At 34.2% G+C, this 60,948-nt stretch overlaps 1 protein-coding gene across 2 annotated transcripts; it reads left to right on the top strand.

The window, feature by feature from the left end:
* The first annotated feature begins 9,456 nt into the window (after positions 1-9,456).
* Positions 9,457-60,606, top strand: LOC139503548 (uncharacterized). Of its 2 annotated transcripts, none has more exons than XM_071293348.1 (5): positions 9,457-9,942; positions 13,609-13,764; positions 14,893-15,016; positions 26,791-26,976; positions 60,488-60,606. In XM_071293348.1, exons 1-5 carry the CDS (start codon positions 9,488-9,490, stop codon positions 60,563-60,565), a joined length of 999 nt encoding a protein of 332 aa, XP_071149449.1. In that variant the 5' UTR covers positions 9,457-9,487; the 3' UTR covers positions 60,566-60,606. The 2 variants fall into 2 exon arrangements, with proteins under 2 accessions (XP_071149449.1, XP_071149448.1); XM_071293347.1 differs by lacking the exon at positions 60,488-60,606 and adding an exon at positions 39,653-43,291 and having other exon boundaries at positions 9,458-9,942.
* The last annotated feature ends 342 nt before the right edge of the window (positions 60,607-60,948 follow it).

A 60,948-nucleotide genomic window follows, 5' to 3' on the forward strand; every position in this document is an offset into this window, starting at 1 on the left:
CTTTTAATGGTTTGTAGTGTGTTTAAGTTCAATCCTTTGTTTGTTTTTACCTTTTAAACCAAGACCATCATAAGAATCTGAGATGGTCCTTAATGTTTAGAATAAAACGGTTGACGTGAGGGCATTGTCCTGAGCCAATGTTATAAGGCTACAGATTGCTTGAAAGCAATCGTATCCCAAAAAAGACAAATGTAAACCAGCTTACAATTTGTTAACTACAAAACCTAATCGGTTATTGTTCGGTCCGTTTTAAATAAGGATGGAACTTTTTTACTTTCAAAGTTGTATTAAAGTGATATCTATTATGAACGGATTTCACCTCTCACTGTTTTTCTTCTTCTTTTACACGTGCTAGTTTTCAACAGGTTTTAACATTCACCATGTTCACAAGTTTCTAAATTTTTTTGTGTGTGATATTCCATTTTTTGCATAAGAATGATCTTTTCAGGAGAGTCTTCTTTCATAACAGGGGGTACAATATGTTTAGATGTTACGCGCGATGTTCGTATGTATACAAGTGTAACACGACGTCGCGACTTTTTCAGTAAACAAGCTTATCTTTTAAAAAAGTTAAACTTTACAAACGTTTATGTTATTGACAAATGATTAATGCGTGTTTGTTTATTTGTTTGTGATCAATACATTCAATTTTATTGGTGAGTACATGGAACAATAACTAAATGATTATTTTAATTCCTTCACTGTTTATTTGCGTTACAGTATAACAAAACGATATCAAGAATCTGGAGCTTGATTGATAAACGTATCTTAATTTGTTGGAACGTATTGCTTTATATCGCATATATTTTCAATCTCTATTTCACTTTTGAGACAATGACATTCCTAAGGATATGTACTAGAAACTATAAGTTTTTGCTAATCTTTATGTTTTTTAATGTCTGTATTGATCATAAATCATATTTTGTCATAGCAACATTTATTGCATAATCTACCTTGAAGTTCCATTTTTTCTAGTACGAGAGTCCAAACGAACGGCTTCGGGACGAGTAGGTTAAAATCGGGAATTAACTCTTAACTGGACTAACTGCTGTGAAAGCATGATAACGACTATTTCGTGTAGTATCGTGCTGTTAGGTTTTTGTCTAATCAATTAAAACGACAATTTTATTTGAATCTATTCAAATATGCTTCGAAGTACGGTCCATGAATGATTTTTTTTCTGTAAAAGAAACGCCCCGCAAAATCGTCATCTTCAATATTTCTTAAAGTTTCATGGCAAGTAAATGCGCAAATTAAATAGTACTTTGTATTTTCTTCATCTGTTTATAGGGACAGTTGAGTTCCCTCTGCAATTAAGTCAGTCATTGCAGTGTCAGTTTTGTCGTCTTCATTAGTATGTTTTCCATCAGGTCAAATATCAATATATAAAGGCACGACCTCATTGATACCATGCAATTGTGTTTTTAGGTTAACCAGTAAAACTGTACACATGTCATAATTTTAAATTATACATTCGTCGCATGAATAACATAAAATATATATTAGCTTGTCCGGTTGTGAGTAAAAACTTAATGTGAAGTTTGTATCCACGAGTAGGTTTAAAATTTTGAACCGAATCAAGATTTGTTGTGTCTACAAACCTGAATATTCGCTTCCTTCAATAATGAGACTTCGTATCGTTTAGGTTAAAATATGCCAGGGTTTCGGTCAAAACGATATATTTTAATACAAAATTCAACGACATGTGGTAGAATATAAAAAAGTCATATATTTTAACCGTTTTCAAAATCTTTTGAATAATCAGAAAAATGGTTTGTAACGTTCACGTCAAAATTGAGTCTGAAACGTCGTTTTTACGCAAGTGCGACATTCTAGTAAGACTCCGAAAAATTGACGGTGATTTTAAATTATTTATAGGAAATTGATGTATTTTAGATTTTTGGAAAATTGAGAAAAATAACATTTCGAAAAATCATGATATTCGATTTTATCAGAGCACGGATAAGCAAAAAAAATGCCGTAAATTTGAGTTTCGTTTTTATGCCAAAAAATGGAAGTGCGACAACATTGTAAGCCTTTGAAAAATCGCCCATAAATCATCATTTTATATTTTACAGGATATTTGTCTAGAAATTTAGAAAATTAAGCAAAATAACATTGACGTAGAAATAAAAATTCTAACTTTTTTCAATTTTAGATTAATTTTTTGTAACTCTCAAAACTGTAAACCCCCTAAATATTCCCAGTGGGACAGAAATGCCTTAGTTGTATGGAACGCATTTTTTCTATGGAATTATATAATAACATCATAAAATATTGCGTAAATGACTGAAGAAACATTTCTGTTAGACAAGGAAAAATCCGGTTTTTTAAATATTTAATGGTTAAGATAAAAATCATGGTGCAGTTGTTACAATAAACGAAACATGTTACGCGGGACACCCTAAAAATCCCATTTTTTTTTTTAAATTGAAGCTTGTCCCATATAACATAAAACATAGTTCATACAATTATTTTCTTCGTTTTTCTTTTGAAAAACCTAATATTTTAAAATGCGTACAACAGAAATTTATTTTAAATAACAAAATTGCAATTTTGAGACCCGTATCTTGCCGAACACGTTAATTTTTTCAATGAGGTACGAACATCGCGCGTAACGTCTAAACCTATCATTCAGAAACCCCTCATCAACAGAAATTAATTTAAATCAGAACCACCGACCTCCAGATTAGAATTATGTTGATAACTCACCACCCATGGAAAAAAATATCGTCGGCCTTCCGCCCCACCTAGGTAAATTTTACTGGAATAGCCCTCAAGACAATAATCATTTCTTAATACATAATTTTCAAGCAGTGTAAGGGAGGTATTCAAACATATATATGTAGCAGGAACAATTCTGCCTAAGATTCGGGGATGCGGACCAGAGCTAATTCTAGTTTGTAAACTGATGTGCGCGGAAAACGACTGATGCCAAAAGTGATGCGCTATAATATATCCAAGTATATGAAAACCACAAACTGAAAACAATATATAATTTATTCAACAAAGTACAACTTTTCTCATGTAGAGCCAAAGGTGAATAGAAATGGAGCATTCAATGACTTCAAATTAACCCGTACTAAGGAGGCATGTAGCTAATGCACTAACCTAAACGATGGTTGGAAAGCCTGGCTTTCCTTGGTTGGACTGAATGTCAGTCCTCAGAGAATTGAAAATAAGAATCTAAAACTAGTTATATAAAATATATAAATTTTTCACAGAAGGTAACCAAAGAATTTGCAACGATGCAAATATTAAACTTTACAATATAAATAAATATCTTTAACCAATGAATAAAAATAGCAAAAGCTATGTAATTTAACAAATATATCCTTAATAAGCTTCATGTAAATTAATTAACAATGAAATACATAAAATATGAAATTTAGAGTTTTACCAAAGGGAGCTAAAAATTAACTAATAACTCTGTCTGCTACATTCCTCCCCCTAAGACAAACAATAAATTTCATAATTAAAGTCTGCAAACTGAAATGTATATCAAATTCATGTACCTGCATCAATACACACGCAAAATCCAAATGTCAGGATCAAACATTAAATCCAAAATACATCAGTTAAAGTTGAATCACGAGAATGTTAGAGGAGACCGCAACACCATTCTGATACCCTCCTCCTCCCTTCGAAAACAAATGTATATGAAATAACATTTGACGGTGAAATTAAAAAAAGTCCATCAACGTTCATCAGATTAAATGTCTTTCAAGCAAATGTAAAACTATCACTTTTAGATAAATGTCACTGTTAAACGCATACACAAACAAACATCGGCATCAGTTTTAAAGGATAACGGACGCAACTTGAGGTCTTCTTTGTAAGTAGGCTTCGGAATCAGTGGAACGGCATATAGGATAAGGCACAGCTAGCGGTTGAAATCCAACATGAAAAGTTATACCAGGCTATGTCCACCAATGTTGATCTCACAGTGGCACATTTGACGTGTACCACTGGGTTCTATTTCTGCAATCCAACGTTGTTGATAACGGTAACACAGACGTTGCGCCACCGGAGATGGAACGGGTCCATCTATATGCAAGGTTCTCAAAATAAAGTTGGACGATGCCCAAATTTGGTGCAAGGTACTAAATAATGGATTAGATCCATCTGTATGAGCTAGAAGTGTTCCTAACTTCAAGCTTTACGTTCACTCTATTGGTTTCTGCCATGACAAAAGTCAAGAAGTCGGTCTCCCATAAACTCTCTAAATAATAAATATTTAGCTAGAGATTACAATTCAGACAAACGAGCAACAACTCATAAAACAAACCAATTCAAACTACAACTAGCTAACAGTCTACACTTCAAACTACACAGAAGATCAGCCATATTTCAAGCCAGTAATGAAAATGAAAAATAAAACCAGTTGGGATGTGCAACATCCCTCCCTTGGAAAAGGAAAAACCAAACAGCCAAAATTGAGGTGTATGATACCTCTGGGTATATTGAAATGAATATAAAGTAAAACTATAAATATACAACACAATGTGAAAACAAACATTAAACCAAGGTTACACAATCTGAACTGCAAAAATTGTGATTTAAATCGTTCTCCGACATCCCGCCTATTTCTGAGAGCTTGACTTGAATATCTGCAGACCTTTCATCTCTAGCATGAGCTATAAAAGACACATTTGAACACTTAGACCTGACATGACCTAACTGATGACATTTAAAACACCTCTTATGTTTACGTTTCCTTCGTGACCTCAATCCCCTCCTCAATATACTAATTAAAGTTTCAAAACTCGTGTGAACAGTATTACAACAAACTGAACTTTCTGTCTCATCAATAATCTCACGATCACCAGAAAAATGAACAGCTTCATATTCAATAGCTAGTGATAAAGCCTCATCTAAACTATGAGGATGCTTAAAAGTGACAAATTTAGCCATCTCAATATTCAAACATGATGTAAATAAGTCAGTAAAATATTCATCTAAATCTGAAAAATTATCAGGATAAGCCTTACGAGCAAGTATCTTGAAACGCTGACCAAATTCTGAAATTGTTTCATTTTCCTTCAAACTACAAACTCGCAGTTGAAATTTAAAATAAGCCACCCTCTCCTTAGGATTAAACCTCTGAATGAGAACATTTTTCAAGCAGTCATAATCGTATAACTGTGGCCTCTTTAAGAAACGTAAAGTAGTTTGAGCATCACCTCTCAAATTCATTATTAACTGACATGCCATCTCAAATTCATTCCACTGATTCCAAAGAGAAACTGTCTCAAAATGAACAAAATAATCTGTAATATCAATGCTGATACCATCAAACAAACAAGGTTTTTCTTCAAACCTAATCATAACTGAATAAACATTTACAAAATGAACCAAACGATGAAAATAAAATTAAAATACCCCAGAAATAACTATTCAAACATGCTCTGATTAGGACTGTCATATTCAGTAGCACCAATAACTGACTCAAATGTCTGCTCCATTTCTTATATAAAATTTTGTTCAGTTACAAACCAGAAAAGCTGCTTTAGAATTCCACACCCCACCCGCACTACCAAATGTAGCAGGAACAATTCTGCCTAAGATTCGGGGATGCGGACCACAGCTAATTCTAGTTTGTAAACTGATGTGCGCGGAAAACGACTGATGCCAAAAGTGATGCGCTATAATATATCCAAGTAAATGAAAACCAAAAAACTGAAAACAATATATAATTTATTCAACAAAGTACAACTTTTCTCATGTAGAGCCAAAGGTGAATAGAAATGGAGCATTCAATGACTTCAAATTAACCCGTACTAAGGAGGCATGTAGCTAATGCACTAACCTAAGCGATGGTTGGAAAGCCTGGCTTTCCTTGGTTGGCCTCAGAGAATTGAATATAAGAATCTAAAACTAGTTATATAAAATATATAAATTTTTCACAGAAGGTAACCAAAGAATTTGCAACGATGCAAATATTAAACTTTACAATATAAATAAATATCTTTAACCAATGAATAAAAATAGCAAAAGCTATGTAATTTAACAAATATATCCTTAATAAGCTTCATGTAAATTAATTAACAATGAAATACATAAAATATGAAATTTAGAGTTTTATCAAAGGGAGCTAAAAATTAACTAATAACTCTGTCTGCTACTGAGATACTGGAAGTGTATGACCCCTAAATAACGTTCATATAACACTTATACTAAGTTTTTGTAGAAGTATGTCCTTCCGATAACGTTCGAATAACAATTGAACTGACTTATTCTAGGGCTAGACCCCGCCAACAAAACGTACATATAGCACTTTTACTGAGATACTGGAGGTGTATGACCCCTAAATAACGTTCATATAACACTTATACTAAGTTTTCAAAGGGGCATGACCCTTATATAATATGCAAATATAACACTGTTACTATGATATGGTAGGTGAATATATTAACATCACACAGTGAAAATGGCCATACAGATGATATAATTGCTTAAATCTACTTCATTTGAACTCTGATGGGTCACGGGTTGTCTCTAAGGCAATTAAATGCGGCTTTTTTGCCCATCTTTTTTATATGTTTATATTTATACATTTTTAGCAAAATATTTTAAAATCAAGTGAGAAAAGAGAGAAAAAAAAAGGTATAAATCTATAAATAAAGTTTGCCACATCTCTGGAGTAGCAACTCTGAAATACTTTTTTATTTAACAAATAATACCTGTATGACTATTTCAAGTTTATTTTACAATGTTATGTAAAATACTGTATGATGTATCAATTATATATGTTATGTGTATATGCCCCCCCCCCCCCCCTGGGGACCTAATAGACCACTTTCGAGTTCATCCGTCACCGGAAAAAACTCGTCAATTATACGCGCCTTTATCATCGTCATTTGTGCGTTTAGGGGCGTCGTCACTTCCTTCCAATCTTGAGCGAGTGGTTGGAAAACTATAATTCTATATTGTACGAATTATTCGACAAATTGAATTCTCAAAATTGACAATCAACACTGCTGTCATTAGGGAAATGTCAGTAAGTACCTACAGAGCAACCATTATTTCTAGTTTATCCTGCACAAAGACGATCACTAAGACGCTTGATGAACGTAAATAGTGCAGGGATACAGGCGAGCCCCTCTATCTGGTAAATGACGTCATAAAGGCGTGTATAATTGACGAGTTTTTGCCGGTGACGGATGAACTCGAAAGTGGTCTATTTGGAAAATAAAATTTATCTTATCTTATCTTATCTTATATGGCATTGGACTTTTTTAAAGTTATATTTCCCTAATATAGTTCACAACTCCTTGTCTTAAAGTAACTACAAGCTCTTCCTGGAGAACGTATTTTACTTGGGAGGATTTGAAATGTATAATATTCATATATTTATTTCCGTGTTACAAGGGTGCTCCAATAATGGAGAAATCTACTGAGAGAATAAGAATTGTTGGACGTATGAATGTGCAGACCGGATATTCGCTACTTTTATGTCGACGTCCAATCAGCTTTTGATGTCGTCCAACATACCATTCTTCTTGACAAGCTTCTCGACCGTGGAACACACCCTGATATATGGTTACTAATTAAAGACTTCTACAGCCGGGTCTTACCTCCAAAGTTAAATGGCAGGGAGAATTCAGTGACAGCTTTAACACCCAACAAGGAGTTAGACAAGGGGTTTTTCTATCAACCCACCTATATAAAATATTTGTTGAAGATCTTCTTAAAGAACTGGAAGAAAACTCCTTAGGCTTTATATTAGGCACAATATACTGTGGTGCACCAACGTGTGCTGATGATGTAGCACTACTGAGCTCAAATCCAGAAAAACTTCAGGTGATGCTTAACATTCTACAGAGATATGCAAATCAACATCAGTATACTATTCACCCGACTAAATCCAAAATTATCCACTATAAATCATCAAAAAGTCCCGAGCCTTACTCCTGGAACATGTCAGGAAAGGTAATTTCTGCTTCTGAAGAAACGGTACATCTTGGTATAAAACGAACAGCTAGAAAGGAATGTGATATCACCATAGAGGATCGCATCAAGAAGAACCAAGTATGCTCTAAAGAACTCATGTCTACATGGAACCAACGGCTTAAATCCCAAAATCTCCGTTACAATATACAAAAGCTATGTATTGCCTAGACTCCTGTATGGCTTGGAAGTCCTGACTCTTACCAAAGCTCAAATGGAACTACTGGAAAAGTTTCACAAAGAAACTCTCAGATCACTTCAATCATTCTCTAAAAGAACGGCTATTCCTGCCATTTATTTACTATTGGGTGACCTACCGGTAGAAGGAGAAATCCACAGAAAGAAACTGACACTCTTACATGCAATTCTGGCCTGTGACAACTCTAAATTAAAGGAAATTCTTAAAAGACAAATATCCGTCAATTCCAAAAATCCTAAAAGCTTCTTTCATCAATCAATTTTACTGCTACAACAATACAACCTGCCAAACATTCTTGACTCCAGTATAAAACTGCCTTCAAAAGTTGTATGGAAAAAAATCCCGAGATCCACAATCAACAAATACTGGACCTATGAACTACAAGAAACGGCAAGGTCAAAATCCTCATTGAGTTTACTTAACACAACCATTTTAGAGATAGGTATTGTCCACCCAGTCTGGGAATTTGCATCACAGAGCTTATTAGATGTATGGAAAAGCATGAGCAAAGCTCGTATGCTCACTGGTACATACTTGGTACAGGCCGACAAATACAAATTTAGCCAATATACAAGATAAATGCAACATGCCTGCTGTGTCATAGGGAGGACGTAGATTTAACGCACGTCTTAATATTCTGTCCATCTTTAAGGGAAACTCGTATGAAGTATTTCTTTCCTCTCAAAGTCCTGGTCACAAATATCATAAGTTGCAAAGGATGGGAACAACTCTTTAACATCAGCCAAAACATTGTAGCACTTTTGCTTGATTTTTCAGTTTTCTCAGTACAATCTGCAAAACCTCAGTAAAACCCAGAAGATGAATGTCGAGTCACTGACTAGAGACTTCTGATACAAAATACATATCTGCCGCTTACAGCTTCTAAAGAATTTAGAATTCAAGTGAAATTCAAATGGAAGTATGTGAATTCAAGGAATGAATATTATAGACATTGCACTTTTAGTGACTTTTGTACTTAATCAAGTATTTATTTTTTACTTATGTTGGATAAGATGATTTTTAGATTTTATGTCTCCAAACATGTACATTTTTTAATCCTCTGTGAATATTTTTCCATCCCCAATTGATTGGTATGTTTATCTCTTAACCTTTCCACCATATGTACAGATCACGTCTACTGGACCTTTTTTACACTATTTTATTTTATCGATTATTTTTACCTTTGTCTTTTTTTTTCTTTTCTAACCCATATTTTAATTAACTTTTAAAAATATAAAATAAATCTTTGATTTACCCACTCCTGTAAATACTCCTGATTACCCAGTACGGGGTGTTCCTTAGATAGGAAGCTCATACACAAGAAAGAAAGAAGTGCTCATGGCGTCTAAACAGCCACCGCGTAAATTGTTGCGGAAACGTCCACGTTCAAGTTTTCACGAGATGACTTCGGACGATGAAGGGGATAATTGTTCGTCAACAGGAGACACTAATTTTAGTAATGAATCACGTCCATTTGGTGCTTTGCCAAAGAATGTTTCAGATTGGACGATATTTGATCTTGACAAATTAGCCATATTCTACGACCGAACTGCTAAACCAACACCATCCGATGTTCTTCAGTTAGTAACAGACAAAACTGGTTTTTATGGAAATTTAACAATGGAACAACAAGAAGTTATGAAAGTAATTACAGATAACCTTGTCTTTGATCTCGAAATAGATGAAGAAAATTTGAAACAACAACAGTATATGGAAGGAATTATCACGGAGCTACGTCTAACAGAGGACAAATTACTACAAAAACAGATGGAACCCATCTCATCGCATAAACAGTAAGTTTCAAATTCAGATTCATTTCTACCTGTGGCTGTAAAACATTTTAGCGTTAATTATTTTAAAAAAAGAAAGGATCTCCTGTAGTTGTATACAATACTGGTATAAAAATTTTGTAACAGTATTGACACTGGTACAATACTGGAATACAATACTATTGTATTCCAGTATTGTACCAGTATTGTGCTTTTTTCTTGCTTTTTTTAAATAAACAATATAGGTAATTAATCTTTTATTAAAGGTGTCACATATATGCATAATAAAATTAACATATGACATGACAATTTTATTAGGAATGATTGTGTTTAACTGATGATGGTACACTGTGATTGTCATCAAATAAAGTTTTAAATCTTCTGATGTTTTTTTCTTAACCATTCTGTCTCAGGATTTTAACAAACTCTGTACTTTCTTTTATGTTTTCTTTCAGCTCTCTTTTTCCAAGATTCATGTAGTATATTTTAGTGAATTTTATATTGACATTAATGCTGTTATAGCTTCTGTATCATCAGCATTGGTATTGTCTATTTCTTCTTCAGATGTGATTTCTGCAACCCCTCCCCCTTCCTATATTGGTATTTAGGTATTCAGTCTCTGTGGACTTTCTCTAACGCTTACTAGATTACAAACTATTTCAGATAGCATTTGTACAGCTCTCTTACTGTCAGAATGCTGGTCTAGTATTAGTATTTGTACCAGTAGATATACATGTATCTGCTACTAATTGTATACACCTTATCGCTATTTGTCCGCCATTGCTGGAAATCACACAGGTTCCCGTAAAATTTTGACGTCATAAAACAAAATGTCTGACGCCACAATGGAAAAGTGATTGTTGTTGACGTCAAAAGTTCAAGCGGACGGGTCAGCCGGAAATAGCGATAAGGTGTATTGTCCATGGTTCTGAATCAACTGCTTCAACCCTTAACATTCATGTAGACAAAATAGTTAATTTGATTATAACAAGATTCCCCTATAAAGCAACTTTTTATAATTAATGAATAATATTGATATCTTTTTTTGTGAAAGATTAATAAGAAAATAAAGACAAACAAATGCATATCATCTTAGTACACAAAAAATGTATACATGTATCATGTGTATTAAAATATCTGTCAAAATATAATATGATGGCATACATGTAAATGCTGAATTTACAGTGTTAGCTCTAGAGTCTATTAATTTGCTTGAATTTATTAAATTATTACTCAGATAATAATAAGCTTTTATTTTATTTTATCTATATTGAATTAAATAAAATATAGAAATATGATAAAATTATTAGCAATTGTTTAAATAATAATGATGACTTTTGAGTTAATTTCAATAATCCTTTGTTTATTTGTGCAAGTATAGTAATGACTTTTAACTGGTTGTTAATTGATTTCACAATTATCCTCCCTTTGATCTTCAATATAGTCTAGTCAACAATACAACTACAATACTGGTATATCAGTAATGTACCAGTATTGCTGTTTTTTTTATAAAAAGTTACAATACTGGTACAAAATTTTTATACCAGTATTGTGGACAATACTGGTATACCAGTATTGCGATCACCAACTACAGGAGATCCAAAAGAAAAATCACAAAAATACTGAACTTGGAGGAAATTCAATGTTGTAAATCCGTTTCATGATTTACAGTTCGTACATCATTGTTTTTATTAATTTCAAGCTGAATATTTTATCAAAACAAAACGTTTGATTTTAATTAATAATTCATCAAAGGACAAGTATCACAATAATCAGTGATCCGAATTATTTTGTCATTAAACAATTAATGATCCTAAACAAGCCATAAACTTTTAAGATATTTCCCTGTTTCCATAAATTTCTAGAATATATATATAGAGTGGGGTGCTCATTTTCGCCACATCTTTCCATGTTTTCTATAGTTTATGTTCAGGTCTAAATGTTGTTGAAGTATACTGATATTTCTATATGAAGATAACTTCAAATGCAAAATATACTAAAGCTTGAAAACTGGTTTGTTTTAAGAAAATCATCTGAAAAGTTAGATTAAAGGGTGTTTGAACATGTTGAAATTTCCGGATGTTTTGTCAATGGGGGACACATATTCACCGTTTTTACACATCTATTTAAAACCAAATAACCGCAGCTTTTAACAATTTTTATCAAATCATGTATTGCATTATAGATGAATAGCAGACATTTCAAAGGTATAAAGAATTTAAAATTAGGGCATTCAGTCAAATATTTACTTAGAAATACTTCTTTGAAATCGTGTTTTTTATTCAGGAAATTGTCCGAAAATCGTTGTCCGTTTTTCGGTCATTTTCGGGAGGACCCGCAATTTTGTCTCAGTTTAAAAAAATATTATATTTGTTATAAAAATATAATTTACGGTACATTTCTTCCATTTCAGCCATCCTTTGAAGTTTTTACACCTCAAAATCCTTAAACAGCGAAATTGTGTCCCCGGCGAAAAATGAGCACCCCACTCTACAATAGAAATATCTGAATAAGTTTATTCAACTTTAATGCCCTGAATATTAATATTTTTTTGGTAGGGCGAACGGACTCTATGGGCAAACGAACTCAGGGCGTACGTACCCAGGGCGAACATGTTATTAGGGTGAACGGTCCCGATACCGTAATCACATGGCAAAATCAAATAACAAAACATATTAAAAATGAATGGACAAGAACTGTCATATTCCTGACTTGGTACAGGCATTTTCAAATGTAGAAAATGGTGGATTAAACCTGGTTTTATAGCGCTAACCCTCTCACTTTGATGACAGTCTCATCAAATTCTGTTGTATTTACAAAGTAAAATCACAAATTACTGAACTTACAGGAAAATCAATTCGGAAAGTCCATAATCATGATAATCACATGGCAAAATCAAATAACAAAACGCATCAAAAACGAATGGACAAGAACTGTCATATTCCTGACTTGGTACAGGCATTTTCAAATGTAGAAAATGGTGGATTAAACCTGGTTCTATAGCGCTAACCCTCTCACTTTAATGACAGTCTCATCAATTTCCGATATATTTACATTGATGCCTTAAATAAACTGTAAACAGATATGACTTTAATGAAAATTAAATCCAAGTTGATTTGGAACAGTTATACAAAAATGTTAACATGTTTAAGGTGGCTTATATTTAGTACCAGAATTTATTCCGAACTAAACATTCTATATTTTGTTTAGCTATTAATTAAATCCTTAAATTTGACAATAATACACCAAACTACAGATAAATTTAGATTAATATATATATATGATAAAGATAGCCCCTTGTTTTTATGGTAATTCAAGTTGATTTGGAAAAGTGACTATCTAAATTTAGTTCTTACAGAAAATTCTAGATTTTTTTTTACCAATAACTTCATTGTACTTTAAAATTCCATACCACATCTACTTATATCTATATACTAAGATTAGCAAGTACTCAATCAAAATTATTCAGTAAAGTCAAGACCAAAGAGGAGTACAGTTACATGTTCATGTAAGTGTACATGTATGTAGTGTGAAGATTATGTCGAGTCTTTTTAAGTAAAACCTGTGCTCTACCAGTACAAAATATGGTCTTTTCGGACTTGAAGCATTTTTGTTACGTGCTTTTATTTATTACTACACTTACATTTATTACTACACTTACATTTATTACTACACTTACATTTTTTTCAGGTTTATGATTTGTAGCTATGCTTTAGACTTTCTTACAGAAGTAAAACGTGTGATATATAAGATGGCTGATTACAACTTGGGAAAAGAGACAGTGCCGGAATCATTTTACACATCCTTAACATCAAGTTTTGCAAGAATTTGCCAGCTGACACCTGTGTAAGAAATTTTCACCTGTGTAAGAAATTTTCCTTAGAAAATACTAGGATTTGGTGATTTTTCACCTGAACCACATTAAAAAATAAATTTTATTCAAACATTAACAATAAAATTGAGAAAGGAAATGGTGAATATGTCAAAGCGACAACCACCCGACCATAGAGCAAACAACAGCCGAAGGCAACCAATGGGTCTTCAATGTAGCGAGAATTCCCGCACCCGTAGGTGTCCTTCTACTGGCCCCTAAAATATGCATAATAGTACAGTGATAATGGACGTCATACTAAACTCCGAATTATAACACAAGAAACTAAAATTTAAAATCATACAAGACTAACAAAGGCCAGAGGCTCCTGACTTGGGACAGGCGCAAAATTGCGGCGGGGTTAAACATGTTTATGAGATCTCAACCCTCCCCCTATACCTCTAGCCAATGTAGAAAAGTAAAACAATAACAATACGCATATTAAAATTCAGTTCAAGAGAAGTCCGAGTCTGATGTCAAAAGATGTAACAAAAGAAAATAAATAAAATGACAATAATACATAAATAACAACAGACTACTAGCAGTTAACTGACATGCCAGCTCCAGACCTCAATTAAACTGATTGAAAGATTATGTCTTCATCATATGAATATCAGGTACAATCCCTCCCGTTAGGGGTTTAGTATCATACTATCATAAAATATATGAGAAGAACATAACCCGTGTCATGCCAACAACTGTTTTTTTAGAAATAAATGTGTTTAGTTCCGATGCAAAGACCCTATCAGTGAATCAATGTTAAAGCCAAAATATGCAATCTTTAATGACCTGACAACAGTATCGTAACAATTTTTTTTTAATGGCAGCGAAAACAAAAGTCAAAAATATTTTTATTTCTATAAAATCAAGAATTGTGATATATAACATGTATAAACAAAAACAGGAAAGGAGTGTTGATTTAAAGATCACAATACTTATTATTTTCAAACATAAGCATGATTAGTGAAGATGGAAGCAATTGTTCACCTGCTATATTCATAAGACATCATTTGTTCATAATTGTATATATACATGTGTATATTGATATTTATAAGGGATTACATTATATTCCATTTATAAAAGCCTTCATTTAAATATTTTAGACCAGGATTACTGTATAAAACTAAACTGCAAATTGATACAGTTGAAGTGACATCAATTCCTGATCTTGTGTTGGAGAAGAAAAAGAATATCACTTCAGCATCATCAGTTGTGTCTATTATAGAGGTAAACTACCTTTTAGAACATTTATAATTAATTATACATGTACACAAATGTATTCATGTCTTTGAGTAGCCTTTTGTTTTTACACTTTATTATGTTCATGACTTTTGTCCCATTTAAATCTGTCTTGTCTCCTATTGATACATTGTAAGATTTTAAGATTTTCCTATGGTTGTGGCCTCCCAATAATAATTCAAAGTTAAAATAATAGCCTGTTGTTATGTTCTAATTATACCCCACGCAACGAAGTTGCGAAGGATATAATGTTTTTGACCCGTCCGTCCGTCCGTCTGTCCGTCAGTCCGTCAGTCCTGTTTCTTGTCATCACAACTCCTCTCAAACCACACAACAGAATTTCACGAAACCTTTTCAGATAATAAGGACATACTATGTAGTTGTGCATATCGACGGGAAATTGCGATTCAATTTTTTTTCTAGGAGTTACGCCCCTTTGAACTTATTTACTTTAATGTACTACTGCAACAGTTTGTCATCGCAACTCCTCTCAAACCACACAACAGAATTTCACGAAACCTTTTCAGATAATAAGGACATACTATGTAGTTGTGCATATCGACGGGAAATTGCAATTCAATTTTTTTTCTAGGAGTTACGCCCCTTTGAACTTATTTACTTTAATGTACTACTGCAACAGTTTGTCATCGCAACTCCTCTCAAACCACACAACAGAATTTCACGAAACCTTTTCAGATAATAAGGACATACTATGTAGTTGTGCATATCGACGGGAAATTGCAATTCAATTTTTTTTCTAGGAGTTACGCCACTTTGAACTTATTTACTTTAATGTACTACTGCAACAGTTTGTCATCGCAACTCCTCTCAAACCACACAACAGAATTTCACGAAACCTTTTCAGATAATAAGGACATACTATGTAGTTGTGCATATCGACGGGAAATTGCGATTCAATTTTTTTCTAGGAGTTACGCCCCTTTGAACTTATTTACTTAATGTACTACTGCAACAGTTTGTCATCGCAACTCCTCTGAAAACACACAACAGAATTTCATGAAATTTTGTAGATAATAAGGACATACTATGTAGATGTGTATTTTGACAGGAAATTATTATTCAATATTTTTTCTTATACAATTTTTTTTTCTTATACTTATTTAATTTCTCCAATGACAATGTGGGGACGTGGGGTATGTGAGCGTGCTCACTAAGGTTCTTTAATTGTGTTAAATTTAATTTTCCTTAAATCTTTAATCTACACAGATAGTCACACACTGGATAGAGTTTTGTCACCAACATGAATGCCTCCATATAATGTCTTTTTTCATGTTATTTCAATAGACAACTTTCGAGTTCAATGCATTTCCGTCCGTCAAAAACTCTGGTTTTAGTGCAGGGCTTTCCATTGAAGCCGGTAGCCGGCGGAAATCCGCCGCTTACGGTGGTTTCAAGTGCCGGCTACTTCACTGCCAAAAATATAAATTCAAAAAGAAAAAAATATCTTTTTCAAATGTTTACAGGCAGCCGAGAGACGTATAATGTCGCAAAGTCGCGGTCACGATAAACAAGGATGAGAAGTCAATGTTTACCTTGGTCTAAATATAGTTCACATGAATTCAGGTCACTGATTGGTTGTCTATTTAAAGTCAGAATGCATCGTTTCTTTTCAAAGATAACAAGAGAGACGTTCCGGTGGTCATTGAATGATAACAATAGAGACGTTCCGATTGTCATTAACTCGTTGGCTTTTTTTGGCTTTTAAAACGTGAAGACAATCAGATAGGATGACAATCTTATGCTATGGAATAATATTTAGTCAAATTAAAGAAAGTGTAGTAGATCAAATTGTTCAGAATCTGGAAAACAGTATCTTTTGAAGTTCATTTTTTCAAAGCCCACGTGGTGTTCAGAGAATCAAGGTCAAAAACGAAAGTAGAATATTGTCGACTCGACCTCAAATAAATAAAATTTCCAAATGATTTATGTATCCGACTTATTGAACAGTTTACCAAAAAGAGAAAATCAGAGGATATATCAATTTTCTGTCAATGCTTGAGAAATAATTGTATGATTTAAATACGCGTAACAGTCTTTAGAGAGAAAAGGGGGGTCATTTAATTGTTTACAAATGCACGTAGTTATGCAAAATAAATCGATCAAGATTTCTAACAAACCGGATGATTATTTGAATAAAACTCCTTTAAAAGTAAATGAATTTTAAGCATAAGGTAATGAAAATAAAAACTGACATAAAAAAAAAAAATGAAATTTCTTTGAGTTTTTGGAAAATGACGCAGTCCTTGTTCCATAACTGCCGACCTGATTTCTCTGCCTACCGCGCTTGGTTTCGTATTTACTAATTTCAATACAAACTGGAGGAATGTGCTTGTGTTATCATTATGCATGAGCATTGTGTAGTAATCAGCCAGGAACCAGTTTACAAACTAACTGGTTTCTGTTTGTATTCCACTACAGTCGAAGAAAGTGTTGTAGTTTGACAGGAACCAGTCCAGAATTTTGTAAACTACAAAACGTAATCGGTTATTATCATTCCGTTTTGGTGTTTCATACCGACTTATATGGTTTGAATAAGCTTAAGACCCTTCAAACATTAATGTGATAGGTATATTAAAGACTTTTTTACAAAAGGATGAAACTGTTTTGCTTTAAAAGTCGTACTATAGTGATATATGTTATGTACGGATTTCCACTCTCACCGGTTAATTTCTTCTTTTACACGTGCTTTTGAAACTTCCTGTTTAAACATCGCAAGTTTTAAAATTGTTTTTTGAGTGAATTAAACTTATTTTAACAATCACGAAGCGTTCGGGAATCATTTCAAGCAGTTTCTTCTTCTCTTTGATGATGGAAAATAGGTTTTCTCAAGAAAATACCGCAAACGATCGCAGAGGAATTGAAACGTACAAGTCAAGTCGGCACCTGGTTAAATTGGCATCTAGTCAAATCGGCACCTATTTGACGTCAATTCGGCTTCCAATAATATTTATTATAATATTTTCTATTCAATTAATTAATGACTGTTACCAAGTACATAGTGAATATTAGGTAAACAACGAGACCAAAGTAAATATGTTGTTGTGTATAAAAGTAAACAACGAAGCTATTGTTTTAACCATTAGACAATTATTAAAATTAAATGGAAAACTATGAGTCCCTTTCAATAAATCAAACTTTCATGCCAAATAATTAGCAAATTTAAGGTGGTTTTTTTCCCAGTAATGTTTAAACAGCATTAAACAAACAATCCTGCAAAAGACTCAACTGGTTAAATAATGCATAAAAATATCCAATAAGGCTATTTTATTTTTTTCTGGGACGCCTTCCTAAGACGTTCGTAGGAAGGCTTCCTAAGAAGGCGTCCCAGAAAAAAATTAACATAGCCTTGTGGTCATAGGAATGTGTCCCAGAATAAAATTTAAAAAGCCTTGCCAGACTTAATAATTATTTGGACTACTCATATATATCATTAAAAATACACCAAAAAATTCATGTAGTTGAGAAAAATAAATACATTCAAAATGTACATGAACATCCAAAAAAGTGAAAGTTAGTATTAACTCTTTTTGCTTTAAAAATTTACAACTGCATATAAGTATTGAATGCTTTTTTTTGTAAATTCATTGAGGTGTAAAAGCGTTGACCGAAGTACTTTTTGTATGAAGCGCATAAGCGCTTCATTCTAAAAATGTGCACACGGTCAACGCTTTTGCAACCCTATGAGGTTACAAAAAGAAACATTCAATACTTATAATTACTTTTTTTAGCTAGGATCATGAAAACACGAATTTTATAACTTTTTTATTCAATTCATCTGTGCACTTTATTGTGGGACCACGTGTTATCATGAATGAAAAGTTTTATTGAGTGATGCAATTGCTTGAGGAATAACATGTGATGTGCAGTTAGCCAATCAGAATAAAGTATTATAATGAAACATATATCAAATGTAATTATAACAAAATACATTACGTTGTAAGAGTTATCTCCCCAAACACTGTTTTTCTTGTGGCCACCTCTCCTTCGTAACCGTAAAAGATTTTATTTTACCAAATTGCTCGTTACATATTTAGGATAAGAATATTCGTTTGAACCATAGCTCTATGGGGACTCCATATGAGAGTTATTCCCCCTTTTTCATTTGATTCAAGCGATATGCATTTTCAACTGGTAAACCATAACTGATAGAGACCTAGGGTCTTCATGAGGTCATTGGTACTAAAAATGAAAATGAGGTCAATGTCAAAGGTCAAGGTCATATTATAAATTTTGATTTTGGCTTATTTTCACTTCTTTTCAAATACTGTATGACATTTTGACAAATAATTTTTCATAAATTATTAGTTGCGACATGTCCTTACTTGTATATTTTGGTTGAAAGGCTGCGCATACAATAAAAGGGAGTTTTTGTCCATCTTACATTTAAAATTACGCGTCAAGTGGTAGTTCTCATTAACCAAACATATTAAAGACCTAGGATATTTTGATTCAAGGTCCATGGTTTGTGACCTTGAAATTGAGGTCAAGGTCATAGGTTAATAGGACGTCATAAAGCCATAGGAACTAACATTTTAAACTGATTTTTCATATTTCAATATAAAAATAGATCTTTTCTAGTGGAAAGACTTCAATTATTCTCTGAACAATTTGTTTTTAATTTACATCATATTTTGTGGGAGAAGGGGGTTCAGACTATGTGGTATCAGGTCTGTTTGCGCCCAATACACTTTCGCACCTCGCACGTTCACACCCAAGGTCCATTCGCACTCTACTCATTCGCGCCCAATTTTAATTCAAATTCAAGTTGAATAATTGGAAAATCATGATTGTTGTTTTAAATTGCTTTGGTGTAAATACTGAATGTATTTTTAGCTTGGTATGAGTAAAACATTGAAGATTTTAAAGGAAAAACACAAAAGATAATTGTTTTTAAGCCCTTTGATCTGAAACAACGAAACAATAAAATATAGGAACCAAAATATAGCAATCCACTATTATAACCAAAACATGATAAAATTTATTCAACACACAGAAAAAAAATAGTCAGAATCTCACTTCATTATGAAAGAGGTCAATGAAACAAAGTATAGCAATACACTAACCAAAACATGATTAAGAGTTATTCAACGCTAAATAAAACGTCGACAAAATACCACTTTATTTAGAAAGGATTATTATTATCTTTAACAATACGCTATCCAAAACATGATTAAGATTTATTCAACACAAAAAAAAAATGCTGTCTCACTTTATTTTGAGACAATGACAACAATTATACTTATAAGAAAACACTTGCTTACAGAGTTATTAAACACAAAACCAATTAAGATTAGTTGCGAACATGTAGGGTGTGAAAGTGAAAGGGGGCGAACATGAGTTGGTGCAAACGTGAATGGGCGCGAACGGACCCGGATTCAGCCTATGTACCAGTGAAAAATATAGAAGCCTTTCTACGGTATTTATTTGTACAATTCAGGTAGTCTTGACCTATTCATTTGTCTTAAAAAAAAAACCAGCCAGTTGGCACCTTCACTTCACACACACACACATATACGAATATCAATTATATGCTTACGAGACATGTTGCATTGTTAAACTAATTACGGTATGTGAAAATCAAGACTTGCATAAAAACTATCCCAATATTAGAGACAGTGGCGTCATTTTTCTTCAGAGCTTTCAGCTCTTTGATTTTTTTTCTTTCTTTAATTTCCTACATAAAAAATGGTCATTTGAAAGATTAAATTAGGTGCCAGGAGATTGCGAGAATGCAGGATTTTGCTCTATTTATGCCAGAGCTTCAGGGGGCCTTGAGCGGCCCCCAGACCCCCTGCCGTAAGGCACCAAGCTTACAGCTTGGTGGGCGTCCGGCTTCGCCGAACGCATGTTATAGCCGCCTATAAATTTAATTCAGCCTTCTACTTCCATTTCAATGGAAAGCCCTGCTGGTTTTAGTGAACATCATTTATGTTAGGGGCGTCGTCACTTCCATTCCAATGTTGAGCCAGTGGTTGGAAAACTATAATTCTATATTGTACGAATTATTCGTCAAATTGAATTCTCAAAATTGACAATCAGCACTGCTGTCATTAGGGAATTGTCATTAAGTACCTACAGAATTAGTAACAACCATTATTTCTAGTTTATCCTGCACAATGACGATCACTAAGGCCCTTGATGAACGTTAATAGTGCAGGGAGACAGGTGACCCCCTCTATCTGGTAAATGACGTCATAAAGGCGTTTATAATTCACAAGTTTTTTCCAGTGACGGATGAACTCGAAAGTGGTCTATTGGTCAGCACACAGACAGTCACACAGGATAGAGTTTTGTCACCAACATGAATGCCTCCATATAATATATTTCTTCATGTTATTTCAATTGGTCAGCACACAGACAGTCACACAGGATAGAGTTTCGTTGTAGTAGGGTCTAAAAACAGCACAAACAACATTTTCCAAAAGACCAAAAAAGTGGAAAAGTACATTTAAACAAAACGCATTTGACTAACATGTCAAACCACTGATGTTCTTTAACCCTGCTGACTGCCATTGGCGATTGCCAAATAAAATTGATTACAAGATGTAACAAAATGGATCTTGATATAAATTTAATACTAAACAGAAAAAAATTTAACTTGTGGCCACGATGTTATGCCACAACATATGGTGTCAATATTTTTTTAGTACACCAGATCAGGATTTCGACAATAAATGTCTCTTCAGTGATGTTAGGGTTGGAAGGCCATATAAAAAGTATATATATATATATATATATATATGTAGGACTCTGAACTGCGATGGTACTCTGAACCGCGATGGTCACGCTGAGATGCGATGGTTTGACGCTGAAGTGTGTTTTTGGTCACGCCGAAGTGCGACGGTGTCATTGTGACGCTATCTTGTTAATAGCTACGCGGAAGTGCGATGGTGGTAACGCTGAAGTGCGATGGTCTACACAAACCTCATTTTCTAAGCTTTTCTTGTCGATGTTTAAGTCAATGTAAAAAAGAGACTGAAATGGAGAATGTGTCAATTTAGGACAACAACTGGCCCAAAGAGTAAAAAAACCAACCGAAGTCCACCAAAGGGTGGGTCTTTAACACAGCCAAACGGACTTCAGCTGGTCAATAAACTAATAAGTGTACTAGTTCAATGAAAATGAACGTTATACTAAACTCCTAATCATAAAAATGAACTAAAAGAGCATGGGTCAATTCCTTCTGTCATTTTTTCACAGAAGGGCCATTTTCCAAAAGTGCTGAAGATTAAAATTTAGGATTAGAACAAGAAATAAAAATGTTTTTTATTCCATATGGCAGATTTTACAGTATTGTGTTCTGTCTCCTACTTTCATGTTGCTAATGTGACGGAGACAAAAATGAGTAACGTTAGCGACATTTGGACATGTCACATGAGCAACAACATCTTTAAAAGTTAAAATGTATGCACACAGTGATGTTTAATATATGCCTGGAGTAATAAAATTGTAGTGTCTGGTTTAGAATTTCTAAATATACAGAATGTCATTTGCAGGTGTACTTTATATCAAATGAATACACAAGAAACCAAAAAATTAGTAACGTTAGCGACATTTGGACATGTCACATGAGCAACAACATCTTTAAAAGTTAAAATGTATGCACACAGTGATGTTTAAAATATGCCTGGAGTAATAAAATTGTACAGTATGGTTTAGAATTTCTAAATATTCAGAATGTCATTTGCAGGTGTACTTTATATCAAATGAATACACAAGAAACCAATTCGTAATAGTAACATTAGCAACATCTACTATCATGACATTATGTTTTGTTGCGAACGTCTTTTTGATGGACGGAATACATTTAAGGTCCTCTTGTAACGATATTACATACAACTTACCTTCTTTGCTTCCCCATCATGTGAAGGAACTGACTCCGAATCTATTTCTGCAAAGGGCGATATCGTAACTCCTATACAGGAGAGTTACAGATATAAATATATGTTGCTCACGTGACACTGATTTGGACGGAAACCTCGAACAGTAACGTTCGCAAAAAATAAAACAGCCAATGACATTGATTCCTCAAGTCCTTTGACCCCCTTACGTCATCCAAATTTAATATGATTGCTATTTTCAATTATTTATAAAACCCGGGATAAAAATAACTACAATGGGCTGTCTGAGAACTAACAAGAAAATTGCGATCGTGACATACCACAATGGACGGAAAAGACGTGACGTTAGCAACAATATTATTAAATTACCTTTTTTAGCCTTTACCAATAAAAATCTGCCTTAAAGTTATGATTAAAACACAAAAGAAGACTTTTTATTAAAATATAAGTCCATGTTATTAGGCTCCACTTATAAATAATACTTCAAAATTCCACTCCAAATAAGCTGGATGTCAGTAAAGTAGGTCATGATGTCTATTCCATGTCCAATATTTTGAAATTGAAAACCCTCTAATTCTAACATAAAACACAAACACAGAGTAATTTTTATTTTTATTTACTCAGAAAGACACATTTTATTCAATAACATAATGCATTACTCCATTACACAGTCTGTTTCACAGTTTCAGCAATTGCTTTTTTGATGGATACAAAAAACAATAATTCCTTCTTATTGTAAAATCTGCCATATATCAATTTTTATATATAATGATATGTCTGAAAAATAGATTATTTAACCCCCCAAAACAGATGAAAGTCAAATATGGGGAATTTACTGTGTTTTTAGTTGGGAAAACAGGGAATCCCCCGATAAGGACATTTCAAACCAAAACAAAGTGATGTTTTTGTTGATGTTGTTATTTATACAACTTTTTCACTCAAAATATAAATTGGTTTGGTGTGTCCTTAATACCTAAAAAAAATCATGAAATTGTACCTATATAATTGCCTAATAATTGGATCTGGCTCTTTAAAACATACAAGACCAACAAAGGCCAGAGGCTACTGACTTTGCAGGGGCGCAAAAATGCAACGGGTTTAAACATAATTAGTGAAAAATCAACCCCATTCCCCTATACCTCTAGCCAATGTAGATTAAACAAAAACAAAAAACTTTAATACACACAGTAAATCTCAGTTTAAAAGAAGTTAGTGTGGGATTTCAGAAAAGGTACCAAAATTAACTAATTGTATACGCAAAATGACAATGATAAACTAAATAAAAGAGGACTACTAGCAGTTACATGATACGGGTCTTATAATATTTTAATACTAAGTGAAACGGGGATTTTTTTTGGTGGATAGGAGAAATCTACAAAAGGTTCTGTTTAACGTACGATGGTGCGTGAGAATATTCTCTCAATACATTCGGGTCTGCAGACAAACTCTCTTCATTAAAATTATTATACACGAGGCACTCATGAGAGAAACAAGTAACGTATACAAGTAGGTCTAGATAAAATGATTATCTAGAATTATGTCCACATGTAGGAAATCGAAGAGTACGAGCTCTCATTGAGTACTATGTAACTGAGTTAAGGACAGCCATAGACAATAATGATTGCAAATTAAAAAAATCTATGAAAAAATCTACTTATAATGATAAGTGAACTTCTTTAGAAAGGAGGGTTAACTAGCGATCATGCGTCAAATAGACCATCGCACTTCAGCGTACAGACCATCGCACTTCGGCGTAGACCATCGCACTTCAGCGTGACCATCTCACTTCAGCATCCCCATCGCACCTCTGAGTCCTAATACTAAATAGTATTCAAGATAATAACCAAACACAGCACAGTATTGCATATTTTGCTACAAATACTGCCTACAGCTTAGTAGGCACATACAGCTGGTACATAAAGAAGAAGACAGAGTAAAAGCAGTCCTAAAGTTCTCCCCAAGAACAAAAAATAAAATATTTTCATAATTTTGCTGTTTTTGGTTATTATCTGGAATATTATTATAGATAGAGATAAACTGTGAACAGCAAAAATGTACAGCAGATTAAGATCTACAAATAAGTCAGCATAACCAAAATGGTCAGTTGAACCCTTAAGGAGTTATTGCCCTTTATAATCAGTTTTTACCAATTTTTCTTAAATTTGTGTAATCTTTTACCAAAATCTTCTTCTAAAACTACAGGGCCAAATTTAACCTAACTTGGTCACAATCATTATTAGGATATTTAGTATTAAAAATGTGTGCGGTGACCCAGCTAACCAACCAAGATGGCCGCCATGGCTAAAAATAGAACATATGGGTAAAATGTAGATTTTGGCTTATAACTCTGAAACCATAGCATTAAGAGCAAATATGACACGAGGTTGAATTGTTAACTAAGTCAATATCTATCTGCCCTGGAATTTTCAGATGAATTGGGCAACTGGTTGTTGGGTTGCTGCCCCCAATTGGTAATTTTTAAGGAAATTTTGCTGTGTTTGGTTATTATCTTGAATACTATTATAGATAGAGCTAAATTTTAAAAAGCAATAATGTTCAGCAAAGTAAGATCTACAAATTAGTCAACATGACCAAAATGGTCAGTTGATCCCTTAAGGAGTTTTTGCCCTTTATAGTAAATTTTTAACAATTTTTCATTAATTTGGTAAATTTGGTAAATTTTTACAAAATATTTTCCTCCGTAACTAAGGGGCCAAGTTCATTACAGATAGATAAAATTGTAAGTACATTTAGGAAGAATGTTCAGTAAAGTAAGATCTACAAACACATCGCCATCACCAAAACACAATTTTGTCCCGAATTCATCTGTGTCCTTCGTTTGATATGCACATAGACCATGGTGAGCAACACAGGCTCTTAAGAGCCTCTAGTTATTATTGCGAAAAATGCTACAGAGTTATTATTATCAATTATTGAAATTCTCATTTTGATTTTTATGCCCCACCTACGATAGTAGAGGGGCATTATGTTTTCTGGTCTGTGCGTCCGTCCGTCCGTCCGTCTGTCCCGCTTCAGGTTAAAGTTTTTGGTCGAGGTAGTTTTTGATGAAGTTGAAGTCCAATCGACTTCAAACTTGGTACACATGTTCCCTATGATATGATCTTTCTAATTTTAATGCCAAATTAGAGATTTTACCCCAATTTCACGGTCCACTGAACATAGAAAATGATAGTGCGAGTGGGGCATTCGTGTACTGAGGACACATTCTTGTTTCCTATAAATTAAACAGGATTTTTCTCAAAATAGACCAAATGGCAATAATAAATGCTGCAATAATTTCTGGGTATTATCAAGAACAAGAGAAACATGCTTCATATTAACATTTGAAAGACATAAATGACGTAAGGAATAGACAATGGAAATGTGGCAATATTGTCTCATAATGCTGAACAAGCCAACATAAAATTGAGAACAGAAATGGGGAATATGTCAAAGATGTCCAAAATTAAACTTTATTTGATATCAACAAAATTTAAATCCTTGGGTCTTTGATATGCTGAATCTAAACATGTATTTAGATTTTTGATTATAGACCCAGTTTTTAAGTTGGTCCAAAATTAAACTTTGTTTGATTTCGACAAAAATTGAATATATGGGGTTCTTTGATATATGCTGAATCTAATTATGTATTTAGATTTTTATACGACCACAAAAATTGAGTATAAAGTGAAGCCTTGTTTCTTCTAGAACTCGAAAAGACATACAAATCTTTGTTTAGGAATCAATTGACCAAGCTTCATGATCCAGGACTGAGGTGTAACTGAACATAACTGAATTATGTTCAGTTCTATTGAAAATGATTAGACTATTTATGATGGATTTATCTTCTGTTTATTAAATAACATAATAAAATTGTACAATGCATTTATATCTGTAAAGGTGAAGAAAGCTGTCATAACAAAAGCTGAAGAAAACAAAGAAGATAAAGACGATAAAAAATCAAAAGCTGATATTCAACACTGGCTTAGTGAGAAAGTTTTAGGTCAACATGGAGGAGAACTTCTCTTAGCATGGAATTCTGTGGAAACAGAATATGTTCCGGGTATGATTGCTGTAGGAACCAAGGTAAAATGGTACAATTAAGTTGTATTAATGGTTATTTCTTTTAAGCTTTTCTCATCTCTTGGCGTCCGCCGTCGTCATCTTTAACTTTTACAAAAATCTTCTCCTCTGAAACTACTGGGCCAAATTTAACCAAACTTGGCCACAATCATCATTGGAGTATCTAGTTTTAAAATGTGTCCGGTGACCCGGCCAACCAACCAAGATGGCCGCCATGGCTAAAAATAGAACATAGGGGTAAAATGTAGATTTTGGCTTATAACTCAAAAAACGAAGCATAAGCAAATCTGACATGGGGGTAAAATTGTTTATCAAGTGAAGATCTATCTGCCCTGAAATTTTTAGATGAAACGAACAACCAGTTGTTGGGTTGCTGCCCCTGAATTGGTAATTTTAAGGACATTTTGCAGTTTTTGGTTATCTTGAATACTAATATAGATAGAGATATACATTAAACAGTAATAATTATCAGCAAAGTAAGATCTACAAATAAGTCAACATGACCAAAATGGTCGGTTGACTCCTTAAGGAGTTATTGCCCTTAATAGTCATTTTTAACCAATTTTTCGTAAATTTTTGTAATTTTTTACAAAAGTCATCTCTGAAACTTAACTGGGCAAAATTTAACCAAACATATCCACAATCATTTTTAGTGTATCTTGGGCCAAAAATAAAATATTGTTTGTTTCCCCTCCCACCACCAACCCAGTAAAATCGCCGGGACTCGAAAAATTTTATTGGCCATTATTGTCCAAAATTTTTTTTGTTGCTATGTTGGTTTTTGGTGATATCTTTCCGATGCTGTAGTAAACGTGTGTTGGTTTTTTGTCATACCTTTCCGATGCTGTAGTTAACAAGCGTTTTAAATCGAGGCATTTTTGCATTGACGTGTCTATATGATACAGAATCAAGGAAAACAAACATCACAAGTCATTAACATATCTTTTTGTCATCTCATAATTGATGATCAAGGTATGAATTGGTGAACACAGGAGTTGTTTTGTTGTGAGTTATGCATCAAATTAGACTTGAAATAAACTTGTTTTTTAACTAATTAAAAAATTGCTTTCATTAAACATTGTTATCACATGAAGAATGTGTGCTTTTGTAGATTTCATACCATAAAATAAATAGGAAAAATCTTACCTGTTGAATTTTGTAAAAATTCAATATAGAAAAAATTATATCAAGAAATAAAATAAAATAATTTGCCTACCTACCTACCCATACCCTGATAACCTCAGTCAGGGAGGGGAAACAAAGATATTTTTAATGTTGGCCTTGTTTAAAAAAATGTGTGCAGTGACCCAGCCAACCAACCAAGATGGCAGCCATGGCTAAAAATAGAACATAGGGGTACAATGTAGATTTTGGCTTATAACTCTCAAACCAAAGCATATAGATTGAAATAAACAATTAATTTCCCCATAGGCGACAATGGTAGCCTTTTTCGAGATACAGACTTTACAAAGTTGATTTTTTTCACAAAACCTTGCTAGAATCAAAGAAAAGTTATTGGTCCAAAAAATATAGGTTCGAGTTGCTTTTCTTAGCGTATTTTGTACTTATCTCCTATGCCTATCAATTTTGCCCTTAAAAATAAGTGTCTTTTCCTAGCGTTGAAAAGTCATCTCTGCCTTTAGGGCTACGGAATAATTTTTATTTTGCCTTTTGTATAAAGCAGAGTGCATGAAGTCTCTAATAATAAAAAATAACGGGCGCACATATCGACCAATCAGGATTAGCCATACTCTTAATTCTGAATACCATGTTATGCTCATAAAATGGCTGCGCCCATAAAATCTAATGGTGTATTGTAACCTTTAGAGCAAATCTGACACGGGTAAAATTGTTTCTCAAGTCAATATTTATCTGCCCTGAAATTTTCATATGAATTGGACAACTGATTATTGGGTTGCTGCCCCCCAATTTAAAGAAATTTTGCTGTTTTTATACGACCGCAAAAATTGAATATTTTTGGATCGAATATTGGTATGACGTTGGCGTCGTCGTCGTCGTTGTCGGAAGACATTTGGTTTTCGCACTTGAGTATAAGTAAATAGAAATCTATGAAATTTAAACACAAGGTTAATGACCATTAAAGGAAGGTTGGGATTGATTTTGGGAGTTAAGTCCCAACAGGTTAGGAATTAGGGGCAAAAAAAAGGTCCCAAATAAGCATTTTTCTTGGTTTTTGCACAATAACTTTAGTATAAGTAAATAGAAATTTATGAAATTTAAACACAAAGTTAATGACCACAAAAGGAAGGTTGGGATTGATTTTGGAAGTTTTGTTGCCAACAGTTTCGGAATTAAGGGCCAAAAAAAGGTCCTAAATAAGCATTTTTCTTGGTTTTTGCACAATAACTTTAGTATAAGTAAATAGAAATCTTTAAAATTTTAACACAAGGTTTATGACCACAAAAGGAAGGTTGGTATAGATTTTGGGAGTTTAGGTCCCAACATTTTAGGAATAGGGGCCAAAAGGGTCCAAAATTAAGGTGGCTCGGGCGTATTCGAAGTTTCTATCAGAAGTGCCGTATTTTTGGTTATTTTATTCTTTGAAGAAAATTAATCAAATTGGTCGAAAAAAAATAGGGGGTCACGGACCATTTAAGCTCAAAATTTTACTTTTAAACCGGTATGTAAAAGGGACCATTTTCAATGAAATGATAGGGGAAATAGAGGTGTTGACATATTTTTTTCGGAATATCAAAAAAACGTTCTATGACAATTGTTCCAAATCTGTAATATGAAAAGCTGGAATACAGCTTCAAAGAATGAGCCAATAAAAAACATAGGTCACCGATAAGGAGAAAAAAATATTTTGCCTTACAACCCAAATTTTGGCGGGAAAATGGTAAAAATGGGTGAAATGTCATTTTGACCCTTTAAAAAATACCGATAATAACGAAAATATTCTATTAGTCACATAACTACAATGATTTAATATTTCTAATCAATCAAAATATTAAAAAAAATTACGACAAATACTTTTGTAATTCATGCGTGAAATTATGCGCAGTCGAATAGTCCCGAGCCACCTTAAACTGTTTGATTTCATCAAAAAAATAATTATTGGGGTTATTTGATATGTTTAATCTAACCGTCAGGGCTTTCCATTGAAGCCGGTAGCCGGCGGAAATCCGCCGCTTACGGTGGGTTCAAGTGCCGGCTACTTCACTGACAAAAATATAAATACAAAAAGAAAAAAATATCTTTTTCAAATGTTTACAGGCAGCCGAGAGACGTATTGTCGCAAAGTCGCGATCACGATAAACAAGGATGTAAAGTCAGTGTTTACCTTGGGCTAAATATAGTTCACATGAATGAATTCAGGTCACTGATTGGTTGTCTATTTAAAGTCAGAATGCATCGTTTCTTTTCAAAGATAACAAGAGAGACGTTCCGGTGGTCATTGAACGATAACAATAGAGACGTTCCGATGGTCATTAACTCGTTGGCTTTTTTTGGCTTTTAAAACGTGAAGACAATCAGATAGGATGACAATCTTATGTAATAATGTTATGGAGTAATATTAGTCAAATTAAAGAAAGTGTAGTAGATCATATTGTTCAGAATCTGGAAAACAGTATCTTTTGAAGTTCATTTTTCAAAGCCCACGTGGTGTTCAGAGAATCAAGGTCAAAAACGATAGTAGAATATTGACGAGATTCACTTGTTGTCGAGTATCGAGTTGCGAGTTAAGAAAATCGAGTTGCAAGTTAAGAAAGTCGAGTTGCGAGTTAAGAAATTCGAGTTGCGAGTTGAAAAAGTCGAGTTGCGAGTTACAAAAGTCGAGTTGCGAGTTACGAAAGTCGAGTTGCGAGTTACGAAAGTCGAGTTGCGAGTTACAAGTCGAGTTGCGAGTTACAAAAGTCGAGTTGCGAGTTAAAAAAGTCGAGTTGCGAGTTACGAAAGTCGAGTTGCGAGTTACGAAAGTCGAGTTGCGAGTTACGAAAGTCGAGTTGCGAGTTACAAAAGTCGAGTTGCGAGTTACGAAAGTCGAGTTGCGAGTTACGAAAGTCGAGTTGCGAGTTACGAAAGTCGAGTTGCGAGTTACGAAAGTCGAGTTGCGAGTTACGAAAGTCGAGTTGCGAGTTACGAAAGTCGAGTTGCGAGTTAAGAAAGTCGAGTTGCGAGTTAAGAAAGTCGAGTTGCGAGTTACAAAAGTCGAATTGAGTAAAAATGTGGAAACTAAAATATTTAAATTTTTTGGTGTAACTGTATAACATTTTGGAATGATGATTGCTTATAGAATTGTACATAGTGTTGTTGATTATTTTTGTGGTTTGGACTTTCTCTGAGTCTCTTGTAAAAATAAAATGGACTTGATAATAACTACGTATAGTATTTTCTGAAGAAGCAGATAGCCTTTTGAAATACAGCAGATGGCTTGCAGTTTAATTATTTTTAAATTTCATACATAGCACCGTCGTATTAAACGTAAAGAAGATAGCAACTAAACTATAGTACATATATGTAAAACACCCCTTCTGCAGATTTCGTTTAAAGTGGGCTTTTTGGGGCAGCTGAAGAGCCGGGCAATACCGAATCGTTAGGTACCGCAACATTTATTGTTTATCAGTGACACTCAAAATTGAGGATATTAAAATTATATATGTCTTATACATTGGCTAGAGATGAAGGGGAAATGATGGGCGTGAATAAAACCAGTTTAAACCCGCTGCATTTTTGTGTCTGACCTATGTCAGGAACCTTTAGCCTTTGTTGCTCTTGTATATGTTTTAATTTTGGTTCATCTTTATATTTAGCAGCATAGAATGGCGTCTATATTCTTGATCTATCTAATATTGTGTTTCGGGGCCTGCTCAGGGCTCCCTCTAGGTGTGTGATTTTTCGCTGTGTTGTAGAACCAATGACCTTTGTTTGAATTGTATATTTTGATTTGGTTGCTGTCTCTTTGACTCATTCCCCGTTTTTATTCTTTATTTTATAAATGTAGCTGTCAAAGATACTATTGTAAATACTACATTTGCGCCATTTTACAGGTAAGATTTAATTGGAAAGTATAAAATGATTATTGCTACATCGTGATTTCATAAGTATTTTTTTTAAAGTATTGGGTAACTTATTAAACTGAGTCACTTAGGTTTAAACTTGAGCTATATAGTGTTCACATGTTTGATATTGTCAATTATAAGTTACTTTTTAACTTAATTAAAACCGGCAAAATAGCAAAACTCTATATAAATCGCTATTCTGCTGGAGACTTGTAATAATATACAAATGTAGATCCCTAAATATTTATGTACAGACACATTCTCAAATATACATAACAAAACAAATTTTGTCTCATTTGAAAGATATGAAAAATTAGCAAAAATACTGAAAAATATCTCCTTGAAAAACATCTCCCTACAGATCATCTTTGTACATGCTGGACAACTTGTAATGAAATGTTGTTCATCTTCAACTACATTTCTTACAAACCCTTTAAAATGGTATCTTGCTATCTACAAAGTTTTATATCTTGTCTCTTTCTATTTTGAGATCGTGGGCACTGATTCTGATTTTACATATGACGGCACTTCATCAACAAATTATTTAAAGATTCATGTAGATACATTTCTTTAGAAAAAACAAGTTTTTAATTTGAAATATAAATCTAATTTACTACTCTTTATATCTATTCTTTTTGTGTTCCAAAATTTTACCAAACAATAACAAAGTTTTTGCTTAACTGACTTGATAACAAAGTCAAGCTTTACTTCCAAATTATGAATATTTCAGCTTTTTGAAAAAAATAATGTATGTGTATGGATGAATTAAAGCATTCAATATTATTAGTGAACATGTTTTTGTTACACATAAAGGTATCATTTAGTAAACCATCTTTCATATTGTGTTTTTTTTTTTAATTCTAAACCGATATTTCATAATTGATAATACAACTGAAAAATATAAAGGGAATAAATCAAGCTCTCCTAGCACAGCTATAAAGTTAGAACTCGGACTATTTGTTTAACCTAATATATTTCATATATTTTAAATTGGATTCATCTAAAAAATTGTTCATATGTAAAGGTGCTGTAATAAATATTCACTTTCTTTCTGGCATGCTGCAGAGATAGTTTTGAACATTCCTGTAATTTCACTGCCATTCATTAAAATAGGTTTTATTGTATGGTCATATATATATATGTTATAGAGTAAAATTACTTGGATTGTAAGATGATGAAGTTCGCAATTTGAATATTGCTTATAGTGATTTTTTGTATAACTCTCCCTTTCCATGCTTAAAAAGTCAATATCTATAATACTAAAATAACGAGGTCCAATTTATCAGCCGTCATCGGGTAAAAACCACAAATCAAAGAATTTAACTTTATAATTAGTTAATATAGGACAATGGTGTAGATTGAAAATTACACCACTCCAGATCCTTTTGTTTTCCACATATAATTAATATTGTCAATAATTATCAAGTTCCGGGTCGAATCCGATACCGATAACAATAGTATATTCACCTGTTACCAATTACCTTATCTGTACGTCCCGCATCTGACAGGCGCACCACCAAACGGTGTATTTAGGATTTTGTTATATACACGGGTCATAATCACAGGGTTGACACTACCCTAAATTCAATCATTGTCAAATTGTTCCCTATTGTAGTATTTTGATCAGTACGACTGTCTACGATAATAATACGAATACCAAAAAGCTGGACTTAAAATAAGGCGCATAGGTACAGTTTTCAATTTGTTAGCGAGCATGACGTAAAACAGCGATTCTACTGCAACAACGTTTGTAACGTTCATTTTGATTGGATAACGTCACTTTCTTACATGACATCAATTGACAATTGATGCTATGGGACGTACGCGCAAGCGCAGACGGCATATGACAGATTTTAAATACATGTTTTAACGTTGTTTTCTGTCAGTTTCATTAGAATGGAGATAACAATATTGTATTTTAAGCTCCGACGGCATCAATTTGGGATTTGATGGTCGCAAATACCCGTTTACTGTCTCCGCTAACGTGTCGCCAGTAAACTTAATTTGCGACCATCAAATCCCCAATTGATGCCGTCGGAGCTTAAAATACAATATAGTTATCTCCTAAATCAAAGAATTCAACTTTATTAATAACTAACATAGGACAATGCTGTTGATTTAAAAATACTCCATTCCAGGACCTTTTGTTTTCCAAATAATTAGTATTACCAATAATTGATAAGTTCCAGGTCGACGGGTTCAAACAGAAAGATTTGAAAGCAGAGAAAACTGTGTATTCTTATAATCGGCATGACTTTATCAAATGACAATACCAATATTAAAATAGGGCTTACGCATAGTTATATACTTTACGTCAGTCACGGACCTGCGATATCACGGGTGTGTTCTAGTACATTTTAAACCTAGATACTTATAATTGTAAACACACATTCTATTATATCTTTTTCGCAATACAAATATTCTTTTAAAAGTTTTCCAAGTTTGTTAAACATATTAACTTTGGTTTTAGACAGATTGACCTCTAAACACCATGTTACAGTACAGGATAAACTATCAAGTCGTTTTTGAAAGACTTGCCTTGGAACTACACAAAAAATAACAAGATCCTCTGCATACATGAGGCAGTCAATTCTGCGGTCATTTATATCAACAGCATCTGGGGTTTCATTAAATGCATCCGGTAAAATTCATTTATAAAAATATTGAAAAGGTTGGGATTCAAAATATCCCCTTAGTTTACTCCAATTTGGGAATAAAAATTGGAAGTAAGCACATTGTCTATTTTAGCACATAATTCACTTTTATTGTACATATCTCTCACGATTGCATAGAAATTACTACCTATGTTTGGCGGCAAAACACACGTTTTTCAAAACGATGGATGGAATAATGAAAACGGAAAAGATCGATCTTCAATCGGTCTTAAAAAAGTCTACTTCCAGATATCGATGTAGTTTTAAAAAGATCAATCTTATTTGAATCGATCTTTTTTCAAGTGTAAATGCTTAGATCGATCGCTTTTTTCAGGTGAATGTTATATTCAGATATGAAAATAAATCTGCGCATGTTCGGCGTGTTTAAAAATGATGGATGGAATACGAAAAATAAACATAGATTCGGCTTTTTTTTTATTATCTTCTAAATCAATAAGTTCTATTTGTTTGCTGCAAATCCTCATCTTCAAACGCATTGGCCGTTCGTTATTTAGCGATAGTCTACACACACATCTTTGTTTAATGACTTGTGATGTATGATCCAAAATAATGATTAATAAGTCCATACGAAATTCCAATGAGCAAACTATTTTCTCAATGATTTTGCAATGTGTTATAGTTCGCGCGAGATGCAGAATTTCCTTTACTATTCTATTTTTAGGATTATTTGTTTACGAAAGGTAATTTATGGTCAGATCGGTTCTTTTTATGTTGTAGTGTAAACGCATTGGATTAAATAAGGTCAATCTCGTCCATAAAGGATACATTATTTTTTTTAAATGCTTCCAGAACTTAACTTTTATTAGACTCTTATAAATAAGTATCACATAACTGTTTCAAATCCTACAATCACGGGAATAACTAAGTTCGGGTACATGCATGTTTTGTTTATCAAATGTGAATCAGACCTGTAAATTCGGTGTAAACAATATTTTTGTAACTCGCAACTCGACTTTCTTAACTCGCAACTCGACTTTTGTAACTCGCAACTCGACTTTCCTAACTCGCAACTCGACTTTTGTAACTCGCAACTCGACTTTCGTAACTCGCAACTCGACTTTCGTAACTCACAACTCGACTTTTGTAACTTGCAACTCGACTTTCGTAACTCGCAACTCGACTTTTGTAACTCGCAACTCGACTTTCCTAACTCGCAACTCGACTTTTGTAACTCGCAACTCGACTTTTTTAACTCGCAACTCGACTTTCTTAACTCGCAACTCGACTTTCTTAACTCGCAACTCGACTTTTATAACTCGCAACTCGACTTTCTTAACTCGCAACTTGCAACTCGACGATAAGAAACCCTCAATATTGACGACTCGACCTCAAATAAATAACATTTCCAAATGATTTATGTATCCGACTTATTGAACAGTTTACAAAAAAAAGAGAAAATCAGAGGATATATTAATTTTCTGTCAATGCTTGAGAAATAATTGTATGATTTAAATACGCGTAATGTTCAGTCTTTAGAGAGAAAAGGGGGGTCATTTGTTTACAAATGCATGTAGTTATGCAAAATAAATCGATCAAGATTTCTAACAATCCGGATGATTATTTAAATAAAACTCCTTTAAAAGTAAATGAATTTTAAGAATAAGGTAATGAAAATAAAAAAACTAACATAAAAAAAAAATGAAATTTCTTGTGAGTTTTTTTTTTTTCTTTCTTTAATTTCATACATAAAAAATGGTCATTTGAAAGATGAAATTAGGTGCCAGGAAATTGCGAGAATGCAGGATTTTGCTCTATTTATGCCAGAGCTTCTGGGGGCCTTGAGCGGCCCCCAGACCCCCTGCCGTAAGGCACCAAGCTTACAGCTTGGTGGACGTCCGGCTTCGCCGAACGCGTGTTACAGCCGCCTATAATTTTAATTGAGCCTTCTACTTCAATTTCGATGGAAAGCCCTGCTAAACGTGTATTTAGATTCTTAATTTTTGGTCCTGTTTTCAAAATGGTCTACATTAAGGTCCAAAGATTTCTTTGATATGCTGAATCTAAACATGTACTTAGATTTTTAACCGGATTTTTGTGACAAAAATGTCGGTTATTGATTTGGGGATGTACGGCGGGCGGGAGGGCGGGCGGGTGGGCGGGCGGCAATCAAATGTTGTCTGTGCATTAACTCATGAACCGTTCAACCAAAGACAACTATACGAAGGTCAAGTTCAATAATGGCGATTTTGACTTTTACCGTTCAGGAGTTATGGTTCTTGAAAGATTGAAAAATGGAGTTGTCCGTGCATTTACGCATGAACTGTTCTACCAAAGCTTCCCAAATTTTAATATGTTGTTACTAATGAAAGAATGGAGGTCAAGTTCAATAATGACGAATTTGACTTTTACCGTTCAGGAGTTATGGTTCTTGAAAGATTGAAAAATGGAGTTTCCAGTCGTGTCCGTGCATTTATGCATGAACTGTTCTACCAAAGCTTCCGAAATTTTAATATGCTGTTACTGATGACAAAATGGAGGTCAAGTTCAATAATGACGATTTTGACTTTTACCGTTCAGGAATTATGGTTCTTGAAAGATTGAAAAATGGTTTTTCCCGTCGTGTCCGTGCATTTTCTCATGAACCATTCAACCAAACTTTTGAAATTTTAATATGTTGTTACTGATGACAAAATAGAGGTCAAGTTCAATAATGACGATTTTGACTTTTACCGTTCAGGAGTTATGGTTCTTGAAAGATTGTAAAATGGCGTTTCCATTCAGGTTGTTGCATTTACTCATGAACCATTCAATCTAAGCTTTTCAAATTTTAATATGTTGATACTGATGACAAAATGGAGGTCAAATTTGATATTGAAGATTTTCACTTTCACCATTCATCAGTAATGGTTCTTGTGAGATTGCCAGGACACAAATAAATGTTAATAAATCCGGTTTGCTGTCGTTGTGACAGCCTCTTGTTGATTATGGGCCCAGTTTTCAAGTTGGTCCAAAATAAAAACTTTGTTTGATTTCAACAAAAATTGAATTCTTGGGCTTTATGATATGCTGAATCTAACCATGTATTTAGATTTTGGATATTGGACCATAATAGGTCCAATTTAGCATTTTAAAGTTTTTAAGTTTAAGTTCTTAGACCACATTCATTCTGTGTCAGAAACCTAGATGTTGTTTCAACTATTTAATCACAATCCAAATTCAGAGCTGTATCAAGCTTAAATGTTGTGTCCATACTTGCCCCAACTGTTCAGGGTATGACCTCTGCAGTCGTATAAAGCTGTGCCCTGCGGAGCATCTGGTTGGTTATTATCTTGAATAGATAAAATGTAAACAGCAATAATGTTCAGCAAAGTAAGATCTACAAATAAGTCAACAGTTGAACCCTTGAGGAGTTATTGCCCTTTATAGTAATTTTTTAATTATCTTCATAAATTTGGTAAATTTCCTCTGTAAATAAAGGGCCAAGTTTATTATAGATAGAGAAAATTGTAAGAAGCAAGAATGTTCAGTAAAGTAAGATCTACAAACACATCACCATCATCAAAACACAATTTTGTCATGAATCCATCTGTGTCCTTTGTTTAATACATGTATGCATATAGACCAAGGTGAGTGACATATAGGCTCTTAAGAGCCTCTAGTTTGTAACAAGACACATTTGTAGACATGTTCTATAGATGTACTATAAAGTACTTCATTAGCTCATGATCCTTTAGCTTTGATATTTCGGGATAATGTTCTTTTTGATGTGGGAGATCCCTTTTCATTTTGGCCAATTGGTCTAAAGACATGGTCACAACAGCTATTGGTAGAATGAAATTTCTTCAAAATTTTGGTTTTGGTGGAGCTTGCGACTTTTGTTGCAGAAAGCTTGACATAGGGATAGTGATCTGGTGTTAGCTATCCATTATATTTTAGAAGGTACAAGACCTGGATGCTTCATGCTTTGTATATGAATGCCTCATGTTACGAAGTTTCCATAAGTCACATGTCCAATGTCCTTAACCTCATTTTCATGGTTTAGTGACTTCTTTAAAAACAATTATGATTTTTTGTAATGTTTAATTCTCTCTTGTTATAAGTAATAAGATAACTATGTTTGGTATGTGCATACCGTGCAAGGTCCTCATGCCTGTCAGACAGTTTTCACTTGACCTCAACCTCATTTCATGGATCAGTGAATAAGGTTAAGTTTTGGTGGTCAAGTCCATATCTCAGATACTATAAGCAATAGGTCTAGTATATTCGGTGTATGGAAGGAATGTAAGGTGCACATGTCCAACTGGCAGGTGTCATCTGACCTTGATCTCATTTTCATGGTTCAGTGGTTACAGTTAAGTTTTTGTGTTTTGCTCTGTTTTTCTTTTCTTATACTGTATGCAATAGGTCTACTATATTTGATGTTTGGAATGGTTGTAAGTTTGTAAAGTATTCATGCTAACATGTTTTTCAAATTTTTGTCTTCTTTTATAAAAATCTTCTCTGAAACTACTAAGACAAATTTTAAACAAACTTGGCCACAATCATTGCATGCATCATTAATGTATTTACTTAAAAAAACAACAAACATCGATGGCTGACATGTTGGAGAGCGTGCTTTATGTTTGATATACCCATAGACTTAAGTGAGCAACACAGGCTCTTTAGAGCCTCTTCTTGGTCATGCTTTAAGATATTTATTTGATAATAGGTTTATGTAGTTTTAAAGAGACAGGTTACAGATCACGTACACTGTTTTCACTGTCTAATGATCTTGTGCAGAGTTATTGGCCGTGGAAAAATTCAGTCAAATAATTAGTTTCCACACCTTTTTTCATTGGTCCTGAAAATATTGACTAGGTGTTTGTTATAAAATTTTGCACCATGACAAGTTATATAGATCCAGTAGAGCGTTTTGAAAATGATTTTGTTCCATTTATACAGTGAGGAATATGTATTCCCATACAACACTCTTGGAATGCTTGTTGCTTCTAAGGCTATAAAATCAAATTTAGTTAACAATGAATTACTTTTTTATTTTAGATATATTTTACATTACTCCATATAAGTTTAAACCATGTTCGTACCCTAGGACCTGGTGTTGCAGATATGAAAGAAGTTGATAAGCACAGAGCAACTATATATTATTCAGAGTCAAAAGATATCCTTGTAAAAGATGATAGAAATAGTTTGATTCAGTCAGTAATGAGATTAAACAATTAGTGCACATTGTCATTAAATGATAAAAGATTCATTGATATTTGCTTCACATTAGAATTTGTATAGATAGATGATGAAGTGGTAATGTATTTAGATACTGGGATAAAATGAACCACAGCCTGCTAGTTAAAAACATGAAAGGGGCAAAAATATGATTTTTATTTTTATGCCCCACCTACGATAGTAGAGGGGCATTATGTTTTCTGGTCTGTGCGTCCGTTCGTCCGTCCGTCTGTCTGTTCGTCCGTCTGTCCCACTTCAGGTTAAAGTTTTTGGTCAAGGTAGTTTTTGATGAAGTTGAAGTCCAATCGACTTCAAACTTTGTTCACATGTTCCCTATGATATGATCTTTCAAATTTTAATGCAAAATTAAAGTGTTTACCCCAATTTCACGGTCCATTGAACATAGAAAATGATAGTGCGAGTGGGGCATTCGTGTACTGCGGACACATTCTTGTTTTTCAATCATTTAATAACAAAAATGAAATAGTGAAATAATAACTAGGTATAAGCAGCTGATTTTGTTTAAATTTGTAAATATAAGCTAAGAAACATCACCATTTTCACTGACAAGTTATTCACTTGCAAGTGAATAAGTCTAACTATTTCAGTGTATTCATGCGACCTTCAATTTAACCCCTTATCTATAGATGGAAGCCCATGAACTAGCATCTTCGCTAGCCAAGGGTTACGATCGACTCCTGTTCTCTTCACCCTTGGCGGATTGAGATAAAATTTCGGAAACACAAGGTAAGGATTTTTATTGGTTGCAGTCGAAACTCGCGGCATCCAATCAAAAAGCGCCTATTACATGAACATGTGTAAATGTAAGACGTGTTTGTAAACAGTTGCCACGTGTTTATTGTGCAACAAGTCTTTACATCCTTAAACATATGAATATATTAATTGACAACTTGAAGGTTTTTAATCAACTATTAGAAGTTCCTGTGTGTATGTCTCATGCACAAATGCATGAATGTTGACATATATTTTTCGTTTCCGGCTTTACCAAGTGTGTAGAATCTACATGTTTTTACCTCCAAATTGAAGAGTTCAAGTTCTACCATTGGTCAAGAATAATGTATTCGGAATGGGTGTGACTTTAATCTTCCGATAGATGGCGCAACATTGTTATCACAAATCTTTGCTCAATCCACCAAGGGTGAAGAGAACGGGAGTTGATGGTAACCCTTGGCTAGCGAAGATAATGAACTAGGCGTTTTCACTAATTAAAAGGAAAATAATGTCAACATTGAAATTGTCGTCTTCGTCGTCGTCTGAATACTTTTAGTTTTCGCACTCTAACTTTAGTAACAGTGAATAGAAATCTATGAAATTTTAACACAAGGTTTATTACCACAAAAGGAAGGTTGGGATTGATTTTGGGAGTTTTGGTCCCAAGATTTTAGGAATAAGGGGCCAAAAAAGGGCCCAAATAAGCATTATTCTTGGTTTTCGCACAATAACTTTAGTATAAGTAAATAGAAATCAATGAAATTTAAACACAAGGTTTATGACCACAAAAGGAAGGTTGGGATTGATTTTGGGAGTTTTGGTCCCAAGATTTTAAGAATTAAGGGCCAAAAAAGGCCCAAATAAGCATTTTCTTGGTTTTCGCACTATAACTTTAGTTTAAGTAAATAGAAATCCATAGTTGAAAGCAAGCTATAAAAGACACTAATCTGATAAAAAGTAAAACAAAACAATAACCAGAAACATATGTATTAGACAAGTGTAACCACTGAATTACAGTCTTGAAATTATGTTACCTTGAGACAGTAAAAAAAACATAACCTCTGAATTAAAGTCTCCTGAATTTGAACAGGGTTCAACCCTCCTCTAAGCCAGGACAGTGGTTTAACATCATCACAAAATTAAACTAAACATCTTATAAAAAGGCATGACACATGAGATATTTAAGTAGACACAAAGCATGAAACAACAAACAAAAACACTAAAGACATAAAGTACTGATCTAAGAGTACTCACAGTTACTGTAACCTAGTTTCCAATTAATTGCAGCAACAACTAATGAATGAATCATGTTTGCAGACTAAAATATCAATTAGTACTGTGACTTCTATTTTAATAATATATGTGAAAAGATGTCAAATGCAGTCTTTTTTTAAATGTATTGGTTAAATTTCACAAGTTAGTCATTGTTTAAAATTATTTGTTCCAATTATTGAAAGAATGCACCCATTTTGTGAAATACTCTTTAAAATAAGGATTATATCTTGTCAATGAAGAACTTGTGTCAAATGCATTCCTGATTACAAAATTAATATTATTACCAATCATATCTGAGTATAAAAAAATCCAAAATTTAAAACCTACCACAAACACGTTATGTCCACACTATTTTATTTATTTGCTTAAGGTATATCAAATGTTGTCTGCCATGTTGGATTGTAGCAGAAAACTATCTGCCTATATTTTTAAAGAAATGTGCAATTTTTTAAAAGAAGAATGTTTAATTCATTCCTTAAACTTTTTCTAAATGAAGAACATGGTGTCTTCTGTCATGTTTTTTACAAATACAGAAATTTAAGTTAATTATGTATGCACTTTTTGCTTTTAGGTCTGTCAACAAGTGCAAACCATCTTGAATAGTGTTAACTTGAAACAAATGTATTGCATTTTACAAATGTGTCAATCTAAATTAGTATGTTTATATTTTTACTGTTTCAATTTTCTTTTGTTATACTATTCATTTTGTTATTCTTATTAGTTCATATACACATTTAATGGCAGTTATATTTATACATATTAATGAATTTTGAAGTAAAAAATGTTTTAATTTTTTCAATTATATTATCTTACTGGGTTTTACTGTGAGTAAACCCCATGACTTTGAAATGTAAAATTTATAAAATTCTAAAGGGAGCTTATATCAATAGATATAAACAATTCGCCAAAGGTATGGTAACTGTAATGCCATTGTTTTGGCACCTATAATTTGAATCAGTTTTAGTATTGTTGCATTTTTTCTTACTTATTTGTTGTTAACTGCATTATGTCACACTTCTAATAATAAGTGCAAAATAAAAACTCATAAACAGTCTCATTTTGAGTTCTTATTATCAACTTTTGAATACACAACAAGAGTTTTACTGTATAGGTATTTCAAAATTCATGGTCAAACTACAAAATGAACTAATGGCTCTATCAAACCACCTCCATTTTCATATTATCATGTTTATAAACATAAAATTTGAATTTGATTTTAATTATTTTTATTGTTATGAAATCTTTTCTCCTTTTGAAATACAGAAGTTTATATTTTTTCTATATTTTGTTAATCAACATGATCAACTTGCTGAGTTATCTTATTTCACATATGTACATATAAACATATATATTGCAGCAAATAATTTGTAAATAGAATCTTCATTTGCATTATGACCAATATTTTTTGTACAGTTAGATTGATACAGACGAAATAAAAAATATACGATTCTAGTTTTGATTTTTGCAATATTTGTGCTATGACATTGTTTTTTATTAGCTCACATGGCCTCTTTGAAATGTATGGAATTCTACATACATGTAACAATACTATCTGTTTGTGGTGAACCAATGATGTATACCAAACCTTTATTCCTCTCTTTTACCTCTTTGATGGTCTTTCCAATTCTACAAAAGAATAAAAATAAAAACATCAACAGTTGCTCATGACTGCAGATATTTGGGAAATATCCTTTTAATTTAATACAACCAGAACAATTAAATTATATATACATATAAATATACAATTAGGAGATGTGGTATGATTGCCAATGAGACAACTATCCACCAAAGTTAAAATAATAGGCATCCATATGGCTTTCAACAAAGAGAAAAACTGATACCGGATTGTCGACTTTAAAAGGCCCTGATATAAAAATATAAAACAATTCAATTAAGAAGACTAACGGCCAAATATATAACAAAAAAAATCATGAAAAACAACGAGAACAAGTTGCAATTAACTGCCTGCGTCTGACTGGACACAGACTAAAGAGAATGTACAAGGTAACCAACAGTAACAAAATGCAATGTCGTTGTTAAGAAAGCAGAGGTTATCGAGTACAATCGTTGTGTATGGTGACTAGAGGTACACGAGTAACTGAATTAAATATATGTTACGATATAAAAATTTCAATATCCCTCTATAGATGATTCCCTAATAGTAAATAAACTCATAATAGATACCAGGACTAAATTTTGTATATACGCCATCATCATTGACCTGAGGTCATCCCATTTGTTTAGGCTGATTCCTTGATACTAATGTGACATAAAAAGGTCTGAAGTCATCCCTCTATGTATAGAATGATTCCCTGATAGTTATGTATCATACAAAGACTCTATGTATAGGATGATTCCCTGATTTTTATGTATCATACAAAGACCTGAAGTCATCCCTCTATGTATAGGATGATTCCCTGATAGTAATATATCATACAAAGACCTGAGGTCATCCCCCTATGTAAAGGATGATTCCCTGATAGTAATGTATCATACAAAGACCTGAGGTCATCCCTCTATGTATAGGATGATTTCCTGATAGTTATGTATCATACAAAGACCTGAAGTCATCCCTCTATGTATAGGATGATTCCCTGATAGTTATGTATCATACAAAGACCTGAGGTCATCCCTCTTATGTATAGGATGATTCCCTGATAGTAATGTATCATACAAAGACCTGAGGTCATCCCTCTATGTATAGGATGATTCCCTGATAGTAATGTATCATACAAAGACCTGAGGTCATCCCCCTATGTAAAGGATGATTCCCTGATAGTAATGTATCATACAAAGACATGAGGTCATCCCTTTATGTATAGGATGATTCCCTGATAGTAATGTATCATACAAAGACCTGAAGTCATCCCTCTATGAATAGGATGAATCCTTGGTAGTAATGTATCATACAAAGACATGAGGTCATCCATCAATGTATAGAATGATTCCCTCATAGTAATGTATCATACAAAGACCTGAAGTCATTCCTCTATGTATAGGCGATTCCTTGATAGTCGTGTATCATACAAACCCCTGAGGTCATCCCTCTATGTATAGGCTGATTCCTTGATAGTAATGTATCATACAAAGACCTGAGGTCATCCCTCTATGTATAGGATGATTCTCTGATAGTAATGTATCATACAAAGACCTGAGGTCACCCCTCTATGCATAGGATGATTCTCTGATAGTAATGTATCATACACGGACATGAGGTCATCCCTCGATGTATAGGATGATTCCTTGATATTAATGAATCGTACAAAGACCTGAGGTCATCCCTCTATGTATAGGATGATTCCTTGATAGTAATGTATCATACAAAGACCTGAGGTCATCCCTCTATGTATAGGATGATTCCTTGATAGTTATGTATCATACAAAGACATGAGGTCATCCCTCTATGTATAGGATGATTCCCTGATGGTAATGTCTCATACAAAGACTTGAGGTCATCTCTCGATGTATAGGATGATTCCCTAATAGTAATGTATCATACAAAGACCTGAGGTCATCCCTCTATGAATAGGATGACTCCATGATAGTAATGTATCATACTAAGACCTGAGGTCATCCCTCTATGTATAGGATGATTCCCTGATAGTAATATATCATACAAAGACCTGAAGTCATCCCTCTATGTATAGGATGATTCCTTGATAGTAATGTATCATACAAAGACCTGAAGTCATCCCTCTATGTATAGGATGATTCCCTCATAGTAATGTATCGTACAAAGACCTGAGGTCATCCCTCTATGTATAGGATGATTCCCTGATAGTAATGTATCATACAAAGACCTGAGGTCATCCCTCTATGTATAGGATGATTCCCTGATAGTAATGTATCATACAAATACCTGAGGTCATCCCTCTATGTATAGGATGATTCCCTGATAGTAATGTATCATACAAAGACCTGAGGTCATCCCCCTATGTAAAGGATGATTCCCTGATAGTAATGTATCATACAAAGACATGAGGTCATCCCTCTATGTATAGGATGATTCCCTGATAGTAATGTCTCATACAAAGACCTGAGGTCATCCCTCGATGTATAGGATGATTCCCTAATAGTAATGTATCATACAAAGACCTGAGGTCATCCCTCTATGAATAGGATGACTCCATGATAGTAATGTATCATACTAAGACCTGAGGTCATCCCTCTATGTATAGGATGATTCCCTGATAGTAATGTATCATACAAAGACCTGAAGTCATCCCTCTATGAATAGGATGAATCCTTGGTAGTAATGTATCATACAAAGACATGAGGTCATCCCTCAATGTATAGAATGATTCCCTGATAGTAATGTATCATACAAAGACCTGAAGTCATTTCTCTATGTATAGGCGATTCCTTGATAGTCGTGTATCATACAAACCCCTGAGGTCATCCCTCTATGTATAGGCTGATTCCTTGATAGTAATGTATCATACAAAGACCTGAGGTCATCCCTCTATGTATAGGATGATTCTCTGATAGTAATGTATCATACAAAGACCTGAGGTCATCCCTCTATGCATAGGATGATTCTCTGATAGTAATGTATCATACACAGACCTGAGGTCATCCCTCGATGTAAAGGATGATTCCCTGATAGTAATGTATCATACAAAGACATGAGGTCATCCCTCTATGTATAGGATGATTCCCTGATAGTAATGTCTCATACAAAGACTTGAGGTCATCCCTCGATGTATAGGATGATTCCCTAATAGTAATGTATCATACAAAGACCTGAGGTCATCCCTCTATGAATAGGATGACTCCATGATAGTAATGTATTATACTAAGACCTGAGGTCATCTCTCTATGTATAGGATGATTCCCTGATAGTAATATATCATACAAAGACCTGAGGTCATCCCTCTATGTATAGGATGATTCCTTGATAGTAATGTATCATACAAAGACCTGAAGTCATCCCTCTATGTATAGGATGATTCCCTGATAGTAATGTATCGTACAAAGACCTGAGGTCATCCCTCTATGTATAGGATGATTCCCTGATAGTAATGTATCATACAAAGACCTGAGGTCATCCCTCTATGTATAGGATGATTCCCTGATAGTAATGTATCATACAAAGACCTGAAGTCATTCCTCTATGTATAGGCGATTCCTTGATAGTCATGTATCATACAAACCCCTGAGGTCATCCCTCTATTTATAGGCTGATTCCTTGATAGTAATGTATCATACAAAGACCTGAGGTCATCGCTCTATGTATATGATGATTCTCTGATAGTAATGTATCATACAAAGACCTGAGGTCATCCCTCTATGCATAGGATGATTCTCTGATAGTAATGTATCATACACAGACCTGAGGTCATCCCTCGATGTATAGGATGATTCCTTGATATTAATGAATCGTACAAAGACCTGAGGTCATCCCTCTATGTATAGGATGATTCCTTGATAGTAATGTATCATACAAAGACCTGAGGTCATCCCTCTATGTATAGGATGATTCCTTGATAGTTATGTATCATACAAAGACCTGAGGTCATCCCTCTATGTATAGGATGATTCCCTGATAGTAATGTATCGTACAAAGACCTGAGGTCATCCCTCTATGTATAGGATGATTTCCTGATAGTAATGTAGCATACAAAGACCTGAGGTCATTCCTCTATGTATAGGACGATTCCCTGATAGTAATGTATCATACAAAGACCTGAGATCATCCCCCTATGTAAAGGATGATTCCCTGATAGTAATATATCATACAAAGACCTGAGGTCATCCCTCTATGTATAGGATGATTCCTTGATAGTAATGTATCATACAAAGACCTGAAGTCATCCCTCTATGTATAGGATGATTCCCTGATAGTAATGTATCGTACAAAGACCTGAGGTCATCCCTCTATGTATAGGATGATTCCCTGATAGTAATGTATCATACAAAGACCTGAGGTCATCCCTCTATGTATAGGATGATTCCCTGATAGTAATGTATCATACAAAGACCTGAGGTCATCTCCCTATGTGAAGGATGATTCCCTGATAGTAATGTATCATACAAAGACATGAGGTCATCCCTCTATGTATAGGATGATTCCCTGATAGTAATGTCTCATACAAAGACCTGAGGTCATCCCTCGATGAATAGAATGATTCCCTAATAGTAATGTATCATACAAAGACCTGAGGTCATCCCTCTATGAATAGGATGACTCCATGATAGTAATGTATCATACTAAGACCTGAGGTCATCCCTCTATGTAAAGGATGATTCCCTGATAGTAATGTATCATACAAAGACCTGAAGTCATCCCTCTTTGAATAGGATGAATCCTTGGTAGTAATGTATCATACAAAGACATGAGGTCATCCCTCAATGTATAGAATGATTCCCTGATAGTAATGTATCATACAGAGACCTGAAGTCATTCCTCTATGTATAGGCGATTCCTTGATAGTAAAGTATCATACAAACCCCTGAGGTCATCCCTCTATGTATAGGCTGATTCCTTGATAGTAATGTATCATACAAAGACCTGAGGTCATCCCTCTATGTATAGGATGATTCTCTGATAGTAATGTATTATACAAAGACCTGAGGTCATCCCTTTATGCATAGGACGATTCTCTGATAGTAATGTATCATACACAGACCTGAGGTCATCCCTCGATGTATAGGATGATTCCTTGATATTATTGAATCGTACAAAGACCTGAGGTCCTCCCTCTATGTATGGGATGATTCCTTGATAGTAATGTCTCATACAAAGACTTGAGGTCATCCCTCGATGTATAGGATGATTCCTTAATAGTAATGTATTATACAAAGACCTGAGGTCATCCCTCTATGAATAGGATGACTCCATGATAGTAATGTATCATACTAAGACCTGAGGTCATCCCTCTATGTATAGGATGATTCCCTGATAGTAATATATCATACAAAGACCTGAGGTCATCCCTCTATGTATAGGATGATTCCTTGATAGTAATATATTATACAAAGACCTGAAGTCATCCCTCTATGTATAGGATGATTCTCTGATAGTAATGTATCATACAAATACCTAGGGTCATCCTTCTATGTATAGGATGATTCCCTGATAGTAATGTATCATACAAAGACCTGAAGTCATTCCTATTTGTATAGGATGATTCCCTGATAGTAATGTATCATACAAAGACCTGAAGTCATCCCTCTATGTATAGGATGATTCTCTGATAGTAATGTATCATACAAAGACCTGAGGTCATCCCTCTATGTATAGGATGATTCCCTGATAGTAATGTATCGTACAAATACCTGGGGTCATTCTTCTATGTATAGGATGATTCCCTGATAGTAATGTATCATACAAAGACCTGAAGTCATCCCTCTATGTATAGGATGATTCCCTGATAGTAATGTATCACACAAAGACCTGAGGTCATCCCTCTATGTATAGGATGATACCCTGATAGTAATCTATCATACAAAGACCTGAGGTCATCCCTCTATTTATAGGATGATTCCCTGATAGTAATGTATCATACAAAGACATGAGGTCATTCCGCTTTGTATCAGATGATTCCCTGATAGTAATGTATCATATAAAGACCTGAGGTCATCCCTCTATGTATAGGATGATTCCTTGATAGTAATGTATCATACAAAGACTTGAGGTCATCCCTCTATGTATATGATGATACCCTGATAGTAATCTATCATATAAAGACTGGAGGTCATCCCTCTATTTATAGGATGATTACCTGATAGTAATGTATCATACAAAGACTTGAGGTCATCCCTCGATGTATAGGATGATTCCCTGATAGTAATGTATCATACAAAGACATGAGGTCATCCCTCTATGTACAGGATGATTCCCTGATAGTAATGTATCATACAAAGACCTGAGGTCATCCCCCTATGTAAAGGATGATTACCTGATAGTAATGTATCATACAAAGACATGAGGTCATCCCTCTATGTATAGGATGATTCCCTGATAGTAATGTCTCATACAAAGACTTGAGGTCATCCCTCGATTTATAGGATGATTCCCTAATAGTAATGTATTATACAAAGACCTGAGGTCATCCCTTTATGAATAGGATGACTCCATGATAGTAATGTATCATACTAAGACCTGAGGTCATCCCTCTATGTATAGGATGATTCCCTGATAGTAATATATCATACAAAGACCTGAGGTCATCCCTCTATGTATAGGATGATTCCTTGATAGTAATGTATCATATAAAGACCTGAAGTCATCCCTCTATGTATAAGATGATTCCCTGATAGTAATGTATCGTACAAAGACCTGAGGTCATCCCTCTATGTATAGGATGATTCCCTAATAGTAATGTATCATACAAAGACCTGAGGTCATCCCTCTATGTATAGGATGATTCCCTGATAGTAATGTATCATACAAAGACCTGAGGTCATCCCCCTATGTAAAGGATGATTTCCTGATAGTATTGTATCATACAAAGACATGAGGTCACCCCTCTACATGCTCTATGTATAGAATGATTCCTTGATAGTAATGTATCATACAAAGACTTGAGGTCATTCCGCTTTGTATAAGATGATTCCCTGATAGTAATGTATCATATAAAGACCTGAGGTCATCCCTCTACATGCTCTATGTATAGAATGATTCCTTGATAGTAATGTATCATACAAAGACCTGAAGTCATCCCTCTATGTATAGGATGATTCTCTGATAGTAATGTATCATACTAAGACCTGAGGTCATCCCTCTATGTAAAGGATGATTCCCTGATAGTAATGTATCATACAAAGACCTGAGGTCATCCCTCTATGAATAGGATGAATCCTTGGTAGTAATGTATCATACAAAGACATGAGGTCATCCCTCAATGTATAGAATGACTCCCTGATAGTAATGTATCATACAAAGACCTGAAGTCATTCCTCTATGTATAGGCGATTCCTTGATAGTAAAGTATCATACAAACCCCTGAGGTCATCCCTCTATGTATAGGCTGATTCCTTGATAGTAATGTATCATACAAAGACCTGAGGTCATCCCTCTATGTATAGGATGATTCTCTGATAGTAATGTATCATACAAAGACCTGAGGTCATCCCTCTATGCATAGGATGATTCTCTGATAGTAATGTATCATACACAGACCTGAGGTCATCCCTCGATGTATAGGATGATTCCTTGATAGTAATATATCATACAAAGACCTGAGGTCATCCCTCTATGTATAGGATGATTCCTTGATAGCTATGTATCATACAAAGACCTGAGGTCATCCCTCTATGTATAGGATGATTCCTTGATAGCAATATATCATACAAAGACCTGAAGTCATCCCTCTATGTATAGGATGATTCTCTGATAGTAATGTATCATACAAATACCTAGGGTCATCCTTCTATGTATAGGATGATTCCCTGATAGTAATGTATCATACAAAGACCTGAAGTCATCCCTATTTGTATAGGATGATTCCCTGATAGTAATGTATCATACAAAGACCTGAAGTCATCCCTCTATGTATAGGATGATCCTCTGATAGTAATGTATCATACAAATACCTGGGGTCATTCTTCTATGTATAGGATGATTCCCTAATAGTAATGTATCATACAAAGACCTGAAGTCATCCCTCTATGTATAGGATGATTCCCTGATAGTAATGTATCATACAAAGACCTGAGGTCATCCCTCTATATATAGGATGATACCCTGATAGTAATCTATTATACAAAGACCTGAGGTCATCCCTCTATTTATAGGATGATTCCCTGATAGTAATGTATCATACAAAGACCTGAGGTCATTCCGCTTTGTATAAGATGATTCCCTGATAGTAATGTATCATATAAAGACATGAGGTAATCGCTCTATGTATAGAATGATTCCTTGATAGTAATGTATCATACAAAGACTTGAGGTCATCCCTCTATGTATATGATGATACCCTGATAGTAATCTATCATATAAAGACCGGAGGTCATCCCTCTATTTATAGGATGATTACCTGATAGTAATGTATCATACAAAGACCTGAGGTCATCCTTCTATGTATAGGCTGATTCCTTGATAGTAATGTATCATACAAAGACCTGAAGTCATCCCTCTATGTATAGGATGATTCCCTGATAGTAATGTATCATACAAAGACCTGAGGTCATCCCTCTATGTACAGGATGATTCCCTGATAGTAATGTATCATACAAAGACCTGAGGTCATCCCCCTATGTAAAGGATGATTCCCTGATAGTAATGTATCATACAAAGACATGAGGTCATCCCTCTATGTATAGGATGATTCCCTGATAGTAATGTCTCATACAAAGACTTGAGGTCATCCCTCGATGTATAGGATGATTCCCTAATAGTAATGTATTAAACAAAGACCTGAAGTCATCCCTCTATGAATAGGATGACTCCATGATAGTAATGTATCATACTAAGACCTGAGGTCATCCCTCTATGTATAGGATGATTCTCTGATAGTAATGTATCATACAAAGACCTGAGGTCATCCCTCGATGTATAGGATGATTCCCTGATAGTAATGTATCATACAAAGACCTGAGGTCATCCCTCTATGTACAGGATGATTCCCTGATAGTAATGTATCATACAAAGACCTGAGGTCATCCCCCTATGTAAAGGATGATTCTCTGATAGTAATGTATCATACAAAGACCTGAGGTCATCCCTCTATGTATAGGATGATTCCCTGATAGTAATGTATCGTACAAATACCTGGGGTCATTCTTCTATGTATAGGATGATTCCTTGATAGTAATGTATCATACAAAGACCTGAAGTCATCCCTCTATGTATAGGATGATTCTCTGATAGTAATGTATCATACAAAGACCTGAGGTCATCCCTCTATGTATAGGATGATTCCCTGATAGTAATGTATCGTACAAATACCTGGGGTCATTCTTCTATGTATAGGATGATTCCCTAATAGTAATGTATTATACAAAGACCTGAAGTCATTCCTATTTGTATAGGATGATTCCCTGATAGTAATGTATCATACAAAGACCTGAAGTCATCCCTCTATGTATAGGATGATTCCCTGATAGTAATGTATCATACAAAGACCTGAGGTCATCCCCCTATGTAAAGGATGATTTTCTGATAGTAATTTATCATACAAAGACCTGAGGTCATCCCTCTATGTATAGGATGATTCTCTGATAGTAATGTATCATACAAAGACCTGAGGTCATCCCTCTATGTATAGGATGATTACCTGATAGTAATGTATCGTACAAATACCTGGGGTCATTCTTCTATGTAAAGGATGATTCCCTGATAGTAATGTATCATACAAAGACCTGAAGTCATCCCTCTATGTATAGGATGATTCCCTGATAGTAATGTATCACACAAAGACCTGAGGTCATCCCTCTATGTATAGGATGATACCCTGATAGTAATCTATCATACAAAGACCTGAGGTCATCCCTCTATTTATAGGATGATTCCCTGATAGTAATGTATCATACAAAGACATGAGGTCATTCCGCTTTGTATAAGATGATTCCCGATAGTAATGTATCATATAAAGACCTGAGGTCATCCCTCTATGTATAGAATGATTCCTTGATAGTAATGTATCATACAAAGACTTGAGGTCATCCCTCTATGTATATGATGATACCCTGATAGTAATCTATCATATAAAGACCGGAGGTCATCCCTCTATTTATAGGATGATTACCTGATAGTAATGTATCATACAAAGACTTGAGGTCATCCCGCGATGTATAGGATGATTCCCTGATAGTAATGTATCATACAAAGACCTGAGGTCATCCCTCTATGTACAGGATGATTCCCTGATAGTAATGTATCATACAAAGACCTGAGGTCATCCCCCTATGTAAAGGATGATTCCCTGATAGTAATGTATCATACAAAGACCTGAAGTCATCCCTCTATGTATAGGATGATTCCCTGATAGTAATGTATCATACAAAGACCTGAGGTCATCCCTCTATGTATAGGATGATTCCCTGATAGTAATGTATCATACAAAGACCTGAGGTCATCCCCCTATGTAACGGATGATTTCCTGATAGTATTGTATCATACAAAGACATGAGGTCACCCCTCTACATGCTCTATGTATAGAATGATTCCTTGATAGAAATGTATCATACAAAGACTTGAGGTCATTCCGCTTTGTATAAGATGATTCCCTGATAGTAATGTATCATATAAAGACCTGAGGTCATCCCTCTACATGCTCTATGTATAGAATGATTCCTTGATAGTAATGTATCATACAAAGACCTGAAGTCATCCCTCTATGTATAGGATGATTCTCTGATAGTAATGTATCATACAAAGACCTGAGGTCATCCCTCTATGAATAGGATGACTCCATGATAGTAATGTATCATACTAAGACCTGAGGTCATCCCTCTATGTAAAGGATGATTCCCTGATAGTAATGTATCATACAAAGACCTGAAGTCATCCCTCTATGAATAGGATGAATCCTTGGTAGTAATGTATCATACAAAGACATGAGGTCATCCCTCAATGTATAGAATGATTCCCTGATAGTAATGTATCATACAAAGACCTGAAGTCATTCCTCTATGTATAGGCGATTCCTTGATAGTAAAGTATCATACAAACCTCTGAGTTCATCTCTCTATGTATAGGCTGATTCCTTGATAGTAATGTATCATACAAAGACCTGAGGTCATCCCTCTATGTATAGGATAATTCTCTGATAGTAATGTATCATACAAAGACCTGAGGTCATCCCTGTATGCATAGGATGATTCTCTGATAGTAATGTATCATACACAGACCTGAGGTCATCCCTTGATGTATAGGATGATTCCTTGATATTATTGAATCGTACAAAGACCTGAGGTCCTCCCTCTATGTATAGGATGATTCCTTGATAGTAATATATCATACAAAGACCTGAGGTCATCCCTCTATGTATAGGATGATTCCTTGATAGCTATGTATCATACAAAGACCTGAGGTCATCCCTCTATGTATAGGATGATTCTCTGATAGTAATGTATCATACAAATACCTAGGGTCATCCTTCTATGTATAGGTTGATTCCCTGATAGTAATGTATCATACAAAGACCTGAAGTCATCCCTCTATGTATAGGATGATTCCCTGATAGTAATGTATCACACAAAGACCTGAGGTCATCCCTCTATGTATAGGATGATACCCTGATAGTAATCTATCATACAAAGACCTGAGGTCATCCCTGTATGCATAGGATGATTCTCTGATAGTAATGTATCATACACAGACCTGAGGTCATCCCTTGATGTATAGGATGATTCCTTGATATTATTGAATCGTACAAAGACCTGAGGTCCTCCCTCTATGTATAGGATGATTCCTTGATAGTAATATATCATACAAAGACCTGAGGTCATCCCTCTATGTATAGGATGATTCCTTGATAGCTATGTATCATACAAAGACCTGAGGTCATCCCTCTATGTATAGGATGATTCTCTGATAGTAATGTATCATACAAATACCTAGGGTCATCCTTCTATGTATAGGTTGATTCCCTGATAGTAATGTATCATACAAAGACCTGAAGTCATCCCTCTATGTATAGGATGATTCCCTGATAGTAATGTATCACACAAAGACCTGAGGTCATCCCTCTATGTATAGGATGATACCCTGATAGTAATCTATCATACAAAGACCTGAGGTCATCCCTCTATTTATAGGATGATTCCCTGATAGTAATGTATCATACAAAGACCTGAGGTCATTCCACTTTGTATAAGATGATTCCCTGATAGTAATGTATCATATAAAGACCTGAGGTCATCCCTCTATGTATAGAATGATTCCTTGATAGTAATGTATCATACAAAGACTTGAGGTCATCCCTCTATGTATATGATGATATCCTGATAGTAATCTATCATATAAAGACCGGAGGTAATCCCTCTATTTATAGGATGATTACCTGATAGTAATGTATCATACAAAGACCTGAGGTCATCCTTCTATGTATAGGCTGATTCCTTGATAGTAATGTATCATACAAAGACCTGAAGTCATGCCTCTATGTATAGGATGATTCCCTGATAGTAATGTATCATACAAAGACCTGAGGTCATCCCTCTATGTACAGGATGATTCCCTGATAGTAATGTATCATACAAAGACCTGAGGTCATCCCCCTATGTAAAGGATGATTCCCTGATAGTAATGTATCATACAAAGACCTGAAGTCATCCCTCTATGTATAGGATGATTCCCTGATAGTAATGTATCATACAAAGACCTGAGGTCATCCCTCTATGTATAGGATGATTCCCTGATAGTAATGTATCATACAAAGACCTGAGGTCATCCCCCTATGTAAAGGATGATTTCCTGATAGTATTGTATCGTACAAAGACATGAGGTCACCCCTCTACATGCTCTATGTATAGAATGATTCCTTGATAGAAATGTATCATACAAAGACTTGAGGTCATTCCGCTTTGTATAAGATGATTTCCTGATAGTAATGTATCAGATAAAGACCTGAGGTCATCCCTCTACATGCTCTATGTATAGAATGATTCCTTGATAGTAATGTATCATACAAAGACCTGAAGTCATCCCTCTATGTATAGGATGATTCTCTGATAGTAATGTATCATACAAAGACCTGAGGTCATCCCTCTATGAATAGGATGACTCCATGATAGTAATGTATCATACTAAGACCTGAGGTCATCCCTCTATGTAAAGGATGATTCCCTGATAGTAATGTATCATACAAAGACCTGAAGTCATCCCTCTATGAATAGGATGAATCCTTGGTAGTAATGTATCATACAAAGACATGAGGTCATCCCTCAATGTATAGAATGATTCCCTGATAGTAATGTATCATACAAAGACCTGAAGTCATTCCTCTATGTATAGGCGATTCCTTGATAGTAAAGTATCATACAAACCTCTGAGGTCATCCCTCTATGTATAGGCTGATTCCTTGATAGTAATGTATCATACAAAGACCTGAGGTCATCCCTCTATGTATAGGATAATTCTCTGATAGTAATGTATCATACAAAGACCTGAGGTCATCCCTGTATGCATAGGATGATTCTCTGATAGTAATGTATCATACACAGACCTGAGGTCATCCCTTGATGTATAGGATGATTCCTTGTTATTATTGAATCGTACAAAGACCTGAGGTCCTCCCTCTATGTATAGGATGATTCCTTGATAGTAATATATCATACAAAGACCTGAGGTCATCCCTCAATGTACAGGATGATTCCCTGATAGCAATGTATCATACAAAGACCTGAGGTCATCCCCCTATGTAAAGGATGATTCCCTGATAGTAATGTATCATACAAAGACCTGAAGTCATCCCTCTATGTATAGGATGATTCCCTGATAGTAATGTATCATACAAAGACCTGAGGTCATCCCTCTATGTATAGGATGATTCCCTGATAGTAATGTATCATACAAAGACCTGAGGTCATCCCCCTATGTAAAGGATGATTTCCTGATAGTATTGTATCATACAAAGACATGAGGTCACCCCTCTACATGCTCTATGTATAGAATGATTCCTTGATAGAAATGTATCATACAAAGACTTGAGGTCATTCCGCTTTGTATAAGATGATTCCCTGATAGTAATGTATCATATAAAGACCTGAGGTCATCCCTCTACATGCTCTATGTATAGAATGATTCCTTGATAGTAATGTATCATACAAAGACCTGAAGTCATCCCTCTATGTAAAGGATGATTCCTTGATAGTAATCTATCATATAAAGACCGGAGGTAATCCCTCTATGTATAGGATGATTCTCTGATAGTAATGTATCATACAAAGACCTGAGGTCATCCCCCTATGTAAAGGATGATTCCGTGATAGTAATGTATCATACAAAGACATGAGGTCATCCCTCTATGTGTAGGATGATTCCCTGATAGTAATGTCTCATACAAAGACTTGAGGTCATCCCTCGATGTATAGGATGATTCCCTAATAGTAATGTATTATACAAAGACCTGAGGTCATCCCTCTATGAATAGGATGACTCCATGATAGTAATGTATCATACTAAGACCTGAGGTCATCCCTCTATGTATAGGATGATTCCCTGATAGTAATATATCATACAAAGACCTGAGGTCATCCCTCTATGTATAGGATGATTCCTTGATAGTAATGTATCATACAAAGACCTGAAGTCATCCCTCTATGTATAGGATGATTCCCTGATAGTAATGTATCGTACAAAGACCTGAGGTCATCCCTCTATGTATAGGATGATTCCCTGATAGTAATGTATCATACAAAGACCTGAGGTCATCCCTCTATGTATAGGATGATTCCCTGATAGTAATGTATCATACAAAGACCTGAGGTCATCCCTCTATGTATAGGATGATTCCCTGATAGTTATGTATCATACAAAGACCTGAAGTCATCCCTCTATGTATATGATGATACCCTGATAGTAATCTATCATTCAAAGACCGGAGGTCATCCCTCTATGTATAGGATGATTCCCTGGTAGTTATGTATCATACAAAGACCTGAGGTCATTCCTCTTTGTATAGGGTGATTCCTTAATACTTATGTGACATAAAAAGGTCTTAAGTCATCCCTCTATGTATAATCAGATAATCATCGTCTTTATACACAGTTACTATATTGTAAGTAGAAAGTAGAATTGCGCATTTTTAGATTATTCTATTTTTAGAACAACCAATACATTTATAAATTCCGTATAAGTCAGCATTTCACCAAAGTAGGCACGGGGTTTAAGTATGCATTTCCCTGCATACATAAACTTGAACGATATTTTTTTTCTAGAAAAAAAACTTATTTGTTCATTGAATTATGGTATTATTCTTAAAAGCTTTTACATTATCTTTCAGATACACCAAAAATTAGCTCAATTGCGTTAATTTTTGTGAAATGCCGACACTTCCAAATTTGAAGACGTATATATGATGACCTATGCGCTTGCTTCAAACATAGAACTTAAGAGTGCACGGTCTTTAATCATATATAATATCAATTAATTATATATAAACTGATATATATATATATTGCTTTTTATTTATGAAATAGATAAAGTGTAAAATACCTTAATTTTTGGTTAAATTATATAAAACCAACTTTCTTAGTTAAAAAGATATATTTAATAAACCGATATATACGACTCCGTTAACAATGGTTAAAAGGTCTTTTTTTCTAGCAATGAATCATCTCAAAGTGTCATTTTCATCGTAGAGGCCTTGGATAACTTTAACATGTGTTTTTCAATATTGTTCTTATATATAAATGTCAGGTGTATTTAGAAACGAGATATTAGCTTCTTAATTATAACATATTTAACTACTAGTATGCTGTATTCATTGTTTAAATGCACTGAAATATGGGCCTTTCCCAATTATTGTAATTGTGTTTGTGCCAATAAAATATTGGTATATTTGTATTTGTATATAAATAGGTGCTTTATTAAACGTAAAAGACGATGAACCCCCATAAAAGCCTAGAAAAACCAACATAAAGACAACTACCCATAAGAGTAAAAATCTTCCCCTAGCACCGCCCAGGCATTGGGGTATATTATAACCCAAACAAATGCTTATGGTGTATTTTACATGCCTGAATCTTTATTTATACTAAAATATGTGTACGTAGGCCAAAAAATATTTAATCGACCCCTACCCCCAATTTAGATAGCCAGACGCCAATATTGACCATACCAAACCCGGATTGTTTCACCATAGGGACCAAACTGAGCATATTATTGGTCTATAACTTTATATATCAAATATACATTGGCCGCAGTATGGGCTGTAGTATAAATTTTGCTCTATCTTTACAAATTCAGCATTTATGAATGTTGTATTGAAACTGGAACTTGAAAATTGGATACCTTACATGTTTATTACAAACAAAGTGGGAAAAGAAGTAAAAAAAGTCCCTTATAGGAAAATATGCACTCTTTCACTGTACTTGTCCAAGGCCACACAATAATCAACAAACTCATTTCCTGTAAATGTTAATGTAATGTAAGGCTTTTGGAACCATTTGAAGTTGTTTTTTACACAAATTTCTATCTTAGCTGCGGCTATCAAGGATGCACTGAGTGTACTGTGAGAGGAAGCATGGGGTATATGGTAAAAATCAGTTTTTGTGTGCAGATTGAAAGAAACAATAGAAATTACACTTTAGAGTTATGATATCAATGAAAGGCATACATATTCTCCCCATTTACATCACATTTTGCACATATTTCTCCTCATAAAGTATATAAAATCATTTGAAAAAAACTGATTACTTCCCTTTGACATAATATTTTTGTTAGCTGTGTTCCCCATGTTAAGTTGTAGAACAAGTGGTAAATAAGCAAGCACTTTTGTAGTATTTTAACACTCGAATAATCTGACCGCATGAAGGTATTCGTTTATTTTTACAAAGCGCATTGAGTTTATTTATTTAAAAACTATACTAGATTACATGTCCTTCATCTAGGAAACTAGTGTTGAAATGTTTGTAATTGAATGATTTTTATGTTAAATAATTGCTTTTAAATATTCTAAATTGTTACTTTAATCTTCCCAATGCAAAGTTTGGTTATACTTAGTCTTATTTATTCATCACTTTTTTCTACTTCAGTTCTGGCTGTCTAGTTTTGGCGAAGAATCCATCCTGATGTTGGGGTTAGAGGAATTTCTGCTGAGTGATTGTCAATGACATTTTATAAACTTTACAAGTAATTAAAACACAGATTTAGTATAATGAAACATAATTATTGTTTTATTTGGCATCAAACGGCTTTTAATTAACTAAGAGTACACCAAGTCTTTAGTTTCTAGGTGTACTTGCAATACTGACCAAAGTAAACACAGAAAACAATTCATATTTATTAAACATAGTATTTTTTTTTTTTAAATTTATCATATTTTAATGAAATCTGTACATTTGTTAGTTTAAAACATCAAGTACCTGTACCTTATCCCGGCCTCGTTAACATTAGTAAATATCATATTTATACAGTTGTTAGTATTTGTTAGTATTATACATTCAATTTTCAATATTTGAAAAAAACAGAACGAAGTTTACTATTGAGATTTTCA

Source organism: Mytilus edulis, chromosome 14, assembly GCF_963676685.1.
Source record: "Mytilus edulis chromosome 14, xbMytEdul2.2, whole genome shotgun sequence".
In the NCBI taxonomy this organism is placed as follows: Eukaryota; Metazoa; Mollusca; class Bivalvia; order Mytilida; family Mytilidae; genus Mytilus; species Mytilus edulis.

What these genes read in the sequence shown, in the direction of transcription:
- LOC139503548 (XM_071293347.1), top strand. Translation starts at nt 9,488, where the DNA reads ATGGCGTCTAAACAGCCACCGCGTAAATTGTTGCGGAAACGTCCACGT. An exon ending in CCCATCTCATCGCATAAACA is followed by an intron (nt 9,943 to 13,608) that starts GTAAGTTTCAAA and finishes CATTTTTTTCAG; the next exon opens with GTTTATGATTTGTAGCTATG. An exon ending in CAGTTGTGTCTATTATAGAG is followed by an intron (nt 15,017 to 26,790) that starts GTAAACTACCTT and finishes ATATCTGTAAAG; the next exon opens with GTGAAGAAAGCTGTCATAAC.